This window comes from Salvelinus fontinalis, chromosome 28, assembly GCF_029448725.1.
Source record: "Salvelinus fontinalis isolate EN_2023a chromosome 28, ASM2944872v1, whole genome shotgun sequence".
Lineage (NCBI taxonomy): Eukaryota > Metazoa > Chordata > Actinopteri > Salmoniformes > Salmonidae > Salvelinus > Salvelinus fontinalis.
This window is the reverse complement of record NC_074692.1, coordinates 38,363,948-38,436,036: the sequence shown is the minus strand read 5'-3', so window position 1 is coordinate 38,436,036 and position 72,089 is coordinate 38,363,948. Positions and strand designations below refer to the sequence as shown.

The following is a 72,089-nucleotide window of genomic DNA, read 5'->3' as shown; positions in this document are numbered from 1 at the left end:
CCTCCCCTCTGCTACTCGTCCAAGCCTTCCCCATTTCTCTTTCTCCCAAATACAGTCAGCTGATGTTCTGAAAGAGCTGCAAAATCTGGACCCTTACAAATCAGCCGGGCTAGATAATCTGGACCCTTTCTTTCTAAAACTATCTGCTGAAATTGTTGCCACCCCTATTACCAGCCTTTTCAACCTCTCTTTCGTGTCGTCTGAGATTCCCAAAGATTGGAAAGCAGCTGCGGTTATCCCCCTCTTCAAAGGGGGAGACACTCTAGACCCAAACTGCTACAGACCTATATCTATCCTACCCTGCCTTTCTAAGGTCTTCGAAAGCCAAGTCAACAAACAGATTACCGACCATCTTGAATCCCACCATACCTTCTCCGCTATGCAATCTGGTTTCAGAGCTGGTCATGGGTGCACCTCAGCCACGCTCAAGGTCATAAACGATATCTTAACCGCTATCGATAGGAAACAGTACTGTGCAGCCATATTCATTGACCTGGCCAAGGCTTTTGACTCTGTCAATCACCACATCCTCATCAGCAGACTCGACAGCCTTGGTTTCTCTAATGATTGCCTCGCCTGGTTCACCAACTACTTCTCTGATCGAGTTCAGTGTGTCAAATCGGAGGGTCTGTTGTCCGGACCTCTGGCAGTCTCTATGGGGGTGCCACAGGGTTCAATTCTTGGACCGACTCTCTTCTCTGTATACATCAATGATGTCGCTCTTGCTGCTGGTGAGTCTCTGATCCACCTCTACGCAGACGACACTATTCTGTATACTTCTGGCCCTTCTCTTGACACTGTGTTAACAACCCTCCAGGCGAGCTTCAATGCCATACAACTCTCCTTCCGTGGCCTCCAATTGCTCTTAAATACAAGTAAAACTAAATGCATGCTCTTCAACCGATCGCTGCCTGCACCTGCCCGCCTGTCCAGCATCACTACTCTGGACGGCTCTGACTTAGAATATGTGGACAACTACAAATACCTAGGTGTCTGGTTAGACTGTAAACTCTCCTTCCAGACTCACATCAAGCATCTCCAATCCAAAGTTAAATCTAGAATCGGCTTCCTATTCCGCAACAAAGCATCCTTCACTCATGCTGCCAAACATACCCTTGTAAAACTGACCATCCTACCAATCCTCGACTTCGGTGATGTCATTTACAAAATAGCCTCCAAAACCCTACTCAATAAATTGGATGCAGTCTATCACAGTGCCATCCGTTTTGTCACCAAAGCCCCATATACTACCCACCACTGCGACCTGTACGCTCTCGTTGGCTGGCCCTCGCTTCACACTCGTCGCCAAACCCACTGGCTCCAGGTCATCTACAAGACCCTGCTAGGTAAAGTCCCCCCTTATCTCAGCTCGCTGGTCACCATTGCAACGCCCACCCGTAGCACGCGCTCCAGCAGGTATATCTCTCTGGTCACCCCCAAAACCAATTCTTCCTTTGGCCGCCTCTCCTTCCAGTTCTCTGCTGCCAATGACTGGAACGAACTACAAAAATCTCTGAAACTGGAAACACTTATCTCCCTCACTAGCTTTAAGCACCAGCTGTCAGAGCAGCTCATAGATTACTGCACCTGTACATAGCCCATCTATAATTTAGCCCAAACAACTACCTCTTTACCTACTGTATTTATTTATTTTGCTCCTTTGCACCCCATTATTTCTATCTCTACTTTGCACCTTCTTCCACTGCAAACCAACCATTCCAGTGTTATTTTTTTTACTTGCTATATTGTATTTACTTCGCCACCATGGCCTTTTTATATATTTTTTTATTTATTTATATATATATTTTGTTTGCCTTCACCTCCCTTATCTCACCTCACTTGCTCATATTGTATATAGACTTATTTTCACTGTATTATTGACTGTATGTTTGTTTTACTCCATGTGTAACTATGTGTTGTTGTATGTGTCGAACTGCTTTGCTTTATCTTGGCCAGGTCGCAATTGTAAATGAGAACGTGTTCTCAATTTGCCTACCTGGTTAAATAAAGGTGAAATAAATAAAATAAAATGATGTATTCATGATGCATTAAACCCCCTAGAGAACACAGACCATTTCCCTAGCTGAACATATATAGCCTGCATCCCAAAATGGCACCCTATTTCACACAGACGCCGTATCTTCATTTGAGAAAGTTTGAAAACACAGCATGAAAATAATCCTGCAGCAACAGAAAATATGAATTGGAATGTAGCTCATAATGAATGGACATTTTTTGTAGGTCACACTACATTTTACGTTAGGGCAAATATTTGAAAGTGGAAATTACTAACTTTAGAAGCCTTTTTGAACCTTGAGTACGAAACAAGTTGGCATTTCCTGCTGAGCAAGAAAATTCCTGCAACAACAGAATGATCAAATTAAGATACAGCATGTGTATATAGCTACAGTAGTGCACTACTTTTGAGCACAGCCCTCTGGTCAAAATTAGTGCACAACATAGAGAATAGGGTGTCATTTGGGAGGCAAGGTTTAATAAATGTTCTGTACAGAACGGTGGTATTGGTCAGAGCAGTCCACTGAATACACCATTAAAAATAGTCAAATGAAGATAAACAGGTTTCAATTATTCAGGATCACTCTGGGACCGTTTCATTATGGCTGCTGTATTGATACTGGTGGAGTGTTTGAGTAGAAGAACAAACAAACAAACAAACACACACACTATTTTCATGTCAGTCCTTGTCACGTTGACAAGAAACATTACCTGTCACCATGGGAACTCGAGGATCTACGCAGTGGGCTCATGGTCGCGTCTTGGTGAGGGATTTAGGAAAATTTGAGAGAGAGAAAGAGAGAAAGAGAGAGAGGGAGGAAAAGAGAGGAAAAGAGAGTTCAACATGAATAATAAATCTACAAGGTGAGGGGTATACAGTGTGTAACACGATAACACACACAGCATACATATCAGCTTAACTCTGTGCTGCTGCTGAGGCAAACCAATCCCTCTGAAGTTAGCTCTTCTTTTACTTTCCTTCTTTAAAGATTACTCCAACATGCGGCTGATGGCTAAGACGAGCTGGGACAAACCCTCTGGATGGCTTATGTCTCACTATAACACAGTTTCATGAAAAGTCAAAGTAATGTTTTAGATCAGTGGTATTCAAAGTCAGGGTCGCAATGGAAATAGCAGTAGGGTCGCCAAAAAGTAAAGAAATATATATATATTTAAGAGTATGGAATACATTTTTTGAGAAAGATAATTTGAAAAATACAATTTTATTGACTAAATGTATTTATTGGTTTCTTTTCATTTTTGATAAGAGATGAAAATGCAATAAACTGAAAGTTATTTGATGATGTCAAATCAAAATGTACCGATTTTAAGGTTGTGTCATTACATTTGGGGTGGGGCGGGATCGCAAGAAATTCTTTGGGAAAAAAATGGGGTACCTTCTGAAAAATTCTGAATATCACTGTTTTAAATTTAAGCAATGTGTTACGTGGAGCCTTTGATAATCAACAAGCAGTAAAGTGCCTCTCTGATTTGCAGTAAAAACACTCAGTCTAACAGAATGTGTGAATGTCTCATTCATGGCTTGTGATGGGCTAAGACAAAACAATTATCTTCTCTATCACACCTCTGCTTATACTCTGAGTTCAATCTGTATATTATTCAAGAATCAACAAATATATATAATTAATATAAACGTCAAAAATGTATGTACCAATCCTAGAGTGCCCCTTTAACACAGTATAGCCACAATGTAATACAGCGAGGGGTCAACTCTTTCTGACTACATCGTCCACTGAAAACTCGCTGCTGCCATCGGTGCTTTGAGACGAGCAGAGTGAGCACTCAGCTTTACCGACTAGGAAGTGCCTGTGATTCATCACTAATAGCCATGGTTTATCACGATGAAGTATTTGTGAGACAACCTCTCTCTCTCTCTCTCTCTCTCTCTCTCTCTCTCTCTCTCTCTCTCTCTCTCTCCTCTCTGTCTCTCTCTCTCTCTCTCTGTCTCTCTCTCTCTCTCTCTCTCTCTCTCTCTCTCTCTGTCTCTCTCTTCTCTCTGTCTCTCTCTCTCTTCTCTCTCTCTCTCTCTCTCTTCTCGTCTCTTCTCTCTCTCTCTCTCTCTCTCTCTCTCTCTCTCTCTCTCTCTCTCTCTCTCTCTCTCTCTTCTCTCTCTCTCTCTCTCTCTCTCTCTCTCTCTCTCTCTCTCTCTCTCTCTCTCTCTCTCTCTCTCTCTCTCTCTCTCTCTCTCTCTCTCTCTCTCTCTCCACACGATTTGCTCTCCAAACAACTTTTCTCATACCACTAAGTGGACAATATGGGACTCAAATGGGTTATCTGCCGATCTTGTGTGTGACGAATGCTTCACTCCAAAAAAAAAGCTCATCATTTCTAAACCCTTTGTTTGATCCTTCAGAAATCTACAGACTTTATCAAGCAACTAATTAACTTACCGTCATAAAAACACAATGATTTCTGTGTTAATATGGAGGAAAGAAAAGTAATCTCTCTTTTGTATACTAGTGGTGTGCTGAAAATGTGGACTCAATAGTAGTGGACCCAAAGCATAAATGTTGGCACAGAGGTAGATAGATGTACAGTATTTACTCTGAACATATATAGATATGGAGCCACTGCAAATTTGGCCCCTGGGGGGCGTGGCAGCCACTATAACTCAAAAATAACTCAAAAAATATAAATATATATTTACATATTGTCTCTATAACAAGTTGAGTTGATAGCCCTTGGCATTCCAAAGTTAAAGTTAAAAGACTGATGGCACCAGTGCCCATATACTGTAGCCTATATAACATATCACCATAGCATAGAAGAGGCTATTTTTGTTAATACTGGTATGTCAGATTAGCTCAATCGCCAATTTCAGCCTCTGAATATCACAAAAACATAAAATAATCGTTCAAAACATGAAAAACATACATAAAGTATATTTTTAAACATAGAATGAGGTTTAAATTAGGTGAAAATGTTCTAATGTGTCTAAAATATGCCTATTTTTGGAAATTAAAATCATTTACTTGTGTTACAAAATATTAATAAAATTAAAAAGTGTTACTGTGTAACAGAAAGTGTCTTTTTGCCATCATTTCCAGTTTTGGGGGGGGGGGGGGGGGGGGGAGAAATACCAGTTTTTGTGCTTTTAGTGGTCGAAATATGTTGGTGCTTTTAGGGTTAATCTTTGTACCATGCTCAACGTCCCAACTCCTTATCTGGAGCTCTCATACAGTACATTAAGTACATAGGGAGCTCTCATACAGTACATTAAGTACATAGGGAGCTCTCATACAGTACATTAAGTACATAGGGAGCTCTCATACAGTACATTAAGTACATAGGGAGCGCTCATACAGTACATTAAGTACATAGGGAGCTCTCATACAGTACATTAAGTACATAGGGAGCGCTCATACAGTACATTAAGTACATAGGGAGCTCTCATACAGTACATTAAGTACATAGGGAGCTCTCATACAGTACATTAAGTACATAGGGAGCTCTCATACAGTACATTAAGTACATAGGGAGCTCTCACACAGTACATTAAGTACATAGGGAGCTCTCATACAGTACATTAAGTACATAGGGAGCTCTCATACAGTACATTAAGTACATAGGGAGCTCTCATACAGTACATTAAGTACATAGGGAGCTCTCATACAGTACATTAAGTACATAGGGAGCTCTCCAATGCACACAAGTGGGTAATGACTATATGGTTCAGCCCGGTCATCATGAGAGAATGGGCAGGCTGGAATGGGCTCATAACAGAGAGAGAGAGAGAGAGAGAGAGAGAGAGAGAGAGAGAGAGAGAGAGAGAGAGAGGGAGAGGGAGAGGGAGCAGTATCATCAACAGCAGACTTCTACATTTACTCAGTGAAAACAAATGTACTGAGCAAATGTCAAATTGGCTTTTTACCAAATTACCGTATGACAGACCACGTATTCACCCTGTACACCCTAATTGACAACAAACCAAAACAAAGGCAAAGTCTTCTCAAGATTTGTTGATAAAAAATATATAGATTTTGACTCAATTTGGCATGAGGCAAAATTGCTGTAAACTGCTAAACAAACTGCTGTAAAAATTGATGAAAAGTGGTGTTGGGGGAAAACACACAACATTTTAAAATTGTTTTTATATAACCAAGTAAAACCCATTGAGGTTAAAAACCTCTTTTGCGAGGGTGACATGGCAAGAAGTCAAAACAAGGAAATAGCAGTGTGTCCATAAAACATTACAGAAAAATACAGAATACACACAAAAGACCAAGTGGCACAAGTTAAAGATACAATTGAAGATTAGAAACAACTGCAGAGATCCCAAACAGTGTTGTCAATCAGAGTCTTAAAAACAGGCAAAAACACAAACTCCCCTAACTTTAAAATCTTCTGAAGCATGTTCCAGGATGAAGGGGAATAATGTGAAAAAAATGTTTTTCCCATCTCAGTTCTAGCCTTATGAACAGACAAGGACAGTAGCAACATTATAAAATCCATTTACACAAACAGGTGTGCGGTTAAAAAAACATGTTTCACAGGGACGTGGGTTGAGACAGGGATGCAGCTTGAGCCCCACCCTCTTCAACATATACTGTACATTCGGAAAGTATTCAGACCCAGATCCCTACAGTGGATTAAATTATATATATTTCTCATCAATCTACACACAATACCCCATAATGACACAGAGTCCCTCAGTACTGCTGCTCATTCCATGCACCAAGTCTATGCACCAATTTCACCGGCTTTCTAGGTGTCACTGAACTGGATTCATTACCACCAACCCCGGACTGCCTTGTCTCATTACACACACCTGGTTCCCATTCCCCCTGATTAGTATGTTATATATGTGCCCTCTGTTCCCCATTGTGCTTGTCGGTTATTGTTCCCATGTCAGGTGGTCTTGTGAGTACCTGTGCTTTATTGTTTTGGCTTTCGTGCTACGTGTATTGTGCACTCGTTATTTCGGGTCTCGTCCCGTGTAGTGTTATGATGGGTCTCGTCCCATGTAATATTAAGAGGTTTAGACCTCACTCTTTTGTTTGGGTTACATCCCTGTGTATTTTATATATGGGTTTGTTTTGGGCTTCGTCCGCGTGTTGTCCCGTGTCTTTTTCAAACCTTATTTACATAAGTATTCAGACCCTTTGCTATGAGACTCGAAATTGAGCTCAGGTGCATCCTGTTTCCATTGATCATCCTTGAGATTTTTCCACCTGTGGTAAATTTAATTGACTTGACATGATTTGGAAGGGCACACACCTATCTATTTAAGGTCCCACAGTTGACCGTGCATGTCAGAGCAAAACTCAAGCCATGTGGTCAAAGTATTTGTCGGTAGAGCTCCGAGACAGGATTGTGTCGAGGCACAGATCTGGGGAACAGTACCAACATTTTTTTTGCAACATTGAAGGTCCCTTCATCATTCTTAAATGGAAGAAGTTTGGAACCACCAAGACTCTTCCTAGCCCCGAAGAGCAAACTGAGAAGGGCCTTGGTCAGGGAGGTGACCAAGAACCAGATGATCACTCTGACAGAGCTTCAGGGTTCCTAAAGGACTCTCAGACCATGAGAAACAAGATTATCTGGTCTGATGATATCCAGATTGAACTCTTTGGCCTGAATGCCAAGTGTCACATCTGGAGGAAACTTTGCACCATCCCTACGGTGAAGCATGGTGGTGGCAGCGTCATGCTGTCGGGATGTTTTTCAGTGACTGGGACTGGGAGACTCGTCAGGATCGATGGGAACGATAAGCGGAGCAAAGTACAGAGAGATCCTTGATGAAAACCTGCTCCAGAGCACTCAAGACCTCAGACTGGGGCGAAGGTTCACCTTCCAACAGGACAACGACCCTAAGCACACAGCCAAGACAACGTAAGAGTGGATTTGGGACAAGTCTCTGAATGTCCTTGAGTGGCCCAGCCAAAGCCCGGATTTGAACCCGATCAAACATATTTGGAGAGACCTGAAAATAGCTGTGCAGCGACGCTCCCCATCCAAGCTGACAGAACTTGAGAGGATCTGCAAAAAAGAAAGGGAGATACTCCCCAAATACAGGTTTGCCAGCTTGTAGTGTCATACCCAAGAAGACTCAATGATGTAATCGCTGCCAAATGTGCTTCAACAAAGTACTGAGTAAAGGGTCTGAATACTTATGCTAATGTCATAATTCAGTTTTTATTTTAAATACATTTGCAAAAAATTCTAAAAACCTGTTTTTGCTTTGTCATTATGGGATATTGTGTGTAGATTGATGAGAGAAAAAAACAATTTAATCATTTTCAGGATAAGGCTGTAACATAACAAAATGTGGAAAAAGTCAAGGGGTCTGAATACTTTCCGAATAAACTGTCTATCAACGTATTGGCGAGGGCACTAGAAACATCTGCAGCACCCGGCTTCACCCTACTAGAATCTGAAGTCAAATGTCTACTGTTTGCTGATGATCTGGTGCTTCTGTCACCAACCAAGGAGGGCCTACAGCAGCAACTAGATCTTCTGCACAGATTCTGTCAGACCTGCCTGGGCCCTCACAGTCATTCTCAGTAAGTCAAAAGGAATGGTGTTCCAAAAAAGGTCCAGTTGCCAGGACCACAAATACAAATTCCATCTACACACCGTTGCCCTAGAGCACACACAAAACTATACATACCTCGGCCTAAACATCAGTGCCACAGGTAACTTCCACAAAGCTGTGAACGATCTGAGAGACAAGGCAAGAACGGCCTTCTACGCCATCAAAAGAAACATAAAATTCGACATAGGATCTGGCAAAAAAAATGTCATCAGTTATAGAACCCATTGCCCTTTATGGGTGTAAGGTCTGGGGTCTGTTCACCAACCAAAAAACACCAAATATCCTGTGTACTATGTAAAACAAATAATGCATGCAGAGACGAATTAGGCCGATACTTACTAATTATCAAAATGCAGAAAAGAGACATTAAATTCTACAACCACCTAAAAGGAACCGATTCCCAAACCTTCCTGTCACGCTCGTTATAATGAGTGGACCAAGATGCAGCGTGGTATGGTTCCATCCTCTTTATTAGGTAGTGAAACTCAAAGAAAACAATAAAGCGCAAAATGAAACGTGAAGCTCATGTAGTGCTCACAGGCAACTATACCTAGACAAGATCCCACAAAGCACAATGGGGAAATTGCTGCCTAAATATGATAATTAATCACCTAGATAACCCACCCTAGTCACTGTCACGCCCTAACCAACACAGAGAATAAACAGCTCTCTATGGTCAGGGCGTGACACTTCCATAAAAACTCCATCACCTACAGAGAGATTAACTTGGAGAAGAATCCCCTAAGCAAGCTGGTCCTGGGGCTCTGTTCACAAACACAAACACACCCCACAGAGCCGCAGGACAGCAACACAATTAGACCCAACCAAATCATGAGAAAACAAAAAGAGAATTACTTGAATTAACAACAACAAAAACTGAGCAAACTAGAATGTTATTTGGCCCTAAACAGAGAGTACACAATGGCAGAATGCCTGACCACAGTGACTGACCCAGACTTAATGAATGCTTTGACTATGAACAGACTCAGTGAGCATAGCTTTGCTATTGAGAGAGGCAGACCTGGCTCTCAAGAGAAGACAGGCTATATGCACACTGCCCACAAAATGAGGTGGAAACTGAGCTGCATTTCCTAACCTCCTGCCAAATATATGACCATATTAGAGACACATATTTCCCTCAGATCACACCATCACATTAGCAAGATTTGTGACCTGTTGCCACAAGAAATGGCAACCGGTGAAGAACAAACACCATTGTAAATACAACCCATATTTATGCTTATCTATTTTCCCTTTTGTACTTAAACTATTTGCACATCATTACAACACTGTATATATACATAATATGACATTTGAAATGTCTCTATTCCTTTGGAACTTTTGTGAGTGTAATGTTTACTGTAAATGTTTTATTGTTTATTTCACTTTTGTTTATTATCTATGTCACTTGCTTTGGCAAAATAAACATATGTTTCCCATGCCAATAAAGCCCTTAAATTGAAATTGAAAAGGGAGGGAGAGAGAGAGAGAGCGAGACTCTGATTAGCAGCCCAGAGGACAAACCCCGAGAAGCCTCCTGTCTAGAGGGAGGAGAGTGTGGTGAGATGATGTGAGAGGGCCAGTGACCTTTGTATGCCATTGTTATTTTTACACTGCCTCTATGCACACTCACAGGGCCCTACACACTACACACACTGATACTCCAACACACACACCAACACTCACTGCATCATCTGCTCACTCACACAAATGCACATACATTTATACTGACTCTCGACACATACACACATACAAACTGCTGCTACTCTGTTTACACACTCACATACAAACTGCTGCTACTCTGTTTATACACTCACATACAAACTGCTGCTACTCTGTTTATACACTCACATACAAACTGCTGCTACTCTGTTTATACACTCACATACAAACTGCTGCTACTCTGTTTATACACTCACATACAAGCTGCTGCTACTCTGTTTATACACTCACATACAAACTGCTGCTACTCTGTTTATACACTCACATACAAACTGCTGCTACTCTGTTTATACTATCACATACAAACTGCTGCTACTCTGTTCATACACTCACATACAAACTGCTGCTACTCTGTTTATACTATCACATACAAACTGCTGCTACTCTGTTTATACACTCACATACAAACTGCTGCTACTCTGTTTATACACTCACATACAAACTGCTGCTACTCTGTTTATACACTCACATACAAACTGCTGCTACTCTGTTTATACACTCACATACAAACTGCTGCTACTCTGTTTATACTATCACATACAAACTGCTGCTACTCTGTTCATACACTCACATACAAACTGCTGCTACTCTGTTTATACTATCACATACAAACTGCTGCTACTCTGTTTATACACTCACATACAAACTGCTGCTACTCTGTTTATACACTCACATACAAACTGCTGCTACTCTGTTTATACACTCACATACAAACTGCTGCTACTCTGTTTATACACTCACATACAAACTGCTGCTACTCTGTTTATACACTCACATACAAACTGCTGCTACTCTGTTTATACACTCACATACTACTCTGTTTATCATATATGCTAATGCCTAGTCACCTTACCCCTATATATATCTACCTCTATCGATCCAGTATCCCTGCACATTGTAAATATGGTAGTGGAACTGACACTGTATATAGTGTGCTTCCTTACTTTATCGTGTTCTTCTTATTTCAGATTTTTAACTCTTGTGTGTTTTTGTTCTACCTTGCTATTTTTAGTATTACATTGTTATTGATTACTGCATTGCTGGGTTTAGAGCTTGCAAGAAAGGCATTTCTGTACTTGTGCATGTGACATTAAAAACGTAAACCTTGAATGGACCGGAGGGGATGGGAGGTTGTGTGTTTGTGGGTGAACAAAACAGATAGACGACGACAGACCAGAGCAATGAGGACTTCACCCCCCCACCACCCATTAATCCCTTACTTATGAAATCGTATTAACACACACACACACACACACACACACACACACACACACACACACACACACACACACACACACACACACACACACACACACACACACACACACACACACACACACACACACACACACACACACACACACACACACACACATAATGATACATACAGTGACACACACACACACACACACACACACACACACACACACACACACACACACACACACACACACACACACACACACACACACACACACACACACACACACACACACACACACACACACACACAGTGACACACAAACACGCATAATGCAGTACCAGTCAAAAGTTTGGACACACCTACTCATTCAAGGGTTTTTCTTTATTTTTACTATTTTCTACATTGTAGAATAATAGTGAAGACATCAAAACTATGAAATAAAATCTATGAAATCATATAGTAACCAAAATAGTGTTAACTCATCCCAAACCATCTCAATTGTGTTGAGGGTCGGGTGATTGTGGAGGCCAGGTCATCTGATGCATCACTCAATCACTCTCCTTGGTCAAATGGCCCTTACACAGCCTGGAGGTGTGTTTGGTCATTGTCCTGTTGAAAAACAAGTGATAGTCCCACTAAGCCCAAACCAGATGGGATGGCGTATTGCTGCAGAATGCTATGATAGCCATGCTGGTTAAGTGTGCCTTAAATAAATCACAGACAGTGTCACCAGCAAAAAAAAAAACACACCACCTCCTCCATGCTTCACGGTGGGAACCACACATGCGGAGATCATCCGTTCACCTACTCTGCGTCTCACAAAGACACAGCGGTTGGAACCAAAAATCTCCAATTTGGACTCATCAGACCAAATCAGACAGATTTCCACCGGTCTAATGTCCATTGCACGTGTTCCTTGGCCCAAGAAAGTCTCTTCTTCTTACTGGTGTCCTTTAGTGGTGGTTTCTTTGCAGCAATTCAACCATGAAGGCCTGATTCACACAGTCTCTTCTGAACAGTTGCTGTTGAGATGTGTCTGTTACTTGTGAAGCTTGTGAAACTCTGTGAAGCATTTATTTGGGCTGAAATCTGAGGTGCAGTTTACTCTAATGAACGTATCCTCTGCAGCAGAGGTAACTCTGGGTCTTCCTTTCCTGTGGTGGTCCTCATGAGAGACAGTTTCATCATTGCGCTTGATGGTTTTTGCAACTGCACTTGAAGAAACTTTGAAAGTTCTTGAAATGTTCCGGATTGACTGACCTTCATATCATAAAGTAATGATGGACTGTTGTTTCTCTTTGCTTATTTTAGCTGTTCTTGCCATAATATGGACTTGGTCTTTTACCAAATAGGGCTATCTTCTGTATACCACCCCTAACTTGTCACAACACAACTAATTGACACACACGCATTAAGAAGGAAAGGAATTCCACAAAATAACTTTTAACAAGGCACACCTGTTAATTGAAATGCATTCCAGGTGACTACCTAATGAAGCTGGTTGAGAGAATGCCAAGAGTGTGCAAAGTTGTCATCAAGTCAAAGGGTGGCTACTTTGCAGAATCTCAAATATAAAATATATTTTGATTTGTTTAACACTTTTTTCATTGAATGAAGTCACAATGTTCATTCTGTTATGTTCGGCTCGGGATTCAAACCATTGACCTTTCAGTTAATGGCCCAACTCTTAACCACTAGCCTACCTGCCACCTGATATACAAATATTTTCTAAACAGGTCACATGGTTTTAAAGAAACTGGAAAAACTCAGGAGCCCAAACCTTTACACAGACACAACCACTGCAATTGGACAATCTGTTACGTTTTCAGATAAAATATTGTAATCAGATTACAGATACTTTAAAAAACTAGATGATTACTTCGAGGACAACTTTAAAATTCAGAAAGGATGTTTGGGGAAAAAAGTATTATATTATTATATGTAATAAAAAAGCGATGGCTTAGAAGGCAGAAGGTAGCCTTCTAATCCATGTAATAGAACGCGATGGGTTTGGGGCTGCAAGTAGCCTATTGGTTAGAGCGTTGGGCTAGTAACCGAAAGGTTGCTAGATCGAATCCCCGAGCTGACAAGGTAAACATCTGTCATTCTGCCCCTGAACAAGGCAGTTAACCCATTGTTCATAGGCCGTCGTTGTAAATAAGAATTTGTTGTTAACTGATTTGCCTGGTTAAATAAAAAAATAAAAAATAAAAAAAAGTCTACATAACCAACCAATAAAGTAAAATTTAACATCCACATATGGCCAGCTATGTAAACTTGAATATTGATTTATCCTGCAATAGATGTCATTCAATTGGTAACATACATTTTTTTCTTCTTCTAATGCCTCTTAACGGGAAAGTAATCTAACAGTAACAGAATGTAATCAGATTACTTTATTGAGTTTGGTCAATCCAAAAGTTACGTTACTTATTACAATTTTGAACAGGTGACTACTAACTCTAACGGATTACATATAGAATGTAACCTACCCATCCCTTGCTATAAATAGGCTACATAACATCACCACTTCCTTTACCCTGACCAGAGGGCAAGGGACAGGGCGCATTGGCTGTAGTTGTTATCAGTTGCCTAGTTGATCAGACTGGGAAATCGTCTCGTTTTCTTCTCATACAGTTTAGGTGTAGGCTGCTGCCACATTTATGTGAAGAGTTCTTGCTTGAGTATGTCGGGAGTGATGTGTTATTACGTTTGCTAAATAAATACTGGAGGAGAGTGGAGCGGCGAGCGCTTTGCTAGAAGACGTGCTTTGTGCCCGGCCTGCGCAACCTCTGATTTCTGTGAATCTGTTTGGTCGAGACACAGAACAGAACACACAGAACCTCCAGTACTCTGATATAAAGGACAGATAGGCTTACATTGTGCGTGAGGTGACAAATCGGGTCTCTAGAGTCGTACAGCTCATGTCCAAGTTAGGTCACGAGTCATAGATGGTTAGGTCGAAGTCGAGTGACAAGTGTTTTTTCTTTTTGCCAAGTCTCAAGTCGCAAAATGTGCGACTCGTACTCGAGTCCAAGTCACGTGACTCGAGTCCAAATTTCTCCCAAATAGGCTACAGATGTTTGACTCTCGGTCAATTTCACTGCACTCGGCGTTAGTTAAGAAGCCAATACTGTTTTCTGTTCTTACCTGGCTCTGTCGGTGTCCGCGGTCCCATCATCGTAAACACACGTCTTGTTTATGATAGAATATCTGCTACACATTGTCCGTGCAGCCCCGGCTGTATCACGCTGGTGGTTGATGTCTTCCGATAAAAAAATAAACCTTGGCTTGAAACATTCGTCTAATTCATCGATCAATTACATAAGAGCGACGGAAAGGGAAGCGACCCCCGCTGATCGCACTTGAAGAGGGTCCACGACCACGGAAAATGCACCCGGGCGGTAGAGAAATTCGAGCATCTTCTGGTCCTCATGGATAAATTATGATTAGTTTACACTAGGCGACATTTCCGAAAGAATTTTCCTTTTATCTTTCGATTTTACCAGACTGCTGTTCTTTTTGAAAGACTACTTGAAGTTGACATTTTTTTGCAAAACAGAAACATCAACAGTCTCTACTTACGTGAATTGATTGGTTAAAAAATATACTGTTTTCTTTTTATAAAGATCAAACGCATTTCAAACCAGTCAAGTGACAGCATCTCTGTGATCCCTTCAGGATAGCATCATCCATGCTTTTCTACTGTCACACAGCAACTCTCCTCCTCCTCTGTCCCTGTGTAAGGGCTGTGTTGATGGAATGGATGGGATAACACACGTTCTCAGAATCCAACCAAAGCTCAACCCAACCATACACACCTCGCCATCTACCGGAGAACCTTGCAATTATGTTTCTGCATCTTCTTCAAAAAAGTCGTGTAATAAACATAAATTAGTAGACTCCGCGCCCTATTATTACAAGCTTTTAAAAGAATACGGCGTTTAAGAGTGATGCAGACGCACGTGCCTTCCTCCCTGATTGGCAATATCTGTAGATGTGGGTTTTAATTTGAACTCTTGAATTTCTACAGACAGCTTGCCTGTAGGGAATTATATGACTCACTTGCAAGGGAAGGTTGTAGGCTTCTGTATATAGTTGGCTTTCGGGGGTTATTATAGCGAAGTGCACTTTATCACTCAAGAGTCCTCTGGCGGCGTTTGATGGGATTGCAGCTCTACCTTCTCTGAGATTTAAGTGATTTCTTGTTTACACTGCAGCTAATTTTGGAATAACACTGACCTAGAATTGTTGTGTTTGTATAACAGTGTGTTGTATTGGCCTACATGTTGATGTCTGTAAATGTATGACTGCATCTCAAAGCTCAATAATCAAACCCTATTTACAAATAGTACAAACGTTTTTTGAATTTCAACAATAAATCACACTCATTTATTTCCTTTGGTAAAACATTTAGAAATGAAAACACAGGGAAAAGAAATGGAACCCCAATAAATCAACACTTATGTAGGCTACATGCAAAACACCAGACGATGCCACTAACCTATCTCTATGATTCTACATACCGTCAATCTTCCTGTCTTCAGCAACTGGTTGTTTCTATATTCCCCTTAAATTTAAGAACATATTCATGTTCTGTGTAGAGAGCAGTCACAGAGATCTGGACAGAGTTGTACAGCCCTTCAGAAAACAGCATGAATGCTCACCAGCTGCTAACGTGAGTTCAAATGCTAGAGGTTTTGTCAATGCTCTGGGGGCAACTGCTTTGCTGCTTCCATCGTCATTACTTTCAAAGCATCTCAACCAATCAGAACTTTCCCAAACTTTCAGTCATCGGTTACTTTATCTCCCTTTAAAATCAAATTTTAAAGGGAGATACATTTGGTTTGGGTAGGTGTTCTTAAACTGTTGAACGGTAGTGTATATCTACTGCTATCAAAAATCTAATCTACTGTAAAAACACAACTCACTCATGATGACAAAAATATGTCAATCAACACCATCAGGTCCATTTCACATGTCGCCTTAAAAGGTCATTCTGAATCACATCCTTTAACCTTTTTGATCCAGCCACTTCCCTCATAGGATCCATCTGAACCTATTCTGAACCTAACAGCCATCTGAACCTATTCTGAACCTAACAGCCATCTGAACCTATTCTGAACCTAACAGCCATCTGAACCTATTTTGAACCTAACAGCCATCTGAACCTATTCTGAACCTAACAGCCATCTGAACCTATTCTGAACCTAACAGCCATCTGAAGCTATTCTGAACCAAACAGCCATCTGAACCTATTCTGAACCTAACAGCCATCTGAACCTATTCTGAACCTAACAGCCATCTGAACCTATTCTGAACCTAACAGCCATCTGAATCTATTCTGAACCTAACAGCCATCTGAACCTATTCTGAACCTAACAGCCATCTGAATCTAACAGACATCTGAACCTATTCTGAACCGAACAGCCATCTGAACCTATTCTGAACCAAACAGCCATCTGAACCTATTCTGAACCTAACAGCCATCTGAACCTATTCTGAACCTAACAGCCATCTGAACCTATTCTGAACCTAACAGCCATCTGAACCTATTCTGAACCTAACAGCCATCTGAACCTATTCTGAACCTAACAGCCATCTGAACCTATTTTGAACCTAACAGCCATCTGAACCTATTCTGAACCTAACAGCCATCTGAACCTATTCTGAACCTAACAGCCATCTGAAGCTATTCTGAACCAAACAGCCATCTGAACCTATTCTGAACCTAACAGCCATCTGAACCTATTCTGAACCTAACAGCCATCTGAACCTATTCTGAACCTAACAGCCATCTGAATCTATTCTGAACCTAACAGCCATCTGAACCTATTCTGAACCTAACAGCCATCTGAATCTAACAGACATCTGAACCTATTCTGAACCGAACAGCCATCTGAAGCTATTCTGAACCAAACAGCCATCTGAACCTATTCTGAACCTAACAGCCATCTGAACCTATTCTGAACCTAACAGCCATCTGAACCTATTCTGAACCTAACAGCCATCTGAACCTATTCTGAACCTAACAGCCATCTGAACCTATTCTGAACCTAACAGCCATCTGAACCTATTTTGAACCTAACAGCCATCTGAACCTATTCTGAACCTAACAGCCATCTGAACCTATTCTGAACCTAACAGCCATCTGAACCTATTCTGAACCTAACAGCCATCTGAACCTATTTTGAACCTAACAGCCATCTGAACCTATTCTGAACCTAACAGCCATCTGAACCTATTCTGAACCTAACAGTCATCTGAACCTATTCTGAACCTAACAGCCATCTGAACCTAACAGCCATCTGAACCTAACAGCCATCTGAACCTAACAGCCATCTGAACCTATTCTGAACCTAACAGTCATCTGAACCTATTCTGAACCTAACAGTCATCTGAACCTATTCTGAACCTAACAGCCATCTGAACCTAACAGCCATCTGAACCTAACAGCCATCTGAACCTAACTGCCATCTGAACCTAACAGTCATCTGAACCTATTCTGAACCTAACAGTCATCTGAACCTATTCTGAACCTAACAGCCATTTGAACCTAACAGCCATCTGAACCTAACAGCCATCTGAACCTAACAGCCATCTGAACCTAACAGCCATCTGAACCTAACAGCCATCTGAAGCTATTCTGAACCAACCAGTCATCTGAACCTATTAAGTACAGTTTACTACTGATGATGAGGGCTCATAGGGCTCTGGTCACAGTATACAGTATAGGGAACAGGGTGTCGTTTGGGACGCACTGTCACGTTCCTGACCTATTTATGTTAGTTTGTTATGTGTGTTAGTTGGTCAGGACGTGAGGTTGGGTGGGCATTCTATGTTTTCTGTTTCTGTGTTGGTTTTGGGTTGCCTGGTATGGCTCTTAATTAGAGGCAGGTGTTTGGCGTTCCTCTAATTAAGAGTCATATTTAGGTAGGCGTTGTCACAGTGTTCGTTGTGGGTGATTGTCTTCCGTGTCTGTGTAATTGTTTGCACCATATGGGACTGTTACGGTTTGTTCGGTTTGTGTAGTCTAATTGTCCTATTCGTGCGTTCTTGTTGTTTTATGTAAGTTCGTCGTATAGGTCTGTCTACACCGTTTTGTTATTTTGTTAGTTTATACAAGTTCGTGTCTATGTTAAACGTTTGTAGCCTGTGTGTGCACATCGTTTATTTAGCTTCACGATCGTTTATTGTTTTTGTTAAATAAATATGTGTTCAAACTTCGCTGCGCCTTGGTTCCCTCAATACTCCTCCTCTTCCGAAGATGTAGAGGAGGAGGACCGCCGTTACAGAATCACCCACCAAATCTCCAGAACCAAGCAGCGGAGTAAATGGAGTAAGGGACAGGAAAAGAAGGAGGAATGGACTTGGGATGATATATTGGACGGGAAAGGTTGCTACACATGGGAGGAGATCCTGGCTGGTAGGGATCGCCTCCCATGGGAACAGCTGGAGGCACTGAGGAGAGCAGAGGCTACCGGAGAGAGGAACCGGAGTTATGAGGAAACGCGTCTGGCACGGAAGCCTAAAAAGCCCGTGAGTAACACCCAAAAATTTATTGGGGGGGGGCTAAGAGGTATTGGGCCAAGGGCAGGTAGGAGACCTGCGCCCACTTCCCAGGCTTACCGTGGAGAGCGTGTTACGCAGTAGAGCGCACGGTGTCTCCTGTACGAGTGCATAGTCCAGTGCGGGTTATTCCACCTCCCCGCACTGGTAGGGCTAGATTGGGTATTGAGCCAGGTGTCATGAGGCCGGCTCAACGCGTCTGGTCTCCAGTGCGTCTCCTCGGGCCGGCATACATGGCACCTGCCTTACGCATGGTTTCCCCGGTTCGCCTACATAGGCTGGTGCGGGTTATTCCACCTCCCCGCACTGGTCGGGCGACCGGGAGCATTCAACCAGGTAAGCTTGGGCAGGCTCAATGCTCAAGAGTGCCAGTACGCCTCCACGGTCCGGTATTTCTGGCGCCACCTCCCCGCCCCAGCCTAGTACCTACAGTGCCTACACTACGCACTAGGCTACCAGTGCGTCTCCTGAGCCCAGTTCCTCCTCCACGCACTCTCCCTGTAGTGCGTGTATCCAGTTCGGTGCCTCCAGTTCCGGCACCACGCACTAAGCCTCCTGTGCGTCTCCAGAGCCCTGTACACACTGTTTCTTCTCCCCCTACCAATCCTGATGTGCTTGTCCTCAGCCCGGTGTCACCAGTGCCGGTACTACGCACCAGGTATAGAGTGGGCTTTGAGAGTACAGTGTGCCCTGTCCCTGCTCCCCGCACTAGTATGAAGGTGCGTGTCCTTAGCCCGGTGCCTCCAGTTCCGGCACCACGCACCAGGTCTACAGTGCGCCTTATCCGGCCAGAGTCATCCGTCTCACCAGCGCCATCTGAGCCATCCGTCTCCCCAGCGCCATCTGAGCCATCCGTCTCCCCAGCGCCGTCTGAGCCATCCGTCTGCCATGAGCCTGCAAAGCCGCCCGTCTGCCATGAGCCTGCAAAGCCGCCCGTCTGCCATGAGCCTGCAAAGCCGCCCGTCTGCCATGAGCCTACAGAGCCGCCCGCCAGACAGGAGCCGCTAGAGCCGCCCACCAGACAGGAGCCGCTAGAGCCGCCCGTCAGACAGGATCTGCCAGAGCCGCCAACCAGACAGGATCTGCCAGAGCCGCCAACCAGACAGGATCTGCCAGAGCCGCCAACTAGACAGGATCTGCCAGAGCCGCCAACCAGCCAGGATCTGCCAGAGCCGCCAACCAGCCATGAGCGTCGAGAGCCGCCAACCTGCCATGAGCGTCGAGAGCCGTCAGCCTGCCATGAGCGTCGAGAGCCGTCAGCCTGCCATGAGCGTCGAGAGCCGTCAGCCAGCCATGAGCGTCGAGAGCCGTCAGCCTGCCATGAGCGTCGAGAGCCGTCAGCCTGCCATGAGCGTCGAGAGCCGTCAGCCTGCCATGAGCGTAGAGAGCCGTCAGCCTGCCATGAGCGTCGAGAGCCGTCAGCCTGCCATGAGCGTCGAGAGCCGTCAGCCAGCCATGAGCGTCGAGAGCCGTCAGCCTGCCATGAGCGTCCAGATTCGTCAGTCAGCCAGGAGCTGCCCTTCAGCCAGAAATGGCTATATACCCAGAACTGTCCGGAGCTGCCTTTCAGTCCGGAGTTGCCCCTCTATTATGATCTCCCTCTCTATCTTGATCTACCTCTTTATTCTTATCTATCCCTCTGTCTTGATTTATTCCTCTGTCCCGGTGCTGTCCCTGTCATGGATGTTACAAAGAGGATTTTGTGGGATATGGGTGGACATTTTTAGGGGTAGATGGAGGTTGGGATTGACTATGGTGGGGTGGGGACCTCGCCCGGAGCCTGAGCCACCACCGTGGTCAGATGCCCACCCAGACCCTCCCCTAGACTTTGTGCTGGTGCGCCCGGAGTTCGCACCTTATGGGGGGGGTTATGTCACGTTCCTGACCTATTTATGTTAGTTTGTTATGTGTGTTAGTTGGTCAGGACGTGAGGTTGGGTGGGCATTCTATGTTTTCTGTTTCTGTGTTGGTTTTGGGTTGCCTGGTATGGCTCTTAATTAGAGGCAGGTGTTTGGCGTTCCTCTAATTAAGAGTCATATTTAGGTAGGCGTTGTCACAGTGTTGGTTGTGGGTGATTGTCTTCCGTGTCTGTGTAATTGTTTGCACCATATGGGACTGTTACGGTTTGTTCGGTTTGTGTAGTCTAATTGTCCTATTCGTGCGTTCTTGTTGTTTTATGTAAGTTCGTCGTATAGGTCTGTCTACACCGTTTTGTTATTTTGTTAGTTTATACAAGTTCGTGTCTATGTTAAACGTTTGTAGCCTGTGTGTGCACATCGTTTATTTAGCTTCACGATCGTTTATTGTTTTTGTTAAATAAATATGTGTTCAAACTTCGCTGCGCCTTGGTTCCCTCAATACTCCTCCTCTTCCGAAGATGTAGAGGAGGAGGATCGCCGTTACACGCACCCAAATACTTCCTAAATTACTTTTCTCTTTTCTCAATCTTCCTTCTCAACCTTCTTTTTCTATTCTCAGTCTTCGAGGGAAAAACCCCCTTGACCCTACCTCTTCCGTCCACACTCTTCACACACTAATCAATAAAGTACCTCTGAAGAAAATGCAATGCTATTTACAGTTCTCTATGTTGCCGTTGAACAAATGGCATACACCTTCCGCTGTTTTCCTTACATAGACGAATCATGCCCATAGAGGGCACAAGGGCACGTGACCCTTCATATATATATTTTTTAATGTCATTGTAAATGATTTTTTATTCATTTTTCAGATGTTAAATAAATGACAAAACAAAAAAATATCTGTCAGTGACATTTTGTGGAGGGGGCACACAAACTGGACCAGTTAAAGATGTTCACCATTTATATTTTCCAATGCGGCTATACATTTGTGTGAGTTTTTTTTCTCGCCTGAGTAGCCTCGTTTCACTGACAAACATACAATTAAGCCATCTAGTGTTCAGCGAAATAACAACACAATGTCAAATACAGGTAGCCTAGTCAAATAATTAACATCCAATCACATTAACCGTTACTCTCTTGTGGGAAATCCACTAACAGTCCGTATGTAGCCAAACGTAGCTACTGCTCATTCCGTTTGCTCGAAAATGGATAAATGGTTAAATAAAAGGAAGACAGGAAAAAAGGCCCAAAAAACTATACAGACAATGTCTTCATCAAACAACACTGTTTCACGACGCATAGGTGACATGGCAGGAGATGTTTTGAAACAATTACTGCTATGCATACAAGCCAGTGAATTATATGTGTTCCAGCTGGATGAGTCAACAGATGTGGCGGGCCTGGCACAGCCGAAAGCTGAAGAACATACGCACATCCAGGTACCTTCCGCAGGTGCTGGAGTTGTAGGCAAACTCATGGAAAACAGAAAGGAAAACACTGCAGACTGCTGCTCATGTTCCCAGGTGATATTTATTTACAACGTGTCGACCCTTTGGTCTTCATCAGGGATCCATATCCCAGGTGGGGGTGGAAGGTCCTATAAATAGGGGCAGTATTCAGTGACATCACTTCCTGAAACAGGAGGTAAAAATGTATAACATAGTTTCACAATATTAACATTCAATGTATCAAAATATATGATCATACACAGAGAATGGGATCAATATTTATAGAAATATACATACACATACAATATTCAAATAGGATAAAAAAATCACAACTTAGAATTATTGAAACTATAAGAACGGTTTCATGTCAAACTCCTCGTTAAGGCCAAGAGGGAACAGTGTGTTCAGCCTGTGGATCCAGAAAGATTCCCTTTGAAGAAGTTTCCTCTCAATGTCCCCTCCTCTGCATGACATCTTGACCATTTCTATTCCACTCTATCTCAGAGAACTAATAGGATGTCCAGCTTGTACAAAATGTGCAGCAACCAGATTTTTTGTATAACCTGTCCGTATATTGCTGAGGTGCTCACTGATCCGTGTCTTCAGGCTTGTATGGGTCTTCCCTATGTAAGACAGACCACAAGGACTTTTCAACATGTAAATGACATTGGTGGACATGCAAGTAATCAAGCCCTTGATCTTAAATCAAGACAGGAAGGATTCCAGTTGAGATGGTTTAATAACGCTGAATATGCACCGGCGAGGAGCAGCACCGCACAGTGTACAGTATGTAGTAAGGATGGTCCAAGGCACTTATTGATCTGGCAACTTGCTTCAACCAATGTGTGTGTGTGTGTGTGTGTGTTATCAACAAGGACACACACTGGCATTGGCTAACACAACGAAGCTAACTGGTGGGAAAACACAAGTATTTCTGGAACCTTCTCTCACTTGACTTATCTCCAGCTGTTATTCTTCCCTGATCTGGAGATTGCCCAGGCTTCACTTCACAGGCCTACAGTTGCGTAGGGCAGGATTTTTTGTCTCACCTGTCCGTATATTGCTGCGGTGCTCACTGATCCATGTCTTAAGGCTTCTACGGGTTTTCGCAATGTAAGACAGACCACAAGGACATTTCAACATGTAAATGACATTGGTGGACATGTAAGTATGCAGGCCCTTGATCTGAAATCTTTGTCCTGTGTGTAAATCAGTTGCAATTGTACGTAAAGCTGCATTGAGCACATTGGCCACATTTGTAATTACCCTCCTTCAAACTTGACCAAAAAAGTTTCCCCTTTTCTCTGGTAGGTAATCAGAATTAACCACAATATTTCTCAAGTTTGGAGGTATTTTAAAAACCATACGTGGGGGATATTTAAAAATGGGTTTCAATTGTGGGTCACTATCAATAATGTACCAGGGCTTCCTGATAATGTCCTTTAATGCCTTCCCCAATGGTGAGTATTGGGTAAAGCATGACGGGACATGTTCAGATTTTTCTTTTACTTTGGGTTTTAGGCTTTCCAACTGTGTTAGTCTTTCAAAACGATCACTGGCATGTTTTACCCAATTGTCTTTGTACCCCCTGGCATAGCTCCTGGTATATGTCTGTTAAGTTTATGTGGTGTCAATTAAGGAAGACATCCTCTTCTGCAAACCACTGGAAACCAGGACAACAGGACAGGATATTGGACAGCTTTGTGACATCAAATGGACTTTGGTGGTCAAGATGTGTTGGTATCTGTACTGATGGTGCAAAAGCCATGACAGAGAGACATAGTGGGGTGGTAACGCGCGTGCAAGCAGTTGCCTCCAACGCCACTTGGGTACACTGCAGCATCCACCGAGAGGTTCTTGCTGCCAAAGGAACGCCTAACGACTTGAAAGACGCCATCATGCGCAAATTGATTTGGTCCCCCCCACATCAAACGCAATCACAACACGCAGGTTGAAATATCAAAACAAACTCTGAACCAATTATATTAATTAGGGGACAGGTCGAAAAGCATTAAACATATATGGCAATTTAGCTAGCTAGCTTGCTGTTGCTAGCTAATTTGTCCTATTGAGCCAGCTTGCAGTTGCTAGCTAATTTGTCCAATTTAGCTAGCTTGCTGTTGCTAGCTAATTTCTCCTTGGATATTGTGAGTTGTTATTTTATCTGAAATGCACAAGGTTCTCTACTCCAACAATTAATCCATACATAAAGCAGTCAACCGAACCGTTTCTCGTCACCTCTCCTCCTTCCAGGCTTTTCTTCTTTGGACTTTATATGGTGATTGGCATCTAACTTTCCTAATAAGGTGTATTACCACAAATGACCGACTGACCTCAGTTCATCTTTCAATCACCCACGTGGGTATAACCAATGAGGAGATGGCACATATGTATATGCTTCTATAAACCAATGAGAAGATGGGAGAGACAGGACTTGCACCGCATTCAGCGACACAAATAGAACTGACTTCTATTTTAGCGCTTGCCAATGCAGACGCTCGTTGGCGTGCATTGCATTGGTGCAATGATTGAATCGCATTTACTGTATGTGTACATGTATTTTTGTGACGTGAGCGGTGTGGTCAGCACGTAAGGCATAACGTGCTGACCTAATAATGACAATTGAACAGGTAAAGAGGTATGCTTAGATAACCTATGCATAAAAATATACTTTATTTTTATTTTTTTAACATAGAATTAGGCATAATGATTATGGCTCTAGATTGCAGATAAAAGCTATTTTAGGTGTTTAAAAAATGCCACATTTTCCAACCTGGACAACGCCTCCTCCATCCTCATGTACTTTGTGCCCCCTCTAAAATAATGGGTGCATGACACTCCTGGTCCATAGTTTCATTTCTTAGGAAAGACTTCCGGGTTAAATAAAAGTTAAATAAATAGCCATACATGTTTACATACTATACGGGGGATTACAGTACTACCGGTATTTCAACATGGACATACACAGTATACAAATCTATATCATGAATCCATATGCTATTGTCCATCACAGGCTGTAACTGTGTTTGGTCTTCAACATGGCAATGTGGCCTCCTGGATGCTTGGTCTTCATGCTCCCAAAGTGTCTGCAAACAGATCAGGAAGTTTTTTAGAGCTTTAATTTTTGTGTAGAACCCAGCAGGAATGTATTCGGGAGGCATAGAGTCAGGTGAAGAGAGAGTGGGAATTGTCATGGTCTCAGACTTTGGTTTTCATGCATATATAATTATGCATAGCTTATCACATTGTTAATACTGTTATGTTTTATGTTTTTTTGTTGCTTTCCAAGTCTTGTGCTATTACTCTCTTAGGAACCAGAAGGGGGAAGTGGAGAAACTAAAAGCTGCTCCATCTGACATAGAACGAGACCGCAGATTCAGCTGGAATGGCATTTTGTTGTGTGATGAAAGATGGAAATAAAATGGTGTCATCATAGTACAGAGGCCATGAGTCTCTGAATTTGTAAAACTCACGGTGAATGTTAATTCATTGTTTGTTCCATTTGTTAGTTAATGTTTTATAATCATTAGTTTTTTTTTTTAATGTATGTATTATTATCATTGTTTATCATTAATTAGTAATTTCCAAGTATATATACATTAAACATTAGGATGCTATTGTTCAAGAGGAAGGACTGTTGGATTCGACATTTTGAACATTGAGATATTAAATAAATGATAGAGAAGAAGCATAGAATATGAGGAGTGAAAGAGAATGGGTTTTCTGTCAGAAGTTAATGGTTTTCTGTAGAAAGACAGATGGCTTTGGAATGTTTTGGGTGGACGGGAGGAGAGTAACGTGTTGATATAGGGGAGACAGATGGACATTTGATGGGAGAAATGTTGGGTTGTCTGAAATACAGCTGTACAGAACCTTTGGGAAGAATTCAACTTGGTTAAAGCTTCTCTAGTGTCCGTAAGTTATTTACTCTGAAAAATAAGAACCTAACACATACCTCCATGTATTTGACTCATGGTTGTAGACTTCTATTGTTTTCAGACTGGTGATGCCATCAGATCCTCCCACAGCCAACAACGACCCGTTGAACACCATCAGAGACATCTGAAAGAGGTGGACAGGAGAGGAGTGACAGTGACAGAGCTGATATGAAAGGTTGACTCCGCAAGATGATATCATAAAAACAATGGACATCTTCCTATATGCAGACATCGACATTAACAGTAACCATATCTGACTAGAGTTGCATTACTTGCTCTTCGAAAGGCTGTGTGCTATCAGTCAATTATGTCAGTCTCTGGAGATTTAGTTAATGTTGATGTGGGACGTGATCTGACCAATAGGGTGGCCAGAAAGGGTGTGCGTGACCAATCACTTGCTTTGTTTCTCTTGCATCTCATGCGTTTGACGGGGGTCCAACTCAGAGCGTCTGGATCAAACTTCTCTGCAGCGCTGAGCTCCAGGTTGAGTTCATCTCTTCCTCCGGCCACGAACAGACGTCCCAGGTACACACAGCAGCCCGCGTTCTCTCTAGGGGTCATCATGGGGGGGCACGCGTACCACATCCCATCCAAGGGATTGAAACGCTCCACTGGGATCACAGAACACAGACAGGTCACACACAGACTCAGGTCACACACAGATACAGATAACCAAATACACAGACAGGCTGTGAAATAAACATACTGTAGAATTACATAATTTACTCACATCACGAAACAGACACAGACTACGGAAAAGAAGGTCCACGAAACAAACACAGACAAACGCAACAGAAGATCCACGAAACAGACGCAGTCCATGGAATAGAAGGTCCACGTAACAGACAGACTACAGAACAGAAAGACCATGAAACAGACAGACTACAGAACAGAAGGTCCATGAGATGGATAGACCACAAAACAGACAGATCAGGAAACAGACTACAGAATAGACACAGGGTAGGATCATGGATGAGGTCATTCAGGGGGGAAATACAGCGAAGGCACCAATGATATTGTCACAACAACACAATTATATTATTGTGGTTTTCTACATCTGATTCTGAGTAGTCAGCTAAATCTTACTGAAATATAATTGCCATATATATTACTCTTACAGGAATTCCATATGGGCGACGATATTGGACATTTTTTATTAATGCCTACTTGATGATAACTAGGACAGAATGCTTATATGCTTACAATGCTTATAACTAGGACAGAAGAATTTATAACTGACTTTTCCAACATAACATAGGTACAGCAGATCCCCTTATTGTATGGGAAACTTTTAAATGTGCCTTTAGAGGCCATGCAATTCAGTACTCATCTATAAAACAAAAGCGATTTAGATCAAAAGAGTCCATATTAACAAAGGAAATTGATGGACTAACAGTGCAGATAGACAGCAATAAAAACTGTACTATAGAGGCAAATAATTAGTTAGAGGAAAAACAAGAAGAAATGGGGGAACTTATTCAGGAAAAATCCAGTGTAATATATTATAAAAAATAAAGCGAACTGGATGGAATATGGGGAAAAATGCACCAAATTCTTTTTCAATCTTCAACATAGAAATGCTACCAAAACAAATGTATTGAAACTTGTTACAAATGATGGAGTCACGAATGATTCACCAAATTATATTTTGATAGAGGAAGTAAAGTACTTTAAGAATATATCTCCTCCATCTCCACTAACCGAAGCTAATTGTATGGATTTTTTTCCAATTAATAATGTAAAATTAACATTTGTACAGAAAGACTCATGTGAAGGCCAAATTACAGAGGAGGCAATCCTTTATGCAATTAAAGCCTTTAAGGCTGGGAAAACTCCAGGGCTGGATGGCATATCAGTGGAAGTATACCCAAACATTTTTGATATACTCAGAGGACCATTCCTATATAAACTGTAGATTATCGGACACGCAACAAGAAGGTCTGATTTCATTATTACTGAAACTGGATCCAAGTGGTATATATAAAGACCCAGTCCATTAAAAGATTGGAGGCCTCTTACACTTCAGTGTTGTGATGCAAAAATACTAGCTAAATGCTTGGCACATGGAATTAAAAAGGTATTTGTCAGATATTATTCATCCTAATCAGACAGGTTTTTTACATGGACGATACATTGGAGATAATATAAGACAAGTACTAGAAACAATTGAATACTATGAAATATCGGGTACATCAGGCCTGGTTTTCATAGCTGATTTTGAAAAAGTATGACTGGAGTTTATATATAAATGCCTAGAATCTCTTATAAAATGGGTTAAAGTTATGCATAGTAACCCTACGTGTTAAATAGTAAATAATGGCTACATCTCAGAAAGTTTTAAACTGTCAAGAGGATTAAAACAAGGTTGTCCACAATCGGCGTATCTCTTTATTATTGCCATCGAAATGTTAGCTGTTAAAATTAGATCCAACAATAATATTAAGGGATTAGAAATCCGTGGCTTAAAATCTAAGGTGTCATTGTACGCTGATGATTCATGTTTTCTTTTAAAACCACAATTATAATCCCTCCACAGCCTTATAGAGGATCTAGATACTTTTTGCTAACCTCTCTGGATTAAAACCAAATTTATGATAAATGTACTATATTACATATTGGATCACAAAAAAATGCAACTTTTACATTACCTTGTAGTTTACCAATAAAATGGTCTGACGGGGATGTGGACATACTCGGTATAAACATCCCGAAAGAAAGACATGATCTCACTCCAATACATTTTTATAGAAATTTAGCAGAAATAGATAAGATATTGCTACCATGGAAAGGAAAATACCTGTCTATTTGTGGAAAAATCACCCTGATTAACTCTTTAGTCATACCACAGTTTACATATTTGCTTATGGTTTTGCCTACACCTAATGACCTGTTTTTTAAATTATATGAACAAAAAATATTACATTATATTTGGAATGGCAAGCCAGACAAAATTAAAAGGGCCTATTTATATAACGAATATGAATTTGGAGGGCAGAAATTATTAAATATTAAAGCATTGGACTTCTCACTAAAGTCATCAGCCATACAGAAATCATACTTAAATCTGAAATGGTCTAGTAAATCTAGTAAATTGGTAGGAATGTCTCACCCCATGTTCAAGAATGGCCTTTTTCCCTTTTTTCAGATTACAACTGCTCACTTTCGGTTGTTTGAAAATGAAAAAATCTCCAAAATATCCTTATTTTAAAACAAGCCTTAGAAAGTTGGTTGCAATTTCAGTTTAATCCACCTGAAAAGAAGGAACAAATAATACAACAAATATTGTGGCTAAACTCAAATTAACTAATTGATTAAAAGAATTATAATAATTTTGATAAAATGTTTTAAAAAGGTATACGTTTTGTAAATTATATCATAAATAGGACTGGTGGAGGTATGTCATACATGCAGTTAACACAGACATATGGAAATGTTTGCTTTACCCAAAATTACAACCAACTAATTGCAGCATTACCACAAAAATGGAGTAGAAGGGGGAAAAAGTGAGAAACTTGTCTGCCGGCCTTGCATTAAAGACCATAAATGGTTAAAGTAAATTGTGATAAATAAAAACACATACCAATTTATTTTAAAGACCAAAAAATTGACAGTTGTGCCATATATATTGCAAAATAGTTGGGAAGAGATTTTCAATGTACCTATTCCATGGCAGATGGTTTATGAATTGACATACAAAACAACACTGGATTCAAAACGTATCATTTTTCTATTTAAATTACTATACAAAATTCTTGCAAACAATAGAATGTTATATATATGGGGGATACAATCTTCCCAGCTCTGCAGATTTTGCTGTGAGGAGGCAGAGTCATTAGATCATTTATTTGGTATTGTCCGCATGTAGCTCATTTTTGGTCACAGGTCCTGAATGGCTGAAGAATTGCATCATTTACCTGGAACTAACGCTGCAGATAGCAATACTGGGTGATTAGAAAAGTCATAGTCAATCAATCAATAATATAATAATTATTTTAGCAAAAATGTTTATCTTTAATTTACAATCTGTAGAAGCTATGAGAATAGAAAGGTTCAGTACTTTTGTGAAGCATCACAGCACAGTTGAAAAATATATGGCAAATAGAAATCCAAAATGGATGGTGTTAAGAGATAGATGGGAGGGGTTGAATGGAGCTGAAGGGTGGGACTAATAACAACAAGATAACCAATGTATAACCTACGGGGTCTGTAAAATGTATATTGGTCAGAAATGTTGTGAAATAGCACAGTTGCAAATAGAAATCAAACAGGATGGACATCAGAAATAGAGGAAGGACTAAAAACAAACAAAATCTAACTATTGTAAAATAGATTGTGTCTGTAAAATGTGTATAATATGTATAAACTGAAGGTAGAAGCCTAAGTGTTATTGTTTATTAGTTTACTCCAATTGGGGGAAGGGTATTAGGGTTTGCAGGGAATAATAAAGGTATATTCTAAAAAAGGTCAAAATCAAATCAAATTGTATTTGTCACATACACATGGTTAGCAGATGTTAATGCGAGTGTAGCGAAATGCTTGTGCTTCTAGTTCCGACAATGCAGTAATAACCAGCGAGTAATCTAACCTAACAATTTCACAACAACTACCTTCTACACACAAGTGTAAAGGGATGAAGAATATGTACATAAAGATATATGAATGAGTGATGGTACAGAACGGCATAGGCAAGATGCAGTAGATGGTATCGGGTACAGTATATACATATGAGATGAGTAATGTAGGGTATGTAAACATATAAAAAGTGGCATTGTTTAAAGTACGTATATATGTATGTGTATGTACAGTATATACTTATATATGTATGAATGGTTATGTATACATATATACAGTTGAAGTTGGAAGTTTACATCCACTTAGGTTGGAGTCAATAAAACTTGTTTTTCCACCACTCCACAAATGTCTTGTTAAGAAACTAAAGTCTTGGCAAGTCGGTTAGGACATCTACTTTGTGCATGACACAAGTAATTTTTCCAACAATTGTTGACAGATATATTATTTCACTTATAATTCACTGTATCACAATTCCAGTGGGTCAGAAGTTTACATACACTAAGTTGACTGTGCCTTTAAACAGTTGGAAAATTCCAGAAAATGATGTCATGCCTTTAGAAGCTTCTGATAATTGACATAATTTGAGTCAATTGGAGATGTACCTGTGGAAGTATTTCAAGGCCTACCTTCAAACTCAGTGCCTCTTTGCTTGACATCATGGGAAAATCTAAAGAAATCAGAAAAAATTGTGGACCTCCACAAGTCTGGTTCATCTTTGGGAGCAATTTTCAAACACCTGAAGGTACCACGTTCATCTGTACAAACAATTGTACACAAGTATAAACACCATGGGACCACGCAGCTGTCATACCTCTCAGGAAGGAGACGCGTAAGAGATGAACGTACTTTACTGCGAAAAGTGCAAATCAATCCCAGAACAACAGCAAAGGACCTTGTGAAGATTCTGGAGGAAATAGGTACAAAAGTATCTATATCAACAGTAAAACGAGTCCTATATTGACATAAGGTGAAAGGCTGCTCAGCAAGGAAGAAGCCACTGCTCCAAAACCACCATAAAAAAGCCAGACTATGGTTTGCAACTGCACATGGGGACAAAGATCGTACTTTTTGGAGAAATGTCCTCTGGTCTGATGAAACAAAAATAGAACTTTTTGGTCATAATGACCATCATTATGTTTGGAGGAAAAAGGGGGAGGCTTGCAAGCCGAGGAACACCATCCAAACCGTGAAGCACGGGGGTGGCAGCATCATGTTGTGGGGGTGCTTTGCTGCAGGAGGGACTGGTGCACTTCACAAAATAGTTGGCATCATGAGGGAGGAAAATTATGTGGATATATTGAAGCAACATCTCAAGACATCAGTCAGGAAGTTAAAGCTTGGACGCAAATGGGTCTTCCAAATGGACAATGACAACAAGCATACTTCCAAAGTTGTGGCAAAATGGCTTAAGGACAACAAAGTCAAGGTATTGGAGTGGCCATCACAAAGCCCTGACCTCAATCCTATAGAAAATTGGTGGCCAAAACTGAAAAAACGTGCGAGCAAGGAGGCCTACAAACCTGACTCAATTACACCAGCTCTGTCAGAAGGAATGGGCCAGAATTGACCCAACTTATTGTGGGAAGCTTGTTGGAAGCTACCCGAAACATTTGACCCAAGGTAAACAATTTAAAGGCAATGATACCAAATACTAATTGAGTGTATGTAAGCTTCTGACCCACTGGGAATGTGATGAAAGAAACAAAAGCTGAAATAAATAATCTCTCTACTATTATTCTGACATTTCACAATCTTAAAATAAAGAGGTGATCCTAACTGACCTAAGACAGGGAATTTTTACTAGGATTAAATATCAGGAACTGGGAAAAACTGAGTTTAAATGTATTTGGCTAAGGTGTATGTAAACTTCTGACTTCAACTGTATATGGGTATGTATGTATATGTATGTGTGTGGATATATATATTTACCAAAATAATATATGGGGGATTGGAAATGATGCAGACAATTACATTGACGGAAGCAACAATTTTTCCGCAATATTAAAGCTGATCCACCCCTTAAAATGTTTTAAATAATAATCTCACTGAAATAGAATTACAAACAGGTTTTTGGGTTATTGCTGGTTACTGTAACCTATGATGTTAGATTCCTGTGTTGTTTCTAGCAAAACCCAGAGTGTCTGGGGTTTACGAACGCTGAAAAGGTTATGAGAATTTTCCTGACTTTCTCTTCTCACAGACTGAAATATGCACTGACAACTGGCTGCACATGATAACCTTCCCGAGTATAGCTATGGTTTCCCAAGCCAAGTATGTGCTTGTGTGTGTGTGTGTGTGTGCTGTGAGCATGTGTATTGTGTGTGTGTGTGTGTGCGTGTGTGTGCGTGTGTGCGCGTGCGCGCGTGTGTGTGTGCGTGCGTGCGTGCGTGCGTGCGTGTGTGTGTGTGTGTGTGTGTGTTGGTACCAGACAGAAGGTCACATCATTGTTATGCTTGACCGAAACTGCAACATTTTGAAGAATTGTTTAAAAGTCTATGAATTCCTCTGGAGAGCAAAATATACAAAGAAACCTCAAAATGTAGAGTGTTTATACTTTTTTCTGACCACATGACCTACCAGGACAAATTCTGGGCCTTCCTTTTAAAATGTCCAGAGATCAGAAGTCCATAGAGATCTGCAGCACAGACACAGATCAATCATAGATTCTGTACTTATGTGGTACAGGGCAGCAGAAAAATGTGTGGAGAGGCAGCATTTGCTTCAGCACTTTTAAATCACTTTTGATATGGGTAAAAAATATATATTGATGCAAAGCGTTAAAAAGAGGAACAAAGTGCTGATTTGCCTCATGATGCAGAATTTCTCAGTCCACATCAGAATGCCAATGCAGGCTCTTTGTGTGTCTTAACCAATCAGATTCAGAAACCAAACTACCAGGGGTGCAGCTAGACAACTGCTTATCATGGTCGTCTCAAATAACTGAGTGACGCAGTGGTCTAAGGCACTGCATCTCAGTGCCTGAGGTGTCACTACAGGCACCCTGGTTTGTATCCAGGCTGTATCACAACCGGCTTTGATTGGGAGTTCCATAGGGTGGTGCACAATTGGCCCAACGTTGTCTGGGTTTGGCCGTTGTAGGCCCTCATTGTAAATAAGAATTTGTTCTTTACTGACTTGCCTAGTTAAATAAAATTAAAAATCTATGCAAAAAAATAATTAAAACAGCATGCATGATCAGAAGGATAGCTAAATATTGACCGGGAAAGATTCTTAAGCAAACAACCCAACCATTAATTGGGAGTCAGGTGAACTACTGTTCTATGGTCTGGGTAAATGCATCATCAAGTTAAATTAGGAGGCTGCAGATTGCACAGAACAAAGCAGCAAGGATTGTTTTAAGGTGGAGATATGGTTCTTCTGTTGTAGTCATGCTCAATGCTCTTGGTTGGTCATCAATCAACAAGATAATTGAAAAAAAATATTTTATTTAACAATGTACACCATTAAAACGGCCAAACTCTATTCACAACAGTATTCAGTTGGTAAGAGACAGACATTCAGTAAATACCAGGACTAGGTTCTCCACAATCTATCTGTTATCCAGACAGAAAAGAGAAATAGGCAAAATAACATTTAATAAAGAAATTGGGCAATTTATCTGGGCAAACCACAAACCTTTCAATATATAAATTCAAACAATACTTCAGAGCCTACTTTAAATATAATATAATAAATTGCAAGCTTGTGCGGGACTATTGTAGATGAAGGAATCAATCTATAATTTCAGACTGTTAGAGTATTTATCTGGTCAATATGTCAGTCCATTATGTCTGTTCGTAACAGTGTGTTATATGTGAAAATGTGATCGTATTATAAATTGTATTTTAGTGTTTAAGGACTCTTGGAAGATTAGTCCAATGAGGATTAAAAGATAACCTAATAAAATAAAATCAATCACGGAAATTGCAGGTCGCTCGCTCCAGGCACAATGCACCAAACACAAGGCGCTCTCCACTTTCCTCCTGTATTTATTTAGCAAGCCTGATAGCGCATCACACCCGACAGAAGCAAAAACTCTCCAGTAAATGTAGCAGCCTATACAGCTAAACACTAGCTATCTGATATGCTGTATTGCATGGAAACAAGACCATTTTTCAGTCTGGTCAACTGTAGGCTACTAACAACAGCAGCTGCATTGTAAGTGAGGACTTGGTGGACTGTATATTCTTTAGGTTTGCTTTTACTCATGTGTTCTCTCCCATGTGCTGGTTAGGGCACAGACAGGAAGGATTCCAGTTGAGATGGTTTAATAATGCTGAAATTACGTCTCGGAGCAGCACCGCAGAGTGTACAGTATGTAGTAAGGATGGTCCAAGGCACTTATTGATCTGGCAACTTGCTTCAACCAATGTGTGTGTGTGTGTTATCAACAAGGACACACACTGGCATTGGCTAACACAATGAAAGCTAACTGGTGGGAAAACACAAGGATGTCTGGAACCTTCTCTCACTTGACTTTTCTCCAGCTGATCTTCTTCTCTGAGCTGGAGATCGCCCAGCATGCTCTGCTCTACTTCACAGGCCTACAGTTGCATAGGGCAGGACTACACGACGCAAAGCTGCATAAAGCAAGCTCAGCCCTGTGAGTTTCATTGTCCAATCATCATGTTGCTTTCTTTGTGTCTCTGTCTGTGTGTAGGAAACCCACCTAGTCCTTCTTTAAAATAGAATTCATATGAACAAGAACAAGGTTCCTGCAGTTTGACAGGGTTGTAATCCTCCCCAAGACCAGGAGTTTTTCCAGGAGTTTTTTCAAACCATGTAACCTGATTAGAAAAACTCTGGTCTAATCATAGCCCATATTAAACCTTTTTACGACGGATTAATCACGTCATACCATATAAGGTCCAAAGACATACCTGGTTAGATCACCAGATCAGGAAAATCTACAGGCCCCAGAATTATATATATTGTTTTTGCCACACCACTCTAGGACATGAGTTGCCACCTCTGATGTCGTACATTGAGTCGGGTACACCTATCTGTTAGCTTAATGTGTTATTCAGACCTGTGTTCATGGGTGCGTCGCCATCGCTGCCTCCAATCACGTATAGCTGACCATCCATCACAGCAGCCGTTGCCCCAGAACGCCGGCTCAGCATCGGTGGCTGCTTCGTCCAGCTATTCATTTTGGGATTATATCTGGAGGAATACGAACGATATACAAACAAAACTAAGATTTTATCAAATATATTTTCCCTATCTTCCTTCATATTATCACTAGTTAAACGGAGATACAGAAACAATGTCTAAATAGTTAAATTCTCCCTTTCCTCTGTCCGCCACATGTACAAGTGTGAATAGGAAATGTGTTTTTGCATATCCCAACACCCCCTGAGACACCCATGGAGAGTGGGGTCACAGCAAGGGTCTGCCATGATCAACGGCGACCCTGGAGCAATCAAGGTTAAGTACCTTTCTCAAGGACATATTGATAGATTTTTCAGCTTGTCGACTTGGGGATTTGAACTGGTGACATTTCGGTTACTGGCCCAACATTTTAACTACTAAGCTACCTGCCACCTGTCAAAAAGCCTATCAAAAGGTCAACAGGTCAAACTTGGTTATCTTGCTGTCACCTACGTACCGTATTCAGGTAATTCACAGAAAACATCTAAAGAGCGTTTAGACATGGACCTTTGTCATGATTAATCTATCACAACCACAGTGCAACCACTGATGAGAACATGGCCTTACCTCTCAACAGTGTTGGTGCAGACCATGCCGTCATATCCTCCAAGGGCGTATAGATATCCATCCATCTCCACCAGACCCACCCCACTGCGGGGGCTGCTCAGGGGGGCCACGTCGTTACTCCAGGTGTTGGTCTCTGGATTGTACCTACAAGGGGGGTGGGGGGGAAGACATGTCTGGTGAACAAGATAAGGAAGAGGACTATGGATGATTACCTATCACCATGTTTAACAGTGATTACCTATCGCCATCTTTATTAGTGATTATCCTTCACCATATATATACTATATATATACTTTATCAATGTAATACCTATCACCATCAATATCAGTGATTAACTATCTAATAAAATTGTATTTGTCACATGCGCCGAATACAACAGGTGTAGTAGACCTTACAGTGAAATGTTTACTTACAAGCCCTTAACCAACAATGCAGTTTTGAGAAAATACAAAACAGAAAGAGAAAAGAATAACACATATTTTTTTATTTTTTTTATTTCACCTTTAGGTAGGCTAGTTGAGAACAAGTTCTAATTTACAACTGCGACCTGGCCAAGATAAAGCAAAGCAGTTCGACACATACAACAACACAGAGTTACACATGGAATAAACAAACATACAGTCAATAATACAGTAGAAAAATTATATATACAGTGTGTGCAAATGAGGGACGGGAGGTAAGGCAATAAAAAAGGCCATGGTGGCAAAGTAATTACAATATACCAATTAAACACCGGAGTGAATAGATGTGCAGAAGATGAATGTGCAAGTAGAGATACTGGGGTGCAAAGGGGCAAGATAAATAAATACAGTATTGGGATGAGGTAGTTGGATGGGCTATTTACAGATGGACTATGTACAGGTGCAGTGATCTGTGAGCTGCTCTGACAGCTGGTGCTTAAAGCTAGTGAGGGAGATGTGAGTCTCCAGCTTCAGTGATTTTTGCAGTTCATTCCAGTCATTGGCAGCAGAGAACTGGAAGGAAAGGCGGCCAAAAGAGGAATTGGCTTTGGGGGTGACCAGTGAGATATACCTGCTGGAACGCGTGCTACGGGTGGGTGCTGCTATGGTGACCAGTGAGCTGAGATAAGGCGGGGCTTTACCTAGCAAAGACTTGTAGATGACCTGGAGACAGTAGGTTTGGCGACGAGTATGAAGCGATGGCCAGCCAACGAGAGCGTACAGGTCGCAGTGGTGGGTAGTATATGGGGCTTTGGTGACAAAACGGATGGCACTGTGATAGACTGCATCTAATTTGTTGAGTAGAGTGTTGGAGGCTATTTTGTAGATGACATCGCCGAAGTCGAGGATTGGTAGGATGGTCAGTTTTACGAGGATATGTTTGGCAGCATGAGTGAAGGATGCTTTGTTGTGAAATAGGAAGCCGATTCTAGATTTAGTTTTGGATTGGAGATGCTTAATGTGAGTCTGGAAGGAGAGTTTACAGTCTAGCCAGACACCAAGGTATTTGTAGTTGTCCACATATTCTAAGTCAGAACCGTCCAGAGTAGTGAAGCTGGATGGGCGGGCAGGTGCAGGCAGCGATCGGTTGAAGAGCATGCATTTAGTTTTACTTGCATTTAAGAGCAGTTGGAGAACACGGTAGGAGAGTTGTATGGCATTGAAGCTCGTCTGGAGGTTAGTAAGAAGGGCCAGAAGTATACAGAATGGTGTCGTCTGCGTAGCGGTGGATCAGAGAATCAGCAAGAGCGACATCATTGATGTGTACAGAGAAGAGAGTCGGACCGAGAATTGAACCCTGTGTCACCTACCATAGAGACTGCCAGAGGTCCGGACAACAGGCCCTTCGATTTGACACACTGAACTCTGTCAGAGAAGTAGTTGGTGAACCAGGCGAGGCAGTCATTTGAGAAACCAAGGCTGTTGAGTCTGCCGATAAGAATGTGGTGATTGACAGAGTCGAGGTGCCTTGGCCAGGTCGATGAATACGGCTGCACAGTAATGCCTCTTATCAATGGCGGTTATGATATCGCTTAGGAGCGTGGCTGAGGTGCACCCATGACCAGCTCAGAAACCAGATTGCATAGCGGAGAAGGTACGGTGGGTTTCGAAATGGTCGGTAATATGTTTGTTAACTTGGCTTTCGAAGACCTTAGAAAGACAGGGTAGAATAGATATAGGTCTGTAGCAGTTTAGTTCTAGAGTGTCTCCCCCTTTGAAGAGGGGGATAACCGTGGCAGCTTTCCAATCTTTGGGAATCTCAGACGATACGAAGGAGAGGTTGAACAGGCTAGTAATTGGGGTTGCAACAATTTCGGCGGATAATTTTAGAAAGAGAGGATCCAGATCGTCTAGCCCGGCTGATTTGTAGGGTTCCAGATTTTGCAGCTCTTTCAGAACATCACCTATCTGGATTTGGGTGAAGGAGAAATGGGGAAGGCTTGGGCGAGTTGCTGTGGGGGGTGCAGGTCAGTTGACCAGGGTAGGGGTAGCCAGTTGGAAAGCATGGCCAGCCGTAGAAAAATGCTTATTGAAATTCTTAATTATAGTGGATTTATCGGTGTTGGCAATGTTTCCTAGCCTCAGTGCAGTAGGCAGCTATGAGGAGGTGCTCTTATTCTCCATGGACTTTACAGTGTACCAGAACTTTTTTGAGTTTGTGCTACAGGATGCAAATTTCTGTTTGAAAAAGCTAGCCTTAGCTTTTCTAACTGCCTGTGTATATTGGTTCCTAACTTCCCTGAAAAGATGCAAATCACAAATAATTAAAGAGCAGCGGTAAATAACAATAGCGAGGCGATATACAGGGGGTACTGGTACAGCGTCAATGTGGAGGTTATATACAGGGAGTACCAGAACAGAGTCAATGTGGAGGCTATATACAGGGAGTACCGGAACAGAGTCAATGTGGAGGCTATATACAGGGAGTACCGGAACAGCGTCAATGTGGAGGCTATATACAGGGGGTACCGGTACAGCGTCAATGTGGAGGCTATATACAGGGGGTACCGGTACAGCGTCAATGTGGAGGCTATATACAGGGAGTACCGGAACAGAGTCAATGTGGAGGCTATATACAGGGGGTACCGGTACAGAGTCAATGTGGAGGCTATATACAGGGAGTACCAGAACAGAGTCAATGTGAAGGCTATATACAGGGAGTACCGGAACAGAGTCAATGTGGAGGCTATATACAGGGAGTACCGGTACAGAGTCAATGTGGAGGCTATATACAGGGAGTACCGGAACAGAGTCAATGTGGAGGCTATATACAGGGAGTACCGGAACAGAGTCAATGTGGAGGCTATATACAGGGAGTACCGGAACAGAGTCAATGTGGAGGCTATATACAGGGAGTACCGGAACAGAGTCAATGTGGAGGCTATATACAGGGAGTATCGGAACAGAGTCAATGTGGAGGCTATATACAGGGAGTACCGGTACAGAGTCAATGTGGAGGCTATATACAGGGAGTACCGGAACAGAGTCAATGTGGAGGCTATATACAGGGAGTACCGGTACAGAGTCAATGTGGAGGCTATATTCAGGGAGTACCGGAACAGAGTCAATGTGGAGGCTATATACAGGGAGTACCAGAACAGAGTCAATGTGGAGGCTATATACAGGGAGTACCGGAACAGAGTCAATGTGGAGGCTATATACAGGGGGTACTGGTACAGCGTCAATGTGGAGGCTATATACAGGGAGTACCGGAACAGAGTCTATGTGGAGGCTATATACAGGGAGTACCGGAACAGAGTCAATGTGGAGGCTATATACAGGGAGTACCGGAACAGAGTCAATGTGGAGGCTATATACAGGGAGTACCGGAACAGAGTCAATGTGGAGGCTATATACAGGGAGTACCGGAACAGAGTCAATATGGAGGCTATATACAGGGAGTACCGGAACAGAGTCAATGTGGAGGCTATATACAGGGAGTACCGGAACAGAGTCAATGTGGAGGCTATATACAGGGAGTACCGGAACAGAGTCAATGTGGAGGCTATATACAGGGAGTACCAGAACAGAGTCAATGTGGAGGCTATATACAGGGAGTACCGGAACAGAGTCAATGTGGAGGCTATATACAGGGAGTACCGGAACAGAGTCAATGTGGAGGCTATATACAGGGAGTACCGGAACAGAGTCAATGTGGAGGCTATATACAGGAGGTACCGGTACAGAGTCAATGTGGAGGCTATATACAGGGAATACCGGAACAGAGTCAATGTGGAGGCTATATACAGGGAGTACCGGTACAGAGTCAATGTGGAGGCTATATACAGGGGGTACCGGAACAGAGTCAATGTGGAGGCTATATACAGGGAGTACCGGAACAGAGTCAATGTGGAGGCTATATACAGGGAGTACCGGAACAGAGTCAATGTGCGGGGGCATCGGTGTTGAGGTACTTGATGTTATTAATGATTACAGATCACAATCTATATCCGTGATTACCTATCACCATCTATATTAATGATTACAGATCACCATCTATATCAGTGATTACCTATCACCATCTATATTAATGATTACCTATCACCGTCTATATTAATGATTACCTATCACCATCTATATTAATGATTACCTATCACCATCTATATTAATGATTACCTATCACCGTCTATATTAATGATTACCTATCACAATCTATATCAGTGATTACCTATCACCATCTATATTAATGATTACCTATCACATCTATATCAGTGATTACCTATCACATCTATATTAATGATTACATATCATCATCTATATTATTGATTACCTATTACCATCTTTATCAATGTAGTACCTCTCACCGTCTATATTAATGATTACCTATCACCATCTATATCAGTGATTACCTATCACCATCTATATTAATGCTTACCTATCACCATCTATATTAATGATTACCTATCACCATCTATATCAGTGATTACCTATCACATCTATATTAATGATTACCTATCATAATCTATATTATTGATTACCTATTACCATCTATATTAATGATTACCTATCATCATCTATATTATTGATTACCTATTACCATCTTTATCAATGTAATACCTATCACCATCTACATCAGTGATTAACTATCACCATCTTTATCAATGTAATACTTATCACAATCTATATCAGTGATTACCTATCACATCTAAATTAATGATTACCTATCACCATCTATATTAATGATTACCTATCACCCTCCTTATCAATGTAATACCCATCACCATATATATCAGTGATTACCTATCACCATCTTTAATGATAACCTATCACCATCTATATTAGTGATTACTTATCACCCTCTATATTAATGATTACCGATCACCATCTTCATCAATGTAATATATATCACCATCTATATTAGTGATTACATATCACCATCTATATTAATGATTACCTATCACCATCTTCATCAATGTAATACCTATCACCATCTATTTTAATGATTACCTATCACCATCTATGATTACCTATCACAATCTATATCAGTGATTACCTATCACCATCCATATTAATGATAACCTATCAGCATCTAGATCAGTGATTACCCATCACCATCTACATCAGTGATTACCTATCCCATCTATATTAATGATTACCTATCACCATCTATATCAGTGATTACCCATCACATCTATATGAATGATTACCTATCACAATCTATATTAATGATTGCCTATCACCATCTATATTAATGATTACCTATCACCATCTATATCAGTGATTACCATCACATCTATATTAATGATTACCTATCACTGTCTATATTAATGATTACCTATCACCATCTATATTAATGATTACTTATCACATCTATATCAGTGATTACCCATCACATCTATAGCAGTGATTACCTATCACATCTATATGAATGATTACCTATCACATCTATAGCAGTGATTACCTATCCCATCTATATGAATGATTACCTATCACATCTATATTAATGATTACCTATCACATCTATATCGGTGATTACCTATCACATCTATAGTAATGACTACCTATCACCATCTATATTAATGATTACCTATCACATCTATAGCAGTGATTACCTATCACATCTATATTAATGATTACCTATCACATCTATAGCAGTGATTACCTATCGCCATCTATATTAATGATTACCTATCACATCTATAGCAGTGATTACCTATCACCATCTATATCAATGTAATACCTAACATCATCTCTATCAATGTAATACCTGGAGAATAAAGTGACACAGCAAATCATAGATTGAGCATGGCATCAGTTAATTGATTGGAAGTATGACAGACTGCCCCAAGAGACATGTGTTCTCCCTCCTGCAGTATCAAATAGGACACTCAGTGTGGGGTCTAATCAAATGATGAGATTCCTGAGAGCCCAGGGCACACCTGCTGCTCTCTGGTGCTGTCTGCTCTCCCACAGACAGACACCGACAAGGAAAGGTTGAGCTCTGATCGAAAAAGCCGTAAAGGTTTGTCTCTAATCACAATGGGGTGGAGGAGCAGAGAGTGGAAGTGCTATTCAGCAGATTAGTATCCTAATGCTCTTCCTTTTCTACTAACATGTACAGTCATGCGCTCCTCCCCACGAGTACACATTTCCTGTATGCTATTGAGGAAGAGAATAGTCCTTTCAGACCCACCTGTGTTTGACAACAGCTGATAATTGGCTGATCATGAGATAAGGGGACGTGCTGTATCCACATTAACGAATGGCGGGAAACTGCCCGAATGATGATGAATTCTCAGTATGGGTGAACCTACATACACAAACAAATAGGGTTCCGCAAGGGTTTTTTGGGAAGGGTGATGGTTCTATGTGAAACTATACTGACCCCCAAAAAACATGTGAGCCCTTCAGTGGTTCTTTGCAGGTTAACAAGAGGGTTCTTTTCTGTTTTAGTGAGAATTAAAATATAGGGGGGTGGCTCATTAAAATTCTTTGGGGCGTAGTTTGTGCACAGCTCTTTTTGTGCAAGCCTGAGTAAGAGTGTCATTCCAATTGATCTAATCTGTTGGTTTATGCTATTGCATATTATGTATGACTATGGCCATTGAAGGTGTCTTGTGAAAGACTCAGGTGTGGTCTTGTGTCAATTGAGAACGGTTGATTTAGACAGTAGTTCTCAGTTTTCTCCTCAGGGATCCCCAGCCGTTGCAGAGCTAGCATACCTGATTCAACTTGTTAATAAACACTACAATAAAACCTATGGAATTTTAACAATACAATATGTGTAACGGCTGTCAATGTCGTTCTCCTCCTCAGACGAGGAGGAGCATGGATCGGACCAAGATGCGGAGTAGGAGGTATTCATGATTTTAATGGCAAACCAACAAACACTACAAATTAACAAAAACAACAAACGTGACTAACCTGCAACAGTCCTGTGTGGCCCAAACGCTAACACAGGAAACAAACACCCACAAAACACCAGTGAAACCCTGGCTGCCTTAGCATGACTCTCAATCAGAGACAAACGATACACACCTGTCTCTAATTGAGAATCATACCAGGCCGAACACAAAACCCCACATAGAAATAGAAAACATAGACTGCCCACCCAACACTCACGCCCTGACCAATAAAGACATATAAAACAAGAGAAAACAGGTCAGGAACGTGACATAACCCCCCCCTTAAGGTGCGAACTCCGGGCGCACCAGCACAAAGTCTAGGGGAGGGTCTGGGTGGGCATCTGACCACGGTGGTGGCTCAGGCTCTGGGCGAGGTCCCCACCCCACCATAGTCACTCCCCGCTTCCGTATCCCCCTCCCAATGACCACCCTCCAACTCAACCCACCTAAATGAAGGGGCAGCATCGGGATAAGGGCCAGCACCGGGATAAGGGGCAGCAGCTCCGGGATAAGGGGCAGCAGCTCCGGGAGAAGGGGCAGCTGCTCCGGGATAAGGGGCAGCAGCTCCGGGATAAGGGGCAGCTGCTCCGGGATAAGGGGAAGCTGCTCCGGGATAAGGGGAAGCTGCTCCGGGATAAGGGGCAGCTGCTCCGGGATAAGTGGCAGCTCATGACTGGAGGGCAGCTCATGACTGGAGGGCCGCTCATGACTGGAGGGCCGCTCATGACTGGAGGGCCGCTCATGACTGGAGGGCCGCTCATGACTGGAGGGCAGCTCATGACTGGAGGGCCGCTCATGACTGGAGGGCAGCTCATGACTGGAGGGCAGCTCATGACTGGAGGGCAGCTCATGACTGGAGGGCAGCTCATGACTGTAGGGCGTCTCTGGCAGCTCCTGACTGGCGGACGTCTCTGGCAGCTCCTGACTGGCGGGCGTCTCTGGCAGCTCCTGACTGGCGGGCGTCTCTGGCAGCCCCTGACTGGCGGGCGTCTCTGGCAGCTCCTGACTGGCTGGCGTCTCTGGCAGCTCCTGACTGGCTGGCGTCTCTGGCAGCTCCTGACTGGCTGGCGTCTCTGGCGGCTCCTGACTGGCTGGCGTCTCTGGCGGCTCCTGACTGGCTGGCGTCTCTGGCGGCTCCTGACTGGCTGGCGTCTCTGGCGGCTCCTGACTGACGGACGGCTCTAGCGGCTCCTGACAGACGGACGGCTCTAGCGGCTCCTGACAGACGGACGGCTCTACTGGCTCGGGACAGACGGGCGGCTCTAATGGCTCGTGGCAGACGGATGACTCAGATGGCGCTGGGCAGACGGATGGCTCAGACGGCGCTGGGCAGACGGATGGCTCAGATGGTGCTGGGCAGACGGATGGCTCAGATGGCGCTGGGCAGACGGATGGCTCAGATGGCGCTGGGCAGACGGATGGCTCAGATGGCGCTGGGCAGACGGATGGCTCAGATGGCGCTGGGCAGACGGATGGCTCAGATGGCGCTGGGCAGACGGATGGCTCAGATGGCGCTGGGCAGACGGGCAGTTCAGGCGCCGCTGGGCAGACGGGCAGTTCAGGCGCCGCTGGGCAGACGGGCAGTTCAGGCGCCGCTGGGCAGACGGGCAGTTCAGGCACCGCTGGGCAGACGGGCAGTTCAGGCACCGCTGGGCAGACGGGCAGTTCAGGCACCGCTGGGCAGACGGGCAGTTCAGGCACCGCTGGGCAGACGGCAGACTCTGGCCGGCTGAGACGCACTATAGGCCTGATGCGTGGTGCCGGAACTGGAGGTACCGGGCTGAGGGCACGCACCTCAGGGCGAGTGCGGGGAGGAGGAACAGGGCTCTGGTGATGCACTGGAAGCCTGGTGCGTGGTGTAGGCACTGGTGGTACTGGGCTGGGGCGGGAAGGTGGCGCCGGATATACCGGACCGTGAAGGAGGACACGCGCTTTTGAGCACCGAGCCTCTCCAACCTTACCAGGTTGAATGGTCCCCGTAGCCCTAGCCCTGCCAGTGCGGCGAGGTGGAATAGCCCGCACTGGGCTATGCAGGCGAACCGGGGACACCACCTGTAAGGCTGGTGCCATGTACGCCGGCCCGAGGAGACGTACTGGAGGCCAGATACGTTGGGCCGACTTCATGACATCCGGCTCGATGCCCAACCTAGCCCTCCCAGTGCGACAAGGTGGAATAGCCCGCACTGGGCTAAGCACGCGTACTGGGGACACCGTGCGCTTTACCGCATAACACGGTGTCTGACCAGTACGACGCCCTCTCACTCCACGGTAAGCCCGGGGAGTTGGCTCAGGTATCCAACCCGGCTTCGCCACACTCCCCTTTAGCCCCCCCCCCCAAGAAATTTTTGGGTGAGCCTCTCGGGTTTCCAGCCACTCTGCCTTGCAAGCGCCTCATAATGCCGCCTCTCCGCTTTCGCTGCCTCCAGCTCCGCTTTGGGGCGGCGACACTCCACTGGCTGTGCCCAGGGTCCTTTACCGTCTAGGATCTCCTCCCAAGTCCATTCCTCTTCTCTCCATTGCTTTGGTTCTTGCCGTCCATCTCCAATCCGCTTGGTCCAGGTTTGTTGGGTGTTTCTGTAACGGTTGTCAAAGTTGTTCTCCTCCTCAGACGAGGAGGAGCATGGATCGGACCAAGATGCGGAGTAGGAGGTATTCATGATTTTAATGGCAAACCAACAAACACTACAAATTAACAAAAACAACAAACGTGACTAACCTGCAACAGTCCTGTGTGGCCCAAACGCTAACACAGGAAACAAACACCCACAAAACACCAGTGAAACCCTGGCTGCCTTAGTATGACTCTCAATCAGAGACAAACGATACACACCTGTCTCTAATTGAGAATCATACCAGGCCGAACACAAAACCCCACATAGAAATAGAAAACATAGACTGCCCACCCAACACTCATGCCCTGACCAATAAAGACATGTAAAACAAGAGAAAACAGGTCAGGAACGTGACAATATGACTATTAAATCATATTAAAAATTAAAAAACTATGGTTCTACAAAGAGATTGAGAAAAGTTCTTTATAGAACCATACAGGTTCCATTTAGAACCGTATGTGCATGGTTCTTTATAGAACCTTCAAAAAAAGGTTCCATCTAGAACCAAAAAGTGTTCTGCTATGGTTACAAGCCAAATAACCCTTATTTGGCACTACATAGAACCATTTGTCTGTAATGTGTAGTATGGTACAGTATGTTGATATTTGTTGCATACAGTACGTTCTAAATAGTATGTTATATGATTAGTACACAGTATGTAGTTTAACTAAGTAGTAGGCAAGACAAAGCCTAGGGTTTGAGACAGTGAGAAGTCTGCCGGGTCAAAGACCAAAAGTGTGATGAGAGCGTGCGATACTGCAGAAGTTGAGAAGTGCTGGATATTTCTAGGCAACGTAATGCTATCCACACCCGTGACCCCCCATGCCCTACCATGCATAGTCCCCCCCCCCCCCAACCCCCCCCACCCCCCATACCCCACCGTGTAGAGGCCTCCCTCCAGTATCAGCACTCAGCACTGACAGCGCTGGGCCTCAGGGTGCTGATTAAGAGGCCTGTCATTCCATCCCCACATCCATCACGGATCCATCATATCCATCACACCTCAATCCTGGAGATTCCTCTCTGACTGCTTGGACCACCACCCCCCCAACCCAGTCCCCCCTGCCTAGACCCCCAGCCTCCTCTCCCTAGACCCCCAGCAGTGAATGGCTGTCAGCCCTGAGCCTCTGACCGGACCACCGACAGACTCACCACTACAACAGCCCGTTCACACACTCACTCTGACACACAGCGTGCGTTGGATATTTCTCATACAGCACTTTAACTGTGACCCTCTGAACTAGGAATTAAAACTAAAGCTTTACCAACAGTTCTATGGGTAGCCATCTTGAAACGCCCTTACCTCTCCACACTGCTTTTGCACGAGACACCATCGGACCCGCCCACCGTGTAGATCTTCCCGGCCAGGCCGTACACAGCCACATTACCACGGTGATTGATCATGGAGGCCATGTTTTTCCACTCATTCTCCAGGGGACAGAACTGTTCCACTGGGCAGGATGGATCCTGCTGGGTCCAGCCGCCCACTGTAGGTAGAACAGCCATTGATGTGAAGGTGCAGATGAATAACACCAGTTAAGGAGTTTGTTACTTTATTGACAGGCCTGTATTTATCTGGTACTAATTAGACTCATAACTAGAATAGTAATTTCCTCATGATTGCTCCTCTGATTCTTTGAGATTCATTATTATCAGTACTGTATACAGTATAATTTGGTCTATATTCAATACTACAATTAAGAGGACTACTTACAACCCACTATGCAAAACAATGGTTGAATCAATGTTGTTTCCACTTCATTTCAACCCAAAACATCAATCTGATGACGTTGAATCAACGTGGAAAACTGATTCGATTTGAAAAAGGTCATCAATGTGAGGGAATTATATATATTTTTTCACCCAACTTTTAACTTAAATCTAATGACATGGTGAAATGTTTTGTTGATTTCACGTTGAATTCACGTTAGTTGACAACTCATCCAAATGTAAATCAAAACTAGACGTTGAACTTAGTGTTAATTAACTTAGTGTTGTTTGAGAATGCAAAAGATTGCAAATTAGTGCTTTAGATATCCTAGGTAAAATGGTTATTCGTAGTAGTAAGTGAGTGAGACCTCCCATTGGGCACAGTCTGTCCATCTGTGAAACAACTGTTTTTGAAAGCTGTCTTTATAAAGACAGTAATTTGAAATATGCAGCTTTCAAAAACAGTTGTTTCACAGATGGACAGACTGTGCCCAATGGGAGGTCTCACTCACTTACTACTACGAATAACCATTTTACCTAGGATATCTAAAGCACTAATTTGCAATCTTTTGCATTCTCAAACAACACTAAGTTAATTTTAGCTCATCATTGACACCCATATTCAGACAACTCATGATCTCTCCCCTTCAAAAATACCAGTCCTTAATCTCTGAGGTTAGGGGGAATTTATGGACATGTCACCCTCCTCTCCCTCAGGAGAGACATGTGACTTTAGGAATGAGGTACACAGTGCGTTATTCCTCCATGCCAAGTGAGGTTATGAGGGCCTGCACCAAGCAAAACACTGTAGATAAAACTGTGTGCATAAGCTGCAGTGCTTAAAAAAATATTGCAGACTGGAGTTCAGTTTAGAGAGATATGGAGCACAAACTAAATTATACATTTGTTATCGCTTAATCTGTATATTTATTGAATTCAATATATTCCAGCCAGCCCCAGTGAACATACCCACCATTGATTTAATATAAAGCGTGCTATAGAGCAATGGACACCCAACAATCTGCCTTTTGAATGCAATTTCCCCAACATTCACTGAGATTAGTAAATGCTGTGTATGTTGGCTCAAGCATTTCAACCTTTTAAAGTCAAAAGCAATATTCTGCTTTACCACCTTGGACTAAATCCCATCCTAATTGTCAAACTGAATCTAATAAGCTTTGGCTTGCGCTCATATGAACCAATCTGTGAAACACTCAAATTGCAGACTTGAATTGTCAGGTTGACACAAACATACCTGTAAATATTGCTTGGCATTCAACTTCTCCTTTAGAGATATGTGACGACATTATACTTAATGTACGGTATGGTACCTACAACGTACTGTACTGAATGGTACCTACAACCTACTGTACTGTATGGTACCTACAACCTACTGTACTGTATGGTACCTACAACCTACTGTACTGTATGGTACCTACAACCTACTGTACTGTATGGTACCTACAACCTACTGTACTGTATGGTACCTACAACCTACTGCACTGTATGGTACCTACAACCTACTGTACTGTATGGTACCTACAACCTACTGTACTGTATGGTACCTACAACCTACTGTACTGTATGGTACCTACAACCTACTGCACTGTATGGTACCTACAACCTACTGTACTGTATGGTACCTACAACCTACTGTACTGTATGGTACCTACAACCTACTGCACTGTATGGTACCTACAACCTACTGTACTTTATGGTACCTACAACCTAATGTACTGTATGGTACCTACAACCTACTGTACTGTATGGTACCTACAACCTAATGTACTGTATGGTACCTACAACCTACTGTACTGTATGGTACCTACAACCTACTGTACTGTATGGTACCTACAACCTACTGCACTGTATGGTACCTACAACCTACTGTACTGTATGGCAGAGTAACTGACCACGTAGGTTGAACAAAGATGAGCAGATCTTTAAGGGGGAGTTACTGACCCATGTACATGACGTCGTTGAACACATCTGTAGGAGGGAGTTTGGAGTGTTGTCTACGCAGGGACATGGGGCTCGGGATACCATGGCGACTACTGACCCCCCCTTGTCTGTCTTTGGGGGTCATGCCCTCCTGTGTCTCTTGTTCACCAAGAGCCTCCCTGAAACACACACACACACACACACACACACACACACACACACACACACACACACACACACACACACACACACACACACACACACACACACACACACACACACACACACACACACACACACACACACACACACACACACAGGATTAGAATGAAAGGTCATGTAATAATTCACATTTACAATTTTCGAATTACCTGGTATTTACAGAGTGTACAATTATTTATATGGTGGCTCCAAGGGTCAAATATGCACATCCTGTGCATATTTCTCAGCTTTCAAAGTGTATCCTGATCTGTGGCATTTTCTTGGACATTTTGAACTGCACCGTCATCATTCTGTCTCTCATGCGAAATACACTCTCAAAACACCCATATAAAGATTCAGAAATGCTGAACAGCTTATTCATTTACTCCAAACTTAAAATATATACATACTGAACATCACACAACTCCAAAAAGGACTCAAATTACCCTTGTTCATTGTACACTCCCATGTTTCCTCAGCTCCCAGGTCAGATCTCCACAACAATATATTTTCTCTTGACACCTTGACAGCTAGTCAAACCTCTCGTTCACAGTCTTGTCTGTCTATAGATGTTCACTTCCCAGCACTCTCTTCTGCTTGATGTCTCTATTCCTGCCCAGCTCTGTCCAGCCTAGTCCACTGACTGACAGTTTTCTGCTCTCTACAGCTGGGTACAGATACATGTAACTCCTAGAGCCTGAGCCTGCCCCCTCTACCCTCCTTGGAAACTTTACCAGGCACCAGCTGTGCCATCCTGAGTCCTGACTCATACATCCTGAAAGACTGATATTCTAACCCCTGTCATGCTTTTTTGGAATCCTTACGCTTCTTTAGATTGTATGATTTAGAATGAACCGGATTCTATTACAAGGAACACCGCCAGGAATGTCTCTGTCCAGACTTAGAGGACTTTAAACTTAATGACTTATAGATAGATAGATAGATAGATAGATAGATAGATAGATAGATAGAAAGAAAGAAAGAAAGAGCGAGAGAGAGAGAGCGATAGAGAGAGCGTGAGAGAGAGAGAGAGAGCGAGAGAGAAAGAGAGAGAGAGAAATAGAAATAAAGAGAGAGTGAGACAGAGGAGACTGCATGTGTGTCTGTGTGAGAGAATGTACTGTCTATTGCCAGAGACTATTGGAGACCTTTTGGCTTCATCAGTATGATACAGTACAAAGCACTGAAGTGGTGAAACTAATATAGTGATTATATTGCCATAGGGGCATGGAGCTGTTACAGTCTGACCTGACCCTATCAGCTCTCCCTCTGAACATCTCACCTTCCTCTCAGCTCCCATAGCCACCTGTGACCTGTAGGTCTGTCTATATTTCTACCTGTAGGTCCGTCTATATTTTTACCTGTAGGTCCGTCTATATTTCTACCTGTAGGTCCGTCTATATTTCTACCTGTAGGTCCGTCTATATTTCTACCTGTAGGTCCGTCTATATTTCTACCTGTAGGTCCGTCTATATTTCTACCTGTAGGTCCGTCTATATTTCTACCTGTAGGTCCGTCTATATTTCTACCTGTAGGTCCGTCTATATTTTTACCTGTAGGTCCGTCTATATTTCTACCTGTAGGTCCGTCTATATTTCTACCTGTAGGTCCGTCTATATTTCTACCTGTAGGTCCGTCTATATTTCTACCTGTAGGTCCGTCTATATTTCTACCTGTAGGTCCGTCTATATTTCTACCTGTAGGTCCGTTTATATTTCTACCTGTAGGTCCGTTTATATTTCTACCTGTAGGTCCGTCTATATTTCTACCTGTAGGTCCGTCTATATTTCTACCTGTAGGTCCGTCTATATTTCTACCTGTAGATCCGTCTATATTTCTACCTGTAGATCCGTCTATATTTCTACCTGTAGATCCGTCTATATTTCTACCTGTAGGTCCGTCTATAATTCTATCTGTAGGTCCGTCTATATTTCTACCTGTAGGTTCGTCTATATTTCTACCTGTAGGTCCGTCTATATTTCTACCTGTAGGTCCGTCTATATTTCTACCTGTAGGTCCGTCTATATTTCTACCTGTAGATCCGTCTATATTTCTACCTGTAGGTCCGTCTATAATTCTATTTGTAGGTCCGTCTATATTTCTACCTGTAGGTTCGTCTATATTTCTACCTGTAGGTCCGTCTATATTTCTACCTGTAGGTCCGTCTATATTTCTACCTGTAGGTCCGTCTATATTTCTACCTGTAGATCCGTCTATATTTCTACCTGTAGGTCCGTCTATATTTCTACCTGTAGGTCCGTCTATATTTCTACCTGTAGGTCCGTCTATATTTCTACCTGTAGATCCGTCTATATTTCTACCTGTAGCTCCGTCTATATTTCTATCTGTAGATCCGTCTATATTTCTACCTGTAGGTCCGTCTATAATTCTACCTGTAGATCCGTCTATATTTCTACCTGTAGGTCCGTCTATAATTCTATCTGTAGGTCCGTCTATATTTCTACCTGTAGGTTCGTCTATATTTCTACCTGTAGGTCCGTCTATATTTCTACCTGTAGGTCCGTCTATATTTCTACCTGTAGGTCCGTCTATATTTCTACCTGTAGGTCCGTCTATATTTCTACCTGTAGGTCCGTCTATATTTCTACCTGTAGATCCGTCTATATTTCTACCTGTAGCTCCGTCTATATTTCTATCTGTAGATCCGTCTATATTTCTACCTGTAGGTCCGTCTATAATTCTACCTGTAGATCCGTCTATATTTCTACCTGTAGGTCCGTCTATAATTCTATCTGTAGGTCCGTCTATATTTCTACCTGTAGGTTCGTCTATATTTCTACCTGTAGGTCCGTCTATATTTCTACCTGTAGGTCCGTCTATATTTCTACCTGTAGGTCCGTCTATATTTCTACCTGTAGGTCCGTCTATATTTCTACCTGTAGGTCCGTCTATATTTCTACCTGTAGGTGCGCTGAAATACCTAAAATATTCTGAATATTTACTTTGATGTGGGTTTCTATTGACTGCATCAGTTAATATGAGCTGCCAATACTGGATGAAACATGAATTGTGCATCAGCCTCAACTGATTGACTTTTACAACATGCCTCAGAGAGTAACACAGAAGAACAAAAGACCTAGTCTGGGAATACCAATATTCATGCAGGTTTTAAAACCAGAGCACGTGTATAAACACTCATTCTCAAGGAATCATAACTAATAGATGGACTTTGGTGAGAGTTGGAAAAGTTGTATCCTCTTGGCAGAAAAGGTTTTAATAGAAATGAACACATAGACAAACACTCCCCAGGGAAAAACATCAGGTATATTGGCCAACGACTGAACGAGGCCTGTCAAATTAATCCATTAAAACAGACACCCAAAGATCTGAAGAATCAGGTGTGAAGGTAGTTCCTATAATTATAAACTACTGGTTATGTGTAACACTCTAAACCTTCCCATCGTCACCACAACAGTCCTACACCCAAGTCCTGGGAACCATCAATTAGCCCCAAACCATTGTACTAGGCCTTTAATACTCTCACTTATACAACCCTGGGCCTTGGTAGCACCCACCAGGCACCACCTCAAGGTGTAGTCTCTCTTTTTTTTAAAGGCAAATTAAGTCATACAATCAAAACTTTGATACACAAGTCCATGTATGAATGCATGCAAATAAAAAAATGCACTACTAGCTCTAGTGTTTCCATTTCAATCGTAAACTGGGCACTATTTTCAGCAAGCCAAAGGGTTCGATGGAGGACATAAATGCTGCCACTTAAAATGTCAAAAGACAGGTCCAGGTGGGAAAATGCAGCTGGTAACATGCTCTCTTCTGAGCTACTAAAATCTTACTGTGGCCAGGAAGGAACACACCTGTATAGTGCCAGCTTTTTCCTCTCCAGTGGTTTTCATATGGAAATAAAGGGTTTACATTGAACAGAAGATGGAAAGCTAAGTCTTTCAAACATAATGTGAAAATATGGATTTTAGTATAGAGGAAAAGGGAGAGAATACTGTCCCACCTCCATGTGAGAGTGTGTTAACCCCAATTTCTCACTCCCTGGCACTCCTACACTCTTTTTTGCTGATTTATGACAGATAATAAATAGATCTTTATTGTACATGAATGCTTCTGAAGATTATTTTGGAGTTCTTTATCTGGAAACCCTGATATGGCAGAGAGGGTTGCACAAAGGTCATTATAGGGTATATCAATTTACAAGTTAGTTCCGAATGAAGGACAGACCAAATATAGCAGTAGAGGAAGAGGAGAAGAAGAGGTCGAAACCGACGGATGGTTTCACCCTGGACAGATGAAACATATTAGAGGGCAATACAATTGGAATGAGTTTCATTCTACACTCTGAATAAACCAGGGAAGCACTAATATCAAATGGTGAAACATGGACAGGTTTGGTTCTGATTTGAGCAGGCAGTGAAGTAGAGACCGAACACAAAAGGACAGTATAACACATTTATTTTTGAGACGTTTTTTCTCAGCAATCAAGTTCCAGATATCAATCCATATCGTTCACTTTTATCAGTTCCTCTATTATGTCCATTCCTCTTTTGCTTAAACGAGCTTATTCAAATCATGAACATAGAAACAATACAGAAAACAAAGAGGTACAGGGTTGCGTTTAGTACGTTTCTCCATTCTGGAACGTTCAAATGATCGGAAACGGTACTGTATTGAACGACCAGTTGAAAAATGGGGCGATGTTGGGGAATGCTGTCAGCATGGCCACTGCCCTTTAAATAAGTCACTCATTGATTCAAGCCACACCTCACCACACCCACCAAACGGGAGCAAATGTACCTCAAAGTCGGTTCAAGAACGCACAAGAACATTTTGGGGAAACATGTCATTCAGTACAAACCGTTCCGCAATGTAGCAAATGTTTAAGATAACTGAACGCAGCTCAAGTGTCCAGGGGTTTTTAAATGCACACATCTAAAATCCCTTGATACATAAGTTAGACAATGGGAGAACTTGTGTTAATGAGACAACTATTCACACCTGTGACACTCTCCCCACTTTTCCAGTGTGTCCTCACGCTCAATATTTTAGTCACTTCCCACTGGGCAGAAACAGGTTGAATCAACGTTGTTTCCATGTCATTTCAATGAAATGACGTTGAACCAATGTGGAATTGATGATGAATTGACGTCTGTGTCCAGTGGGTAGCCATCTCAAACCACATGGTGTCCTGGGGTAAGGCCGGGGCCAATCTTCTGCTTCCTCCAGGTCAACCTTTTCCCCTGGTTGACCTGGAGGAGAAGGTTTTAGGTGGCCCCACTCCTCTGGGATGGAATCCTTAGCCGTGTCCCGGTGGGTGCTTCCTGCAGTCCCCACAATGGTCACCCCATCCACACCGCTCACCCACTTGAGTGGACAACTCCGTCCGACAGTGTCACGTTCCTGACCTTATTTTCCTTTGTTTTGTCTTTGTTTAGTTGGTCAGGACGTGAACTGGGTGGGCATTCTATGTTAGGTGTTTCTATGTTGGGTTCATTGTTATTTAGCCTTATATGGTTCTCAATCAGGGGCAGGTGTTTGACGTTTCCTCTGATTGAGAACCATATTAAGTTAGGCTGTTCACACCGTTTGTTGGTGGGTGATTGTCTTCCGTGTCTGTGTATGTACCACACGGGACTGTTTCGTTTGTTTAGTCTGTTCCTGTTCGTGCGTTCTTCGTGTTATGTAAGTTCTCATGTCCAGGTCGGTCTACGTCGTTTTGTTATTTTGTAATTTATCAAGTGTGCTTCGTGTTCGTCTTGTTTGAATAAATTCATTATGTACTCCACAAAAGCTGCGTTTTGGGTCCGATCCCTGCTCCTCCTCAGACGAGGAGGAGAACAATCGTTACAGACAGGCATGGCCCGCATGGTCGCACTGTGGATTCTTAGTGGCCCCCGTCCCCGTCCCCGTCCCCTTCACCACTTAACATTATCCATCATGTCTCAGGCCTGCTAGAGCCGTCACCCGTAGGACACCTCAACACGCTCCAGGCTGGTTCGGTCACAATGGGTTCTCCTCAAGACCAGCAGAGGAAGCTCAGTCTTCTGCTCCAGGTACTCAGTAGAAATTTAAGACTAACAGAAACACAACAGAAGTCAACATAAAAACTGGCCTCTACTCCACAAGTGCCCACTCAGCAAGTATGGAGAAGGCTAAGGATATTGATGTCTGAAACTTGATTGCCACTTCTTATTGAGAAAACCATGCCTTAGAAATAAATGTGTTGAAAACTGCTTTTGTGTTCGGTCTCTACTTCACCCTGCCTGCTCAACCCAGATCCAAACCTGTCATTTGTTCACCCTTTGACACGTGACGTAGTCAGCAGGATATAATATTTATGATTAAATCCCCAACAGTACAGTAGACAGTTGCAAGATGGAACCCACAGAACTGTTGGCACTGGCAGCCATTTTTGTTCCAGAGGGAGCCATAGGAGAGGTGGACCAGATGGAATCTGAAATTACATGTCTTCCCTATGTAGTGTACTACTCTTGGCCAGGGCCCATAGCAAATAGGGTGACATTTCAGACCCAGGACCAGGTACAGTAGCAGTCAGATCCAGGTTACCCAGACACAGACCTCCCAGTGTGTGAGTCATACTAAGGATGTGGTGAGGTTACTGCTCAAACATGAGGCTCAGATATGAGCTTGATGGATTAGAATACAGCGAAAGGTCACAAATATCAGTCCAGTATTGATATCCGAGATATACTGAGTGTACAAAACATTAGGTGAAAGCTATGATCCCGTATTGATGTCACTTGTTAAATCCACTTCAATCAGTGTAGATGAAGGGGAGGAGACAGGTTAAAGAAGGATTTTTAAGCCTTGATACAATTGAGACATGGATTGTGTATGTGTGCCATTCAGAGGGTGAATGGGCAAGACAAAATATTTAAGTGCCTTTGAACAGGGTTTGGTAGTAGGTGCCAGGTGCACCGGTTTGAATGTGTCAAGAACTGCAACACTGCTGGGTTTTTCACACTGAACAGTCCACCACCCAAAGGACATCCAGCCACCTTGACAACTGTGATAACCATTGGAGTCAACATGGGCCAGCATCCCTGTGGAATTCTTTCGACATGTTGTAGTCCATGCCCTTACGAATTGAGGCTATTCTGAGGGCAAAAGGGGAATGCAACTCAATATTAGGAAAGTGTTCCTAATGTTTTGTACACTCAGTGTATCCTGGGTTGAGATACTTGATCTGTGCTTGATTGAACTTGTCTGTTGCAATAGAACCAATAGAAAAGTCACAAAAGTGCAAACCTCACCCACCTGGCACTCCAGGCAGGCTAAGGCAAATGCTCAAAGTATTTGAAAGATTACAAATAGTACTTGAACCCAGGTCTGTACTGAGCAGTCCTTTGAGTCCATGCAGTAGCAGTTTTGGTCACTGTATCTCTGAGAGACTGGCTAGTACAAATAAAGACATGGAAGCTTGCCCTAAATCATGAGCCAGTGGACTTTTTATAGATGCAAATGTGACCATGTTCACTCACTAAATGTCCTAATACCAAACAGGAAAGGGTGACGCATTTTAGTGTGGTTAAAGGCCTATCTAATTCTAGATAATGATTTTTGGGAATGACTGTTCGAATTTAGATTGAGTTGAAATACTAGTAATACCAGAAATACTAGTAATACTAGAAATATTTGTTTATATTTGTCATTATTCTGGTCTTATTTTACGTTACATTGTGTACAGTCCAGTCATTGATTGTCTATTGTTTGCATCACCCAGTGGGTTACATTGTGGGGATAGACCCATTCATCACATCCAGCTGCGGCTAGCCTTGTATTACCATCCTCGACTGGGGCGCTGGGCCAGGATGCACATACCAGAGGGACTGCCAGGCAGCTAGCGATACCCAGCAACCAGTGACACCCTAGCCTGCTGCAGCTGTACCCTAAACCATTTATCTGTGTCATAACATAAAGACCTGCCGAAATGTCTCCTGCAAGTGATCCATCCACGGCCTTTAGGAACCAGCAGGGAGCCACACCCACGGTAGCTGGGTAGCAGCACAGATATTTTGGTGCTGTGGTGTACAGTAGGTGTATGATGTGTTGGGTGTAAAAGTGAGGAGGACATTTCACACTTGCATGGCTTGGTAATTGTATCAATCACTTGCGATCATGTTGCCGTTATTGAACTCAATCAACCACACACACACACACACACACACACACACACACACACACACACACACACACACACACACACACACACACACACACACACACACACACACACACACACACACACACACACAGGGAGGTGAGAGATGTGAACAGGCGGGAACAACTTGAGGCACAGGCAGGGAATGTAGCACTATTTATAGCAGATGGGGAAGATACTCTCTGTCTGCACGTTCATCAATAACTGAATACAAGCAGCATCTCACACACATAATGGACAGTACTGTGTATCAGAAACAGCACATACGGTGGCTGTCAGTAATTATCATCAATCAGTCGGCGAGCCCGCTACCTGTACCGTAAATTTAGTTTTCAGTTCCTTAAAAAGCTCTCTGATATATAACAAGACTATCTAAAATCTTCTCTCGTGAAAATATCGATGTTCTTTCCAGGCCTGTGTTTTGTATTTCCTCATATTTAGGTTGATGTTGTTGACCTTCCCAGGCAGACTCATAGGAGATTGTGAGAATTCCTAAAGAGTTACTCTAGCAGGATGCTGATCTAACCCATGACCAGATCCGATGTGCTCATCCATCAAGTGAACTAGGTGCTAATATTATTACACGTCCAGATAAGATGATGGAAGTCTGGATGCAACACCAGATAGCCCTCATTACCCAAACAGAGATGCATAATACTCCTGACCATGTATCCCCATTAGGTTACCAGTAGCTCTGTATGTTTTAATGCTCTACGCATATGTACTATTTCTACTATACTGTAGGACCAAATATAATCTCCTCACTGTCCATTCTCTATAGCAGAAAGAATTGTATTGTGTATTACTTAAGGGGTCATTAAGTTGATACAGTATTTCGACATGTCAAAATAAAATAATACGAACACTTCCTGCCTTGGCCTATTGGCCCTGGTCAAAGGAGACGTGGTCTGGGAGAGAAGAAGACCCCTCACATGCATAGGGTGGTGGTAGACATGTGTGTCTGTCTTACTGTCATGGTTGAGTTATGTGCTGTGCTGACACGAACATCATGCCAAGGGAAACCTGATAGGACAGTCTGTGAGAAGAGGATCCAGCACATCGTAAAACACTGATCTCTCCTCAGCGGTCACTGTGGCTTAGGATGAGGGGAGGGTGTATCGCTCAGATCCTTAAACTCTGCTTGGAGACAGTGGCTGCTTCCCAACAACACTTGTCATTTCATGTTTCCTTGTCCACACTGGTTTGAAAGAACTGGACAGGTGAAAGCACAGCTGGTTCTGCTCTCACCCTTTTAAATATACAAGATGTAATATATTACAATTTTGTCATTTAGCAGATGCTCTTATCCAGAGCAACTGCACACATTTACATACTTGTCCCCCCTGGGAATCAAACACACAACCCTGGTGTTGCAAGCACCATGCACTACCAACTGAGCCATATGGTACAAAGGGTCACCTGTGGTGTATTGGGGTTGTGCCGCAGAGCATCATGGAGGTTGCATGTGTTGAGATGATCGCGTTCTAGATAAATGGTTGAACTGAGTTCCTGTCTCCCATTTCATCTATATTGAATTGTCATAAAGACGTGGTTATGAAACCCACAAGTAGGATTGCAAAGGGAGGGTATAATACTGGAAACTTTTGAAGTTTACCGGTAAACTATCAGAATTGTGGTGTCTTTCAAGGATTTTAAGTAATCTATCACAAGACATCTAGTGGCCCTTTTGGGTACTTCAGATTCTCACAGGTGTCTGTAATTATCAGGTTGACGTTTATTGATGGTCTTATCGCAAGTAAAACATATGAAGTAATTAAATGAGATGATTTTAAAATAAAAAATAGAATGACAAAGCTGTAAAACATGATCCTAAACATAAACCATCAACTTAGTGAATACCGTTGGTGTTTAATATTAGCGTTTCAGGATGAAATACAGTAGGCCTATCCTTTATAGTTTGTATCTGCTGTCAATTTTTTGCCGTCAAACTGGTGGCAGTTGTGAAAAAGGTTAATCATAGGAGGAGTTTCAGAGGTAATTGAAAATAATGTCATTGTTGATTACATAATTTTTTTCATTTCTTAGGTTATTTTCTCTTGATCCTAATCGTCTGTCTACTAGAAACTCATGGACAATATGGACACAGATATAAAAAACATCAATTTCATATATGACTAAAAAAATCTATCACAAGACATCTAGTGGCCCTTTGCAGTACTTCAGATGATCACAGGTGTCTGTTATGAGCAGGGTGGTGATTTTTGTCATGAATCTTGCCCTGGAGGCAGAAGAGAGCGATCAAGTTTGGGGAAACATACAATTTATTCTATACCATTTCTCCCTGCCTTATGATTGATTTTCACATGCTATTTTTCGTGGGACAGTTTCATTTCAATAATACCTTTTTTTCTTCCTCAAAGTAATTGTCACATAGTTCACCATCAAAATCTTAATTAAAATTATACAAATATTAAAGTAAAAATTCAACTAATGCGAGAGCACCAGCCTCTGCCATTTGGACACGTTTATACAACCTGATCATTGGCAGCTGAGTAGTCTAACCTAACCTGACCTATGACGTCCATTGTCAACTCAGTAAAAATACATGAAGATGACAAATAAAAACAGTAGAAAATGTACTGATCAAAATTGTTTTGATCACAGCCCTTTATCTGTCTTGACTTGAGCTATTCCTAGTGAAGTGCAAGTGCAACATTGGGTCCGGTCCAAACACTTAAAAGACACACCCTCGTCCACTTACCCTTGCCTTACGCCCTTGGGGGAATCCCCGTCGCCATCTTGGCTAGCGGTCCAAATGATTAGATAAGCAAGGGAAGTTTGCAATGTAAGCCCCTCAGCCCTCATTTTTAGTCAGGTTTTTAGTCGGCTTTGCGAGTGTACAATTACGTTCACTCCGGGCCTTACACTTGAGGGCTGAGGGCATAGGGTGTCTTTCAAGTGTTTGGTCTGCAACCAATAGTACCAAATCAATCAACTGGATCCGGCTCAGAAGCTGTCTCTAGCCAATTTGCAACATTATATCAACTAGCCTATTCCGGTTCATTAGGCTATCATTTGCAATGAATGTTTAAAAAACAGACTTCTTTGACTGAAGAAAAAAATGACCCGAGAAGCTCAGATTATTAGTGGTAGACAATCAGAAATCAAACATCCCCAAATAGGCATTTTCCTACATTTGCACACAGCAGACCAGGTATGTTACTTCTATGCTTGCTCAGGTGCACGCTCTACATACACGTTAACAAGACAGAGAAACCAGATCCATGTTTTTTTGCTCACATGAAGCACTCCAAATAAAAGACAATAAACAAATTGACAAGTCGTAAATTATGGTTATGAAATAAACCAAAACTTGTTTCTCACAAGTGTAGCAGGTTGTGAACTGCAAACAACGTTTCTACTCCGAGAATTTTAATTGTAAATTACTGTAGGCCTAATTAGTAGGCCTAAGACGATGCATCAACATAAAGTAACGTAACCAAATGACGGGGATTAATGGTACATTTTCCACTGGTGACATATGAATTGATATAAACAATCAAAGAGCAAACAAGTCACACAACGAATGCGGAAGAATTTGGGGGAGACAGCTGAATGCATTCTGGAGAGAGACACGCCTAAAGGCTATCTTCGCCACACACACCTCCCCTTCTTGTCTCAACATTTGAATTTATACTCAAGACACATTATCTTCACACATATTTTAGATGCTTTTCACTGACAGCCCAACTGAATAATCAGCCAGGCCTTTTGCCACGCAAGTTGCCTCTGAAATGATTCCTCATTATGCCTCATTTCTCTCTTGTACTATTGCTTTTCATATCAACTATCTTTTTTTGTCCAGAAGCCAAAGGCACAATCCTAGTCATATTGACAACCCATCCTAGTTGTTGCATCTTTATATTCAAGCTCTTTCTAAGTTTCTAACTGAGATTTCCTTCTCTGTCATATACCACTCATACTGTATCAGGTGCACTGTTCAGAATGTTTTTTCCCGTTAAATGCATTTTGGCAAATTATTTAAAATAATGTTTTATTGGCTGCTTAATTACAGAAGTTGCATGGTATGTTAAAATGAATTACCATGATCTAAATGTGATTTTGTGTGGACGTCCATAATCTGAGCATTTTGTGTGGATGTCCTAATGGGTTACGAACCCAATGCATATGGGTCCGGTACATGCCTCAAATGGCCTGTAAATTAAAATCTTCCTGGTCATGTTTTCCAGCTCCACATTTTCCTAACAGAAACCCTGTTACCCCCATTACAGTCCAGTCCAGTGTAGTGTACACTACTACCACCATCCAGTCCAGTGTAGTGTACACTACTACCACCATCCAGTCCAGTGTAGTGTACACTACTACCACCATCCAGTCCAGTGTAGTGTACACTACTACCACCATCCAGTCCAGTGTAGTGTACACTACTACCACCATCCAGTCCAGTGTAGTGTACTGACACGACTTCCGCCGAAGTCGGTTCCTCTCCTTGTTCGGGCGGCGCTCTGCGGTCGTCGTCACCGGTCTTCTAGCCATCGCCGCTCCACCTTTCATTTTCCATTTGTTTTGTCTTGTTTTCCCGCACACCTGGTTTACATTCCCTCATCAATCTACGTGTATATTATCCTCTGTTCCCCCCCATGTCTGTGTGTGTAATTGTTCGTTACATTTATTGTGTGACACGTCAGGCTGTTTTTTTCCGGGTATTGTTTAAAACCCGTGGTATTGTATTGTTATTGTATTGTATTGTATTGTCATTATTTTATGTGACCAGTGCGCTATTTCACTTTTGCCTTTGGCTGGAGTGTTGTGACGCTGTTGCGTCCGACTTTTGCTTCTTCCAATTAAAGTGTGCATGTTCACTCATCTCTGATCTCCTGCACCTGACTCCTGTTGACCAGTTGCACACACATTCTGACATGTACACTACTGCCACCACCCATTCCGGTGTAGTGTACAGAGTGGATAGCTGATATCATACAGAGACAAACCTGACAGGGATACATAATTAGATGCAATGTAATTCAGAGCAAAAATCATGGGAGACCTCAAAGTTGTTCCACACTATTTCACACAGCCACATAATTGCTTAATCAAAACCTTGAATTAAAGCAGTGAGCCTGGGGTTATTGAATTCTGTATCTTTTCTGTCAGTATTGTTTTTGTTCAGTAAATAAAAAATACATTTAAAAAACAACGCAACCGAATAAAAACATTTGTAGGAGATGCATCTTCTGTGCCACTGACTTTAATTCCAGTTTGTCTACTAATTAATAATTGATATGTTGGATTCACGTATCCATCTTACCCAAAAACCAAAGTTAAAGAGTAGGACTAAGTGCATTTAAAGTTTGATTTGATCTATTCTTTAACTTGTTTGGTTGAGATAGAGATGTAAATCCAACATACTGTATCAATTATTAATTTGTAGACAAACTGGAATTATAGCCAGACTAAGTCAGCGGCACAGTTGGAACTATCCAAGCAGAATAAGTCTCCTTCAAATTATATTTGGTTGCATTAATGCGTTGACATCCAAACACAATTCAATATCCAGTATGTCTACAAATTAATCATTGATATTTTGGATTCAAGTTTCTATCTCTACCAAAAATCAAAGTTAAGGAATAAGACTAAATCAAATCAAACTTTATTTAAAGTGCATTTAAAGTTGTATTTGATTTAGCCCTATTATTTAACTTTGAATTTTGGATGAGATTGAGATGTGAATCCAAAATATACATTTTTTACTTGAAGATTATGTTTGAAATCAACCAAAGCTTAAAACTCTAGGCCTATATGTATTGTCTATTTTCTAATTGCACCCTGGATGGAATTTAAAACAATAGCTGTTGAGGACTTCACAAACGCTATATGCCTAAATAGTAGAATTAAGCAATAAGGCACGAGGGGGTGTGGTATATGTCCAATATACCACCGCTAAGGGCTGTTCATACACACAACGCAATGTGGAGTGCCTGGATACAGCCCTTATATTGAACTAATACCACAAACCGCCGAGGTGTCTTATTGCTTTTATAAACTGGTCACAAACGTAATTAGAACAGTAAAAATGAAAGGTTTTGTCATACCTGTGGTATATGGCTTTCAGCCAAGGGCTCGAAGCACCCTGTTTATAATTGATGATATATGACTATATTTTACCTTCATTTAACTACGCAAGTCAGTTATTTTTTTTTTTACTTTCAACGCTCTAACCACTAGGTTACCTGCCGCCCCATAAATACAGTTGAAGTTGGAAGTTTACATACACCTTAGCCAAATGGATTTGAACTCAGTTTGTCACAATTCCTGACATTTAATCCTAGTAAAAATTCCCGGTCTTAGGTCAGTTACGATCACCACTTTATTTTAAGAATGTGAAATGTCAGAATAATAGTAGAGAGAATGATTTATTTCAGATTTTATTTCTTTCATCACATTCCCAGTGGTTCAGAAGTTTACATACACTCAATTAGTATTTGGTAGCATTGCCTTTAAATTGTTTAACTTGCGTCAAACATTTCAGGTAGCCTTCCACAAGCTTCCCACAATAAATTGGGTGAATTGTGGCCCATTCCTCCTGACAGAGCTGGTGTAACTCAGTCAGGTTTGTAGGCATCCTTGCTCGCACACGCTTTAACAGTTCTGCCCACAAATGTTCTATATGGTTGAGGTCAGGGCTTTGTGATGGCCACTCCAATACCTTGACTTTGTTGTCCTTAAGCCATTTTGCCACAACTTTGGAAGTATGCTTTGGGTCATTGTCCATTTGGAAGACCCATTTGCGACCAAGCTTTAACTTCCTGACTGATGTCTTGAGATGTTGCTTCAATATATCCACATAATTGTCCTTCCTCATGATGACATCTATTTTGTGAAGTGCACCAGTCCCTCCTGCAGCAAAGCACCGCCACAACATGATGCTGCCACCCCCGTGCTTCACGGTTGGGATGGTGTCTTCGGCTTGCAAGCCGCCCCCTTTTTCCTCCAAACATAATGATGGTCATTATGGCCAAACAGTTCTATTTTTGTTTCATCAGACCAGAGGACATTTTTCCAGAAAGTACGAGCTTTGTCCCCATGTGCAGTTGCAAACCATAGTCTGGCTTTTTTATGGCGGTTTTGGAGCAGTGGCTTCTTCCTTGCTGAGCGGCCTTTCAGGTAATGTCGATATAGGACTCGTTTTACTGTGGATATATATACTTTTGTACCTGTTTCCTCCAGCGTCTTCACAAGGTCCTTTGCTGTTGTTCTCAATCAATCAATCAATTTTATTTTATATAGCCCTTCGTACATCAGATAATATCTCGAAGTGCTGTACAGAAACCCAGCCTAAAACCCCAAACAGCTAGAATGCAGGTGTAGAAGCACGGTGGCTAGGAAAAACTCCCTAGAAAGGCCAAAACCTAGGAAGAAACCTAGAGAGGAACCAGGCTATGAGGGGTGGCCAGTCCTCTTCTGGCTGTGCCGGGTGGAGATTATAACAGAACTATGCCAAGATGTTCAAAAATGTTCATAAGTGACAAGCATGGTCAAATAATAATCATGAATAATTTTCAGTTGGCTTTTCATAGCTGATCATTAAGAGTTGAAAAACAACAGGTCTGGGACAGGTGGCGGTTCCATAACCGCAGGCAGAACAGCTGAAACTGGAATAGCAGCAAGGCCAGGCGGACTGGGGACAGCAAGGAGTCACCACGGGCGGCAGTCCCGACGCATGGTCCTAGGGCCCAGGTCCTCCGAGAGAAAGAAAGAGAGAAGGAGAAAATTAGAGAGAGCCAAGATTTTCAAAATGTTCATAAATGACAAGCATGGTCAAATAATAATCAGGAATAAATCTCAGTTGGCTTTTCATAGCCGATCATTAAGAGTTGAAAACAGCAGGTCTGGGACAGGTAGGGGTTCCATAACCGCAGGCAGAAGAGTTGAAACTGGAATAGCAGCAAGGCCAGGCGGACTGGGGGCAGCAAGGAGTCACCACGGCCGGTAGTCCCGACGTATGGTCCTAGGGCTCAGGTCCTCCGAGAGAAAGAGAGAAGGAGAAAATTAGAGAGAGCCAAGATTTTCAAAATGTTCATAAATGACAAGCATGGTCAAATAATAATCAGGAATAAATCTCAGTTGGCTTTTCATAGCCAATCATTAAGAGTTGAAAACAGCAGGTCTGGGACAGGTAGGGGTTTCGTAACCGCAGGCAGAAACAGTTGAAACTGGAATAACAGCAAGGCCGGGCGGACTGGGGACAGCAAGGTGTCAGCATGCCCGGTAGTCCTGACGTATGGTCCTAGGGCTCAGGTTCTCAGAGAGAAAGAGAGAACGAGAGAATTAGAGAGAGCAAACTTAAATTCACACAGGACACTGGATAAGACAGGAGAAGTATTCCAGGTATAACCAACAGACCCTAGCCCCCCGACACATAAACTACTGCAGCATAAATACTGGAGGCTGAGACAGGAGCGGTCAGGAGACACTGTGGCCCCATCCGAAGAAACCCCCGGACAGGGCCAAACAGGAAGGATATAACCCCACCCACTCTGCCAAAGCACAGCCCCCACACCACTAGAGGGATATCCTCAACCACCAACTTACAATCCTGAGACAAGGCCGAGTATAGCCCACAAAGGTCTCCATCACAGCACAACCAAGGGGGGGCGCCAACCCAGACAGGAAGTTCACGTCAGTAACTCAACCCACTCAAGTGACGCACCCCTCCTAGGGACGGCATGAAAGAGCACCAGCAAGCCAGTGACTCAGCCCCAGTAACAGGGTTAGAGGCAGAGAATCCCAGTGGAGAGAGGGGAACCGGCCCTGGAGAGACAGCAAGGGCGGTTCGTTGCTCCAGAGCCTTTCCGTTCACCTTCACACTCCTGGGCCAGACTACACTCAATCATATGACCTACTGAAGAGATAAGTCTTCAGTAAAGACTTAAAGGTTGAGACTGAGTCTGCGTCTCTCACATGGGTAGGCAGACTGTTCCATAAAAATGGAGATCTATAGGAGAAAGCCCTGCCTCCAGCTGTTTGCTTAGAAATTTTAGGGACAATTAGGAGGCCTGCGTCTTGTGACCGTAGCGTACGTGTAGGTATGTACGGCAGGACCAACTCGGAAAGATAGGTAGGAGCAAGCCCATGTAACGCTTTAAAGGTTAACAGTAAAACCTTGAAATCAGCCCTTGCCTTAACGGGAAGCCAGTGTAGGGAAGCTAGCACTGGAGTAATATGATCAAATTTCTTGGTTCTAGTCAGGATTCTAGCAGCCGTATTTAGCACTAACTGAAGTTTATTTAGTGCTTTATCCGGGTAGCCGGAAAGTAGAGCATTGCAGTAGTCTAACCTAGAAGTAACAAATGCATGGATTAATTTTTCTGCATCATTTTTGGACAGAAAATTTCTGATTTTTGCAATGTTACATAGATGGAAAAAAGCTGTCCTTGAAACAGTCTTGATATGTTCGTCAAAAGAGAGATCAGGGTCAAGAGTAACGCCGAGGTCCTTCACAGTTTTATTTGAGACGACTTTACAACCATCAAGATGAATTGTCAGATTTAACAGAAGATCTCTTTGTTTCTTGGGACCTAGAACAAGCATCTCTGTTTTGTCCGAGTTTAAAAGTAGAAAGTTTTCAGCCATCCACTTCCTTATGTCTGAAACACAGGCTTCTAGCGAGGGCAATTTTGGGGCTTCACCATGTTTCATTGAAATGTACAGCTGTGTGTCATCCGCATAGCAGTGAAAGTTAACATTATGTTTTCGAATAACATCCCCAAGAGGTAAAATATATAGTGAAAACAATAGTGGTCCTAAAACGGAACCTTGAGGAACACCGAGATGGGATTGATTTGCACTTTTCGCACCAAAGTACGTTAATTTCTAGGAGACAGAACGTGTCTCCTTCCTGAGCGATATGACGGCTACTTGGTCCTTTGGTGTTTATACTTGCGTACTATTGTTTGTACAGATGAACGTGGCACATTCAGGCATTTGGAAATTGCTCCCAAGGATGAACCAGACTTGTGGAGGTCTAAAAAAAAAATCTGAGGTCTTGGCTGATTTCTTTAGCTTTCCCCATGATGTCAAGCAAAGAGGCACTGAGTTTGAAGGTAGGCCTTGAAATACATCCACAGGTACATCTCCAATTGATTCAAATTATGTCAATAAGCCTATCATAAGCTTCTAAAGCCATGACATATTTTTCTGAAATTTTCCAAGCTGTTTAGGCACAGTCAACTTAGTGTATGTAAAATTCTGACCTACTGGAATTGTGATACAGTAAGTTATAAGTTAAATAATCTGTCTGTAAACAATTGTTGGAAAAAATACTTAAGTCATGCACAAAGTAGATGTCCTAACCAACTTGCCAAAACTATAGTTTGTTAACAAGACATTTGTGGAGTGGTTTAAAACGAGTTTTAATGACTCCAACCTAAGTGTATGTAAACTTCCGACTTCAACTGTAACTATGTCTGTATGCACAGGTTGATATATGGTTACATTTCATTTACTCTGTTTAACCTACACTTTGGAACAACTTCAATAGCAACAGTGAATCTATTTAGTTATTGAGACATCTCTCAATAATCATTCTCATGATAGCACGTTGGTAGATTTCAATGACAACAAAGCTAAGCAGGGCTGGGCTTGGTTAAAACCCGGCATGACAAAATGGGTAGCTCTAGAATAGATTAACTCTCCAGTAGGAGGTGCTGCCCAGCCTATTGTTTTTTCTGATGGTGGATATAAAGTTGAAGATCTGACCATATTTCAAAGGTACAAACTCAACATATTTTACACAAGGTTTGTCTATGTTGAAAATGTGTTACCATGATGACATAATCCTGTGGTTGAAATTTCAGCCTCAAAACAAAAGTTTTGATGACGTTTTTCAACTCCGATGTATTTTCCATATTGATTCCACATCACAATACATTGACAAATAACATTGAAACAATGTTAATTTAACCAGTTTGTGCCCAGGGGGCACACTCACTACAACATACAATGACAAACCCACTTACAGTGCCTTCAAAAATAATTCATCCCGCTTGACTTTTTCCACATTTAGTTTTTTATTTATTTTATTTCACCTTTATTTAACCAGGTAGGCTAATTGAGAACAAGTTCTCATTTGCAACTGCGACCTGGCCAAGATAAAGCAAAGTATTGTGACACAGACAACAACACAGAGTTACACATGGAGTAAAAGATAAACAAGCCAATAACACAATAAACAAGTCAATGACACAGTAGAAAAAAGAAAGTCTATATACAGTGTGTGCAAAAGGCATGAGGAGGTTGGCAATAAATAGGCCACAGGAGCAAATAATTACAATTTAGCAGATTAACATTGGAATGATAAATGAGCAGATGATGATGTGCAAGTAGAGATACTGGTGTGCAAAAGAGCAGAACATTTTATTAAATAAAAACAGTATAGGGATGAGGTAGGTAGATTGGGTGGGCTATTCACAGATAAATAAACAGAATGGACCACCGTGATTAATGGACATTCCAGCAGGCATCATCTATGTAGCCAAGTGCTCATAGGGTCCAGGGGGCAGCAATAGATGGAACAGGGAAGCCGCGGAGTAGTCGCTACTATGCTAGCACGCGGGCGACACAGCGTTTAAAGTTAGTAGCCCGGAGCTAGTAGAAGCGTCTGCTCCGACGTCCGACGTAGGCCGGTTGAAGGCACAGCAGATGGAGTATTCGTCGGCAGACCAGTCGTGGTGGTGCGGCGGGACGCCGTGTCGACTAAGGATCCAAGCCAGATGGCGAAAGAGGTATTGTAGTTGTAGTAATTTAGTTTGCTAGCCGGGAGATGCGCCTGGCTCACGGCTAACTCGTGCTAGCTTCGGGGCAGGGGAGTTAGCCACTATAGCCACTCGGTAGCAGCGGTGATCTGGTGCCAAGTTCCAGAGCTTACGGCAAGGATCCGGTGGAGTAGTGTGTTCTAGCCGTGTTTGGGTGGAGTCCGGGTGAACAACTGAGTAGGCCGGGAGGTGGGCCTCAGGGATAGCTTCGGTACTGGGTAACTCAGTGGGTGCTAGCTAGCTGTGAAGATCAGGAGTAATGGTCCAGGGATTACGGCAGGAATCCGGCGTTGTAGTGGAGAGACAGTCCGTTACTGGTAGGCTGGCGAGTATTATCCAGGCAAAAAAATTTTTTTTTTAAAGGGCTGGTATCTGTGCAGAAGGTAAAGGCCGCTAGCAGTGGCTAACAATGACTAAATAGCTTGTAGCTAATTAGCTGGTTAGCTTCTGATGGCTAGGTGGTTCTTGCTATAAGGTCTAAAAATTAAAAACAATAGCGGTTCCGTATCACATTGGGTGAGGCAGGTTACCGGAAGGTATAATTGAACTAACATGGAGAAGAGATTGAAAATAAAATTTAAATATATACAAAAAAGAAGAAAAAATACAAAAGTACACGAGAGGACGAACAAAACATGTCTGCACTGCTACGCCATCTTGGAATAGTTGTGTTACAAAGTTGGATTAAAATGGATGTAATTCTAATGTTTTGTCTACACTATACACAAAATACTCTGTCAAAGTGGAAGAAAAATTCAAACGTGTAAAAACAAAAACAAAACAAAAAACACTAATATATCTTGATTAGATAAGTATTCAATCCCCTGTGTCAATACTGTTAGAATCACCTTTGGCAGTGATTACAGCTGTGAGTCTTTCTGGGTAAGTCTCTAATAGCTTTCACACCTGCATTGTACAACATTTGCCCATTATTCTTCAAAAAGTTATTCAAGCGATGTCAAATTGGTTATTGATCATTGCTAGAAAACTGTTTTCAGGTCTTGCCATCGATATTCAAGTATATTTAAGTCAATTCAGAAACATTCACTGTCTTCTTAGTAAGCAACTCCAGTGTAAATTTGGGCTTGTGTTTTTGTCCTGCTGAAAGGGAATTCATCTCCCAGTGTCTGGTGGAAAGCAGACTGAACCAGGTTTTCCTCCAGGATGTTGCCTGTGCTTAGCTCCATTCATTTTCTTTTTTTCGTGAAAAACTCCCCAGTACTTAATGATTACAAGGAGTGATGCACCGATATTACGTTTTTGGGCGATACCGATATCCAATATTTTCCTTGCAAAAAAAATGATACCGATAACCGATATAACATTTTTTACCGACCTTTTAAGCATTCTAGTACAGTTAAATTGTTAACACTCACACATGGACGCAGCGGTCTAAGACACTTTATCTCAGTGCATGAGGCATCACTAAAGTCCCTGGTTTGAATCCAGGCTGTATCACATCTGGCCGTGATTGGGAGTTCCATAGGGCGGTGCACAATTGGCCCAGAGTCGTTTGGGTTTGGCCGGGGTAAGTAAGAATTTGTTCTTAACAGTCGACCAGTCTGCCTAGTTAAATAAACGTTACACACACACCCCCACACACACACTGACCAAAATTATTTTGGGGGGACATTTACGAATGTTCCCATTACCAGTAAAACATAATCAACACCTGTTTCTTTCACTTACTTGCTGTGCTGTTTCGTTGTTCATTTGTTCCGTCATTTCATTTTTAACAAGGATTTCATCATACAT

The 72,089-nt window shown here is 42.3% G+C and overlaps 2 protein-coding genes and 1 long non-coding RNA gene across 14 annotated transcripts in view; all 3 read right to left on the bottom strand.

Annotated features, from left to right (window-relative positions):
- LOC129826683 (potassium channel subfamily T member 1-like) overlaps positions 1-15,293 on the bottom strand; it is a 152,090-nt gene extending 136,797 nt beyond the window's left edge. For 3 of the 12 annotated variants that reach the window (XM_055887672.1, XM_055887670.1, XM_055887671.1), the window contains exons 1-2: positions 14,649-15,291; positions 2,728-2,776 (exon numbers count right to left, since the gene is read on the bottom strand). In XM_055887672.1, coding sequence (XP_055743647.1) covers positions 2,728-2,776; positions 14,649-14,679 — 80 coding nt within the window. In that variant the 5' untranslated portion in view covers positions 14,680-15,291. Of the gene's footprint in view, positions 1-2,727; positions 2,777-14,648 lie in introns of all 12 variants that reach the window. The other 9 variants (XM_055887673.1, XM_055887674.1, XM_055887677.1 and 6 more) reach the window with 7 other exon arrangements.
- A 9,714-nt stretch (positions 15,294-25,007) lies between these two features.
- Positions 25,008-51,034, bottom strand: si:ch73-29c22.1 (kelch-like protein 20). The gene is made up of 8 exons (XM_055887666.1): positions 50,819-51,034; positions 50,193-50,350; positions 47,824-48,007; positions 36,603-36,746; positions 35,914-36,047; positions 26,712-26,923; positions 26,330-26,436; positions 25,008-25,460 (listed from the first exon to the last, which is right to left on the bottom strand). Exons 1-8 carry the CDS (start codon positions 50,839-50,841, stop codon positions 25,382-25,384), a joined length of 1,041 nt encoding a protein of 346 aa, XP_055743641.1. The 5' UTR covers positions 50,842-51,034; the 3' UTR covers positions 25,008-25,381.
- Positions 51,035-64,930: 13,896 nt separating this feature from the next.
- LOC129826681 (uncharacterized) overlaps positions 64,931-72,089 on the bottom strand; it is a 7,695-nt gene continuing 536 nt past the window's right edge. Inside the window, exons 1-2 of the long non-coding RNA XR_008755053.1 lie at positions 72,024-72,089; positions 64,931-66,822 (exon numbers count right to left, since the gene is read on the bottom strand). The exon at positions 72,024-72,089 is cut by the window's right edge and continues 536 nt beyond it. This is a non-coding gene — a long non-coding RNA (uncharacterized LOC129826681). The remainder of the gene's footprint in view (positions 66,823-72,023) is intronic.

What these genes read in the sequence shown, in the direction of transcription:
- si:ch73-29c22.1 (XM_055887666.1), bottom strand. Translation starts at nt 50,841, where the DNA reads ATGGGAGTGTACAATGAACAAGG. An exon ending in GGAGTGTACAATGAACAAGG is followed by an intron (nt 50,351 to 50,818) that starts GTAATTTGAGTC and finishes TGTGTGTTTCAG; the next exon opens with GGAGGCTCTTGGTGAACAAG. An exon ending in TGAGATGCAAGAGAAACAAA is followed by an intron (nt 26,437 to 26,711) that starts GCAAGTGATTGG and finishes CACCTCTTTCAG; the next exon opens with ATGTCTCTGATGGTGTTCAA.